We start from the raw sequence: 71,643 nt of genomic DNA, 5'->3' as shown, positions 1-71,643 counted from the left end.
TGTTATGATCTGCAACAAGAACTAAGGAAAGATAGGGGAAAGCTGTCCCTACAGTAAGACTAAGCTGAATCCCTACGATGTAGCGGGCTGCCTGTTCCTAGTGAACAGACCCGCCTTCGTCCTCGGCTAGTCTGAACGAAGACCTATAGAATTAAGGGAGGGGTCCCTAAAAGAACTAAGGACTGGGACAAAAATGGGACACCTCCTAAACAGAAATTGTTGTACAACACAAAAGACAAACTGACAAAAAGTACTAGAGGTCAAGGAGGACCAAGCAAACTGACAGAGATAGGCACCGAAGCACCAGGCTAGTAAAACAGTCAAACAACACTGAAGTCCAGCAAAGCCAGAAGGGCGGAGCTGGAATATATAGGCAGATGGTCACGTGACCGCAAAACACAAGATAGAAAAAACTAACAGGAGGGTTCCAACAGTACCCCTTCATTTATGAGGATCCTCCGGATCCTCCAGGCCCAGGCCTATCCAGAAACCAACTGTGGAAAGCTTTAACAAGCCTAGGAGCAGAGACATCATCCGTCTTTACCCAGGAGTTGTCTTCGGGACCGAAATCCTTCCAGGAGACAAGATACTGTAATCTCACTCTATGCCATCTAGAATTCAAGATACGTGAAATTTGATATTCGCCGTCTTCCACCACAGGAGGAACTGTGACAGTGACGTCCCTATCAGATACGTCAGCCTTTTTCAACAAGGAAACATGAAACACAGGATTAATCTTCCAGGAAGTAGGGACATCCAGCCTAACAGCAGATGGGTTAACAACCTGAAGCACTTTAAATGGACCCACAAACTTAGGACCCAGTTTTTTAGAGGGAATCCTCAACCACAGGTTCTTCGAGGACAACCAAACCATGTCACCCACAGTAAACAAAACCTCTTTACGTTTCCTGTCAAAATACTTCTTGGACTTTTTGTTAGCCTCTTGAAGGTTATAACGTACATTAGTCCAAACTCTCTCCAAACCACCGGAAAAATTCTCCTCCTCCGGCACCGCCGACCCCAATTTGGAAAAAGAACCAAAAGACAGATGTCTCCCAGTACAACAAAAAAAGGAGAACACCCAGCAGAGGAGGATGTTTGATTGTTAAGAGCAAATTCTGCAAGAGGCAGAAACTCCGACCACACCTCTTGATTGTCCGCCACAAAACAACGCAAAAACTGCTCAACATCCTGGTTCTTTCTTTCAGTCTGTCCATGACAAATGGACTCCCAACCTGTCACAAAAAGCACGCCAAAAGCGAGCCACAAACAGAGGTCCTCTATCAGAAACAATATCCGTGGGAACGCCATGGAGCTTGACAATCTCCTTAACAAACGCCTTAGCGAGTGTCTTGGCGCAGGGCAACTTAATGAATGGAACCAAATGACACATCTTACTAAAATGGTCCACGACCACCCAAATGACAGTAAAACCCTCGGACACAGGAAGATCAGTAATAAAATCCATAGTGAGATGCGTCCACGGCGCACTAGGAACCTCCAGAGGGCAAAGCAACCCCGCAGCAGGAGTATGTGAAGCCTTTGACCTAGCGCACACAGTACACTGACGCACCCACTTGATGACTTCCTTCTGCCATCCAGGCCACCAAAAACTGCGACTGATCAGTCTCTTAGTCTCCGAAATTCCTGGATGACCTGCCAACAGAGACTCATGACACTCCACAAACAAATCTCTCCTAAAGGCTCTAGGCACGAACAACCTCCCATGGGAAGTGTTAGATGAAGCATCATCTTGAGCTTTCAGAATCCCATTCTCCAAAATGGAGTCCAAAGCCGCCACCACAACTCCTTTCTGTAAAATGCTCTCCTCCTCCTCGGCACCGACCGTAGGAGAGAAGCTGTGAGATAAAGCATCGGCTTTAACATTCTTAGTACCAGGGATATAGGTAACAGAAAAATGAAACCGAGAAAAAAAAGTGCCCACCTAGCTTGGCAGCATCCAGATAGATCAAATTCTTATGATCTGTGAAAACCTGAATAGGAAATCTAGCGCCTTCCAAAAAATGACGCCAATGTTCAAACGCGAGTTTAATAGCCAGCAACTCCCGATTTCCAACATCATAATTCAGTTCGGTTTCCGAAATTTTTTTCGAAAAGAAGGCACAAGGATGTACTCCACCCTTGTTCTCCTGAGACAAAACTGCTCCGACCCCCACCGATGAAGCATCGACCTCGACCAAAAAAGGCTTGGTCTCATCAGGCTGCATAAGGATAGGGGCAGAACTGAACCTCTTTTTGAGATACTTAAACGCTTCAATGGCCTCAGTAGTCCACTGGGCCATATTCACACTTTTCCTGGTGAGATCAGTTAGAGGTTTAACAATTACAGAAAAATTCTTAATGAATTTCCTGTAATAATTGGCAAAACCCAAAAATCTCTGTATAGATTTCAAACCAATAGGCCTAGGCCATTCCTGCACAGCCTGAACCTTCACAGGGTCCATCTCAAAGCCCTCGGTGGAGACAATGTAGCCCAAAAAACTAATTTTCTGCACAGCGAACTCACATTTCTCCAGCTTAGCAAAGAGTGAATTATCACCCAATAACTGCAAAACTTCACGTACACTCTGCCAATGGGACTCCAGATCTGGTGAATAAATCAAAATGTCATCCAAATACACAACCACATTCTTACCAGTCAGAGCTCTCAGGATGTCATTAATAAGGTTCTGAAAAAATGCAGGTGCATTGGTAAGACCAAAAGGCATCACCAGATTCTCAAAATGACCTACCGGAGTGTTAAAAGCAGTTTTCCGTTCATCACCCTCCTTCACACGTAACAAATTGTATGCCCCCCGGAGATCAATTTTGGAGAACCACTTGGCTCCCACTAACTGGTTAAACAAGTCAGGAATTAACGGTAATGGGTAGGAATTGCGTACGGTAATCTTATTAATTTCATGAAAATCCAGACAAATCCAGACCGCAAAACACAAGATAGAAAAAACTAACAGGAGGGTTCTAACACATGCTCTGTGTGTCTTTAAATTCTTAGTGGGTTTTTTTCTAAAATTGGTCAGCCGTTGGATTCACTGCATACCCTATAACCGTATAGCAGACTCTCTCCTTTCTAATGGTAACATGTCGTACTTGTTACTGTGTCCCTGCTCTATGTGTCTTTAAATTCTTAGTGGGGTTTTTCCCAAATTTATGCAGCCCTTGTAGTCACAGCATGGGCATTCCCACTATAGGAGACCCGCTCCTTTAAAATGGGAACATTTTTTTTACAGAGACCGTCCTCTATGTCTCTTCAAAGTGGTATTGGGTTGCGTCCAAATTTTTGGCAGCCCTTGTAGTCAGTGGATACGCAATAACAGTATAAGAGACCCACTTGTTAATAATGGGAACAACAAAGCATAGCCGGCTGATGGCTCTCTAACAATAGCGAGGACCGACTGCTGGCCTTTTAAGAATAGTAAGGGCCGTCTGATGTCCCTATAAAAATAAGCTTTATGACTTTCAGAGTCCCTCCATCATCAATAAAACAGGATGTGTCTGATGATGTGTCACACACCACATTGCCAGATAAGGTTGTAAAATGTTAAAATGACATTTCCCAGTGAATGCATTTGTCTTAAAAAATAATGGAAAAAAAACAAAACAATAGGATCTTTTTTTAGTATAAAAAACAGCGTCACCAATTTAACATCAATGTAATCACATTGTTCAGCTCCTGCACCTCCTCCTCCATCTCCGAAATGACCACATCAGTCACAAACTGACAGCACTGCAGCACTGCTTTGGCCAAGCGGCAACAGGCTGTGCTGAAGATAACATGCTTAATGCCTAATTGACAAACCGCCCAGCACTGCAGAGTTCTTGAAAGCTGTAACACAGCAGCCTGATCTGTGGCTCTCACCGCTGAACATACAGCCAGGCATGGTCGTGTGTGACAATGGGCGGAACCTGGTGACGGAGGAATGACAGCTGGAGTAGATACAGTTTCCCTCTATGCCAGGGAGTCCTTTCACCGAGCTAAATACAACTGTCAGCAAAAAAAGTTGTGGACTGGCTCCGTACCGTCCCTGGCCACATTCACCTGTCCACGTGTTTGTGGTTAGGTGGTCCTTCCCAGTAAGTGCACTGGGGAGGGCACAGGTAATGTTGTGTGACCCGTGCTTGTGGAAGGCGGAGATCATACCGGGAGAAATAGTGGCGGCTGGGGACCGAGTATGGACAATTAAGCAGATGGTGGCCTCTATCATCATCATGGCCTCACCTCGGCACTATGAACTCTCCTGAAGGAGAAGCCAGGGCCCACCGGAGGAGTCTCCGGTTCTCTGGTGGGCCCGTCCAACCCTGCCGAAAAGCAGCCCTGGCTAAGAAAAGTGTGGCAGAAGGTTCCCGGACACTCTATGGCTGCTTTTTTAATGTGGATCGGTCATGCTTATGCATGTTATTTCTTAAACATCATTACAGATCAGGCCATTGTCCAACTCTGTATTCAAGAAATTAAATACGCAAAGAAAGATGTGTGTGTGTGAAAGCACCAACGACAAGTGCGAGTTGATGTTGGACAGGCTGCCATTGCTTCTGCAACAAGCTGCATTAGAGGACTTCCTGGGAGAAATGACACCCAGGGTAGATACGGTTTCCCTCTATGCCAGTCCTTTCACCGTGCTAAATACAACTCTCAGCAAAAAAAATTGTGGACTGGCTCCGTACCGTCCCTGGCCACATTCACTTGTCCACGTGTTTGTGGTTAGGCGGTCCTTGTCAGTAAGTGCACTGGGGAGGGCACAGGTAATGTTGTGGGACCCGTGTTTGTGGAAGGCAGAGACGATACCGGGAGAAATAGTGGCGGCTGGGGACCGAACATGGACACCCAGCCGCCGCCGGCATGAGGTTGTGAAAAGCTTCCGCCTCCACGAGCTTAAAAGGCCATATTTCAAGTGCAAGCAGCTGCCCAGAAATCTGGCAGTTTAGTGTTGCGGCCTGTGGGTGGGTGGGTGGCTGGCTGCATACTTGCACTTGCATTCCAAGTAACAGAAAACTAAGCAGATGGTGACCTCTATCATCATAATGGCCTCACCTCCTCGGCACTATGAACTCTTCTGAAGGAGAAGCCAGGGCCCACTGGAGGAGTCTCCGGTTCTCTGGTGGGACCCTCTAACCCTGCGGAGAAGCAGCCCTGGCTAAGAAAAGCATGGGGGAAGGTTCCCGGACACTCTATGGCTGCTTTTTTAATGTGGATCGGACATGCTAATGCATGTTATTTCTTAAACCGCATTACAGATCAGGCCATTGTCCAACTCTGTATTCATGAAATTAAATGCGCAAAGAAAGATGTGTGTGTGTCAAAGCACCACCGACAAGGGCGGGATGATGTTGGACAGGCTGCCATTGCTTCTGCAACAAGCTCAATTACAGGACTTCCTGGGAGAAATGACACGCAGGGTAGATATGGTTTCCCTCTATGCCAGTCCTTTCACCGAGCTAAATGCAACTCTCAGGAAAAAAATTGTGGACTGGCTTCGTACCGTCCCTGGCCACATTCACCTGTCCACGTGTTTGTGGTTAGGCAGTCCTTCCCAGTAAGTGCACTGGGGAGGGCATGGGTAATGATGTGGGACCCATGCTTGTGGAAGGCGGAGACGATACCGGGAGAAATAGTGGCGGCTGAGGACCGAGTATGGACACCCGGCCGCTGCCGGCATCAGGTTATGAAAAGCTTCCGCCTCCACAAGCCTAAAAGGCCACATTTCAAGTGCAAGCAGCTGTCAAAAATTTGGCAGTATAGTATTGCAGCCTGTGGGTGGGTGGCTGGCTGGCTGCATACTAGCGCTTGCATTCCAAGGAAGGGTGTAGGGACAACTGAACGCTGCACTGGGACAAGGACGTGGACGGTGATTGTTGCAAGTCTGCAACGACAGGTGCATGGCGGGAGGCATCTTCGCATGCGCCAAGGATCACTTATGATGGGCACACTTTTAGGCAGTGATCTGGGAGTCAGAAATGCTTCCAGAGGTCTTCCCCATGCTGTTCCCATGTCTTTTCAGCACTGTATGCATGTGTCTGATGATGTGTCACACACCACATGGCCAGATAAGGTTGTAAAATGTTAAAATGACATTTCCCAGTGAATGCATTTGTCTTTGTTGAAAGCAATGCAAAAGTGCAAAAATGCATCAAAAACGCTACGTGTACAGCATTTTAGTGCTCGCTGATCACTAATAATGAAGTGTTGCAAATTTCACATGTGCTGACATCTAGTGGCCACACAAGCTACACTGCAGACTGGTATGTATCAGTGAATTTTGCACACAGTGCGCAAAAAAACACAGACGTGTGAATATCAACATAGATTTTAATGGGTACATGTCCTAGCACAGAAAAACATGAATAGAACACGTATGTGCAACACAGATGTCTGAGTAAGGCCCTACAATGTTAATCACGCAGACTGTACACTGATACCATCCATGTGCTTTCTGGGTCTTTCCTGGACATATTGATTTGTAAGGGTAATTTTGATCCATCACAAGGCCATGTGACAAGTGGTCAGCAAAAAAAAGCACAGATATGTGAACAGCCCCATAGACTGTAATGGCTACATGTTCTATCTGTGTAAGGAGACCAATGTTTGGAGACCTCTGACTTTCAGCAGAATTGAATCTTATCACAATTACTAACTAGTAGACAAAGAAGTCAATAGCATGACTATGGGGGTGCCTACCCAATGTCCAATGTCATGACTATGGGGGTGCCTACCCAATGTCCAATGCAATGACTATGGGGGTGTCTACACAATGTCCAATGTCATGACTATGGGAGTGCCTACCCAATGATCTGCCCATGGCTGCCACTGGGAAAAATTAAGGATTGGACCTTAGGGGTAAAACAAAAAATAACACATTTCCAGATACATGTATTCACTTTTTTTCATTCCTGTATTATGCTGCTGTTAAAGGGAATGTGTCACCAGGTTTTGCCACCTAATTCGAGAGCAGCATAATGTAGGAACATAGACCCTGATTGCAGCGATCTGTCACTTACTGGGCTGCTTAGTGTAGTTTTGATACAACCACAGTTTTATCAGCAGGAGATTATCACTAGAGGACTAGTAATCCTGCTGCCAGGTCGTCCTCCATATTCATGAGCTCTGTATAACCCCGTCTCTGCGACTTACTGGCAGCTTTCTGCCTATGCACAGTGTACACAGAAAGCTGCCAGTTGTGTGGGCGGGGTTATACAGAGCTCAGCATTCAGAGAACTGAATCAGGGTCCTTGCACCCTACATCATGATGCTCTTAGAATGGGTAGCAAAAACCTAGTGACAAATTCAATTAACACTAGCGGTGTGCCAGAAGCCTTGACATTTATAAGGTCAGTTAGGTTAGTTTTGTTGAGAACATTGCTGGAAATGTCAAAAAATGCAGCAGGAACCTGAATGTAACGGCTGTTGTAAAATGTCTGTTTTTCCTATTACATTGTACACAATATAACAACGTCTGCTGTTTTTGGAGGCTGGACACCATTACAGGAGAGGCACCGTCCACATGGGAATGACTGAATGTAGCAGGTCAGCTATGGACACAGAACATCAGCTATTGAGGCCGCTGGTACAATGAATGGCGTTCCCTGAGATCACTGACAAAACATGTCAGCAATATCCGGAGCGGATAGAGAGAGCGCCACTACTAGGGGAATGATTTATTCATACTTTTCACGGTGTGCAGTCGTGCAGATGAGACCAGGCTTACTGTGACTTCCTAGTCAGCAATTCCCTCCATGGCACAGGCTCGCTGCCACTGGGGCCCCACAGGAGAGAGAAAGCCGGGCAGACCCTGGGGTGCGTGCACTTCACACGAATAAGTATAACCTGACCAGCCTGTATTTTACCAATTACTGTAATGGATTTATTTTGCATTTTTATGAATAAACAAATATAAATGATAAAGGCTCCTTAAAGAGGTTGCACAGAACTAGGAGACATGATTGATGTCTTCCAGAAACAGGGCCAGGTCTGTGCATGGGTTATGCCTGGTATTGCACTTGACTAATACCACACTCATTACCTATGTGTAGCAGTTTTTTGGTTAAAAAAAAGGCAGTTTTTCACTCTTGTACAGTCCCATTAACTGTACATTAACATGACCATATTAAAGAAGCACTCCTGTTCACATCAAAGCTGTTAGCCTCGTTATTGCAATCATAATAGTATATAGCAATGCGTACTTACAATTGCTCATTTCGCCTTTCTACCCAGCTAATTTTTCTCTTCTCTTTGCTCTATGTAGAAACAGGAAGTCTCTTGTCCCTGCATTTATCTTTCCCCTCTTCAAATCCTGACCCAGCTGCCCCACTCCTCCCCACTTCCAGGGACTGTTGCAGTGACTCATGACTCATAGAGGGAAAACTGAGCCCCTGTCTGGGGCTTAGTACTACTAATGACCTATCCTTACATCTTCCTCCACCCTCCAGTACATTGCCAGATGCACGTGGCCTGACATCCTCTGAGCGTCCAAACCAGTCTTAGATCTCATCCTACAGCAACCTGTGGTTTGCTAGAGAACGTGGTGGAGCACGGAGCCTATGGCTATAGTTTTTCCCTATTTCTGCATCATGAGGACATACATACAATTGTAGGTGTTCCCTGTCCAAGATATCTATCCAAATCCTCTGAGTTCTTGACTCCTATTCTGTTACTCACCTGTCCTGGCTCCAGTGCTAGTCCGTGCGTCTTCTCTCCGCATATGTGCACATCTGGTTACTTTGGTAACCCCATATACACATATAATGTCATGTCCCTAGGCTTTGTAAGGTAGTAGTGCACATTCTCTGAGCCACCTGACTAATGCAGCTCTGCTATTGCTCATAGATAATGCTAAGAATGCCTCCTGACAAACACTCCTCTGCCGTTCCAAGGTGCTATCCACACACTCAGCTATGCTACATCAAGGTGGCGGCCTGTTGTTCCAAAGCACTGTCCACACACTGGGCTCGGCTATACAAAGGTACCGGTCTTCCTACATGACTATCTTTTAAGGAGCTGTCCACACACTCATATCTGCTGCATCAAGGTCTATCTACACGGCTCTGCTGTTTCTAGGTGCTATACGCATTTTTTGCTGTACTGTATGAAGGTACTCTTTCTTTTATAGCAATCTGCTGTACAAAAGTGTCTGACCACACACACTGCTCGGTGCACCATGGTGCTTTTCACACTTTGGGCTCTGCTATTCCAAGGAGCCTGTCTGCATATCTAGCTCTGCTGTTCCATGTGCCATTCAAACTATCAAACTCCTCTGCCTCCAGCCCATGCTGCTCATTCTGAACTAGAGTGTAGCGAAAACACCTCCCCAGGTGAGCCATAACACAGATGTAACCGGAGAGTTGGTATACCAGTTCGGCTACGTTCACCCTCGTGTTTTGGCAGTGCACTTGTGTTCTTTCTTCTACAAACAAATACATAACCCAAAACGTCCCCATAATCATCAATAGGGTCCTACTGCTTCGGTATGCATCAGTTATGCAACAAATTTGTTTTCATATTAATTTTGTCTGCTCTTCCAAATGGAGGAAACTTAATATCAAAACACAAGTGTGAACGAAGCCTAACTGGTATGGAGTTGAAAAATAAAAAACATTTGCAGGATGTGGGTCCAGGCGCCATCAGGAAGAGCTCTGTGATCCTCATCCTTCCTGCGGCATCACCAGTGCCTCATCTGATTAGTAGGCCTCCATGATGTCATGCGGCAACTTAATGATCTAGTGGGGCTACTAATCAGAAGAGACGCTGCGGATGTCAGAAGAGACGCTGCGGATGTCAGAAGAGAAGACGGGGATGACAGAATAGACGCCGGAGATGTTAGAAGAGATGCCGGGGATGTCAGAAGAGACGCCGGGGATGTCAGAAGAGACGCCGGGAATGTCAGAAGAGACGTTTGGGATGTCAGAAGAGACGTTGGGGATGTCAGAAGAGATGCTGGGGATGTCAGAAGAGAAGCCGGGGATGTCAGAAGAGATGCCGGGAATGTCAGAAGAGACGTTTGGGATGTCAGAAGAGACGTTGGGGATGTCAGAAGAGACGTTGGGGATGTCAGAAGAGACGTTGGGGATGTCAGAAGAGACGCCGGGAATGTCAGAAGAGATGCCGGGGATGTCAGAAGAGATGTCGGGAATGTCAGAAGAGACGCCGGGGATATCAGAAGAGAAGCCGGGAATGTCAGAATAGATGTTGGGGATGTCAGAAGAGAATCCGGGAATGTCAGAAGAGACGTCGGGAATGTCAGAATAGATGTCAGGTATGTCAGAAGAGATGCTGGGAATGTCAGAAGAGAAGCCAGGGATGTCAGAAGAGACGCCGGGAATATCAGAAGAGAAGCTGGGGATGTCAGAAGAGATGCCAGGAATGTCAGAAGAAACGCCGGGAATGTCAGAAGAAACGCAGGGGATGTCAGAAGAGACGCCGGGAATGTCAGAAGAGAAGCCGGAGATGTCAGAAGAGACACCGGGAATGTTAGAAGAGACGCCGGGGATGTCAGAAGAGAAGCCGGGGATGTCAGAAGAGACGCCGGGAATGTCAGAAGAGAAGCCGGGAATGTCAGAAGAGACATCGGGAATGTCAGAAGAGACGACGGGGATGTCAGAAGAGACGCCGGGAATGTCAGAATAGATGCCAGGGATGTCAGAAGAGACGCCGGGAATGTCAGAAGAGAAGCCGGAGATGTCAGAAAAGACACCGGGAATGTCAGAAGAGACGCCGGGGATGTCAGAAGAGAAGCCGGGAATGTCAGAATAGATGTTGGGGATGTCAGAAGAGACGTTGGGGATGTCAGCAGAGAAGCCTGGAATGTCAGAAGAGACGCCGGGAATGTCAGAAGAGACGCCAGGGATGTCAGAAGAGACGCCGGGGATGTCAGAAGAGACGCTGGGAATGTCAGAATAGATGTTGGGGATGTCAGAAGAGACGTTGGGGATGTCAGAAGAGAAGCCGGGAATGTCAGAAGAGACGCTGGGAATGTCAGATGAGAAGCCGGGGATGTCAGAAGAGACGCCGGGAATATCAGAAGAGAAGCTGGGGATGTCAGAAGAGACGCCAGGAATGTCAGAAGAGACGTCGGGGATGTCAGAAGAGACGCCGGGAATGTCAGAATAGATGCCAGGGATGTCAGAAGAGATGCTGGGAATGTCAGAAGAGAAGCGGGAGATGTCAGAAGAGAAGCGGGAGATGTCAGAAGAGACGCGGGAGATGTCAGAAGAGACGAGGGAGATGTCAGAAGAGACGCTGGGGATGTCAGAAGAGAAGCCGGGAATGTCAGAATAGATGTTGGGGATTTCAGAAGAGACGTTGGGGATGTCAGAAGAGACGCCGGGGATGTCTGAAGAGACGTTGGGGATGTCAGAAGAGACGCCGGGGATGTCAGAAGAGACGCCGGGGATGTCAGAATAGATGTTGGGGATGTCAGAAGAGAAGCCGGGGATGTCAGAAGAGACGTTGGGGATGTCAGAAGAGACGCCGGGATGTCAGAAGAGACGTTGGGGATGTCAGAAGAGACGCCGGGGATGTCAGAAGAGACGTTGGGGATGTCAGAAGAGACGCCGGGAATGTCAGAAGAGACGTCGGGAATGTCAGAATAGATGTCAGGTATGTCAGAAGAGACGCTGGGAATGTCAGAAGAGAAGCCAGGGATGTCAGAAGAGACGCCGGGAATATCAGAAGAGAAGCTGGGGATGTCAGAAGAGATGCCAGGAATGTCAGAAGAAATGCCGGGAATGTCAGAAGAAACGCAGGGGATGTCAGAAGAGACGCCGGGAATGTCTGAATAGATACCAGGGATGTCAGAAGAGACGCCAGGAATGTCAGAAGAGAAGCCGGAGATGTCAGAAGAGACACCGGGAATGTTAGAAGAGACGCCGGGGATGTCAGAAGAGACGTTTGGGATGTCAGAAGAGACGTTGGGGATGTCAGAAGAGATGCTGGGGATGTCAGAAGAGAAGCCGGGGATGTCAGAAGAGATGCCGGGAATGTCAGAAGAGACGTTTGGGATGTCAGAATAGATGCCAGGGATGTCAGAAGAGACGCCGGGAATGTCAGAAGAGAAGCCAGAGATGTCAGAAAAGACACCGGGAATGTCAGAAGAGACGCCGGGGATGTCAGAAGAGAAGCCGGGAATGTCAGAATAGATGTTGGGGATGTCAGAAGAGACGTTGGGGATGTCAGCAGAGAAGCCTGGAATGTCAGAAGAGACGCCGGGAATGTCAGAAGAGACGCCAGGGATGTCAGAAGAGACGCCGGGGATGTCAGAAGAGACGCTGGGAATGTCAGAATAGATGTTGGGGATGTCAGAAGAGATGTTGGGGATGTCAGAAGAGAAGCCGGGAATGTCAGAAGAGACGCTGGGAATGTCAGAAGAGAAGCCGGGGATGTCAGAAGAGACGCCGGGAATATCAGAAGAGAAGCTGGGGATGTCAGAAGAGACGCCAGGAATGTCAGAAGAGACGTCGGGGATGTCAGAAGAGACGCCGGGAATGTCAGAATAGATGCCAGGGATGTCAGAAGAGATGCTGGGAATGTCAGAAGAGAAGCGGGAGATGTCAGAAGAGAAGCGGGAGATGTCAGAAGAGACGCGGGAGATGTCAGAAGAGAAGCCGGGAATGTCAGAAGAGACGTTGGGGATGTCAGAAGAGACGCCGGGGATGTCAGAAGAGACGCCGGGGATGTCTGAAGAGACGTTGGGGATGTCAGAAGAGACGCCGGGGATGTCAGAATAGATGTTGGGGATGTCAGAAGAGAAGCCGGGGATGTCAGAAGAGACGCCGGGATGTCAGAAGAGACGTTGGGGATGTCAGAAGAGACGCCGGGATGTCAGAAGAGACGTTGGGGATGTCAGAAGAGACGCCGGGGATGTCAGAAGAGACGCCGGGGATGTCAGAAGAGACGTTGGGGATGTCAGAGGAGACGCCGGGAATGTCAGAAGAGACGTCGGGAATGTCAGAATAGATGTCAGGTATGTCAGAAGAGACGCTGGGAATGTCAGAAGAGAAGCCAGGGATGTCAGAAGAGACGCCGGGAATATCAGAAGAGAAGCTGGGGATGTCAGAAGAGATGCCAGGAATGTCAGAAGAAACGCCGGGAATGTCAGAAGAAACGCAGGGGATGTCAGAAGAGACGCCGGGAATGTCTGAATAGATGCCAGGGATGTCAGAAGAGACGCCAGGAACGTCAGAAGAGAAGCCGGAGATGTCAGAAGAGACACCGGGAATGTTAGAAGAGACGCCGGGGATGTCAGAAGAGAAGCCGGGGATGTCAGAAGAGACGCCGGGAATGTCAGAAGAGAAGCCGGGGATATCAGAAGAGAAGCCGGGAATGTCAGAATAGATGTTGGGGATGTCAGAAGAGAAGCCAGGAATGTCAGAATAGATGCCAGGGATGTCAGAAGAGACGCCGGGAATGTCAGAAGAGAAGCCGGAGATGTCAGAAGAGAAGCCGGGAATGTCAGAAGAGAAGCCGGGAATGTCAGAATAGATGTTGGGGATGTCAGAAGAGAAGCCGGGAATGTCAGAAGAGACGCCGGGGATGTCTGAAGAGACGTTGGGGATGTCAGAAGAGACGCCGGGGATGTCAGAATAGATGTTGGGGATGTCAGAAGAGAAGCCGGGGATGTCAGAAGAGACGCCGGGATGTCAGAAGAGACGTTGGGGATGTCAGAAGAGACGCCGGGATGTCAGAAGAGACGTTGGGGATGTCAGAAGAGACGCCGGGGATGTCAGAAGAGACGCCGGGGATGTCAGAAGAGACGTTGGGGATGTCAGAAGAGACGCCGGGAATGTCAGAAGAGACGTCGGGAATGTCAGAATAGATGTCAGGTATGTCAGAAGAGACGCTGGGAATGTCAGAAGAGAAGCCAGGGATGTCAGAAGAGACGCCGGGAATATCAGAAGAGAAGCTGGGGATGTCAGAAGAGATGCCAGGAATGTCAGAAGAAACGCCGGGAATGTCAGAAGAAACGCAGGGGATGTCAGAAGAGACGCCGGGAATGTCTGAATAGATGCCAGGGATGTCAGAAGAGACGCCAGGAATGTCAGAAGAAAAGCCGGAGATGTCAGAAGAGACACCGGGAATGTTAGAAGAGACGCCGGGGATGTCAGAAGAGAAGCCGGGGATGTCAGAAGAAACGCCGGGAATGTCAGAAGAGAAGCCGGGGATATCAGAAGAGAAGCCGGGAATGTCAGAATAGATGTTGGGGATGTCAGAAGAGAAGCCAGGAATGTCAGAATAGATGCCAGGGATGTCAGAAGAGACGCCGGGAATGTCAGAAGAGAAGCCGGAGATGTCAGAAGAGAAGCCGGGAATGTCAGAAGAGAAGCCGGGAATGTCAGAAGAGAAGCCGGGAATGTCAGAATAGATGTTGGGGATGTCAGAAGAGAAGCCGGGAATGTCAGAAGAGAAGCCGGGAATGTCAGAATAGATGTTGGGGATTTCAGAAGAGACGTTGGGGATGTCAGAAGAGACGCTGGGATGCCACAGGTAGGCGGTTCGCAGGCTCTCCTCGGCGTCCTCTACTGTTTTGGCTGCTGGGTCCTGAGACTCTTTTCTGCTCATCCCGTTTGTGGCCTCTGCACGTCCTCGTGGTCACAGTAAAATATAAAAACCTGTATTTTTTTTCTTTGTTCTTGCAGTGACCCAGAGGATGAAATTTATCCAACATAAAATGTATAAATTTATGTCATGTGTTTTATTATAAAAACAATGATTGTGCAACCTTCTTAGAACACGACCATGTGAAACAATGCAGTCACTAGGAGCTGCCATCTCCGGGGTCACGTTGGCTCCTGACCTAACAGTTGGGAAACACTACTCTAATGGCTAATTCCTGTGCGGTGAGATGCAATTGCCAAATATGACAGTCCGTGTGAGGAGCCATGAGGCTTCCTGTCAGGGCCTCAGCACATGGGCCCAATAAGTAATGGAGGTAAAAGCGGACAGCGACCTGGTCAGTGACGTCACACCTCTACCGCAGACAGCACGACGCTGCTGACCATGCGCAGAGCACCCTCTGTACATAAACTCTACTTAGTACTACGCTTGCCCCAGATACTTCCGCCCGGAGTACTCTCAGCCGTCTTCCGCCCTTAGTTTGGTTACGTCATTCACCCGGTGACAACTTCCTGTGCGACTGCGTTTGTTTGCGGTAAAGTGTATCAACATAAGTCTGACGCATCATGGCGGCTGGCTCACTGGAGACAGGTACGTATGAGAGTGAGATACGGAAGAGATACGGCAGTGCGGAGCGTATAATCATCACTATATTCTCTGTCCTGTGCGCGGTCTCTGCTGTTATAAAGCGGCTCCTGTGCACCGGTGAGGGCGGCTGTATTTACCCCCAGTGTGGCTGACGCTGCTCATCATGTTGTACAGTACATGTGTCCACATCACTCCGTGGGCGCAGTTCTTCCAGGCCTCACACCAGTGGGGTACGTGGGGCTGGGCAGGTGTAAGGCTATGTGCCCACGATGCAGAAATGAAGCAGAAAATTTCTGCAGCATTTCTGCATCTCCCTGGCAGAAAAAAACGCATGCAGATTGTGCATGCGTTTTTTCCTGCAGAATACATGCGGATTCACATGCGTTTCCGCATGCAGATTGACAAGCGCTTTCCAGGCGATAGCATCACTTGGAAAGTGCTTGACAACTAGGTCACACTATATAAATCCATGCAAACAGCATGGATTTATACAGTGTGAACCGTAAAAATTAAAACAAATAAAGCTATACTCACCTCCGAGGCCCCGGCGTGGCTGCAGCGCTGCTTCCTGGCTGGTTCCCGGCTGCCGGCATATCGCGAGACAGAGCGGTGAAGGGCCTGCGGTCACATGACTGTGACGTCACCGAAGGTCCTTCAGCGCTGCTGGCATTCAGAGAGAAGACGCCGGACAGGTGAGTATAAACTTTATTTGTTATTTTATTCTTTTTTTTATAGGTACAATGGTACCCAGGTCTGGATGAGAGTCTCCGCTGCACTTCCGCAAAATTAAATGACATGCTGCGGATTTTTGTACGCAGCATAAACGCTGCGGAAAAATCCGCAGCATGTGCATAGAACATGCGGAATCCCCTTGGGGACCATGGGGTGCGGATTACCTAGCGTTTTACAAGCGTTTCCGCTGCGGAAATTCCGCAGCATAAACGCTTGAAAAAACGCTACGTGGGCACACAGCCTTACAGGGGGCGCCCAGGGGTGCGAGGGGACAGGCAGGAGTATGAGGGGCCGCCCAGGGGTGTGAGGGGACAGGCAGGAGTATGAGGGGGCCGCCCAGGGGTATGAGGGGCTGGGCAGGTGTAACAGGGGGCGCCCAGGGGTAAGAGGGGTTGGGCAGGGGTGCGAGGGGCCACCCAGGAGTACGAGGGGCCGGGCATGGGTAAGAGAGGCCCCCATGGATACATTTGCCGACACATTCACACACGTTGTGTTTTTTTCTGCTGCTAACTTTTCTCTGGCAGCAAAACAGCTTTATTAAAAACGCAGGTTTTGTTACGTTTTTGTTGCTTTTTTTTTGCTGCGTATTTTTGACCACCAGTTAATTCCTATGGGAGAAAAACAGCTGCAAATACGCAACAAAAACACACGTGCGTTTTCTGCTGCAAAAACGCTGAAAGAAGTGACACTCTCTATTTTCCAAAAACACAAGCAAGGCAGAAAATACGCAGTAAACAAAAAGCAGCATGTGAGAACAGAGAATTCTGGTTTCTCATAGACTTTGCTGGTACTGCTAGACGCAGCTGAAAATTTGCATAAAAATCTGCTGCAAAACACAATGTGTGTGTTAGGCTATGTTCACACATGTTGTGTTTTGCTGCGTATTTTGCAGCATATTTTTATGCAAATTTTCAGCTGCGTCTTGCAGTACCAGCAAAGTCTTATGAGAAACCAGAATTCTCTGTTCTCACATGCTGCTTTTTGTTTACTGCGTATTTTCTGCCTTGCTTGTGTTTTTGGAAAATAGAGCATGTCACTTCTTTCAGTGTTTTTTCACCCATAGGAAGTAATGGGTGGTGGAAAAAAACGCTGAAAAAATACATAAAAAAACGCAGCTAAATTTTTTTCAGCATTTTTGATGGCAAAATATGGGTTCTATTTTGTAATTAACCATCTTGTCTTGGTCACTGAAATGGTAGTTTGCATTGGGAGAGCTTAATGAAATTAGTGATGTGTATAGTATACACATTGGCTGAGCTAGGTGTGAGATTGAACAATACCTGTGGCCCAGTGAGTGTGAAGTTCAACAATGCCTGTGCAACTGAATGGCAGACCCCATAGTATGAAAGCAAATAGTGTCATACAAACTCAAAGCACTGCCAGTGTCTAAACTATGCTAAAACCAGAATGAGATTTTTTTTTTCACAGAACTTTATGTACATGCATTGAGACAGAAGGACAGTGAAAAAATGCAGCAAAACCTGCATTTTTGACGCAGCTGTTTTCCTGCCAGAGAAAAGTTGTCAGCAGATTTGCAGCAGAAAAAAACACAATGTATGTGAACATAGCCTTATATCACGAGATGTGAGCCGAAAATTAAAGGGAATGTCCATTTAAAACAAGTTGTCTATCCATAGGTTAGCTGATAACTTCGGTGGGGGTCCGACCACTTGTTTCTGCTCCAATCAGCAGAACGGTAATATTTTTCCCCCAATGGAGCACTTTTATTACCGTCACATATTGGAGCTACACGTCATACGCCAACCACAATCTCATAGGGAGTGAATAAAGCGGCGGTTACGCATGTGCACTGCTGTGCTCACCAGACAGCCCCTTTCAGACACCCATACACATTATATAAATTGGCCAAATTTGGCAGGAGTGTGTTCAGGGGCCTCCTGACTCCTCCAACAGGTGACTCAGCATAGAGGAGACTCCTGCATTAGGAATTTGAGCACGCTGTCCTTTATTCTCAGGGGAGAGGCGCTGCTCCTGGGAATTTCTGGGTTTGCCTTTCTTCTCTCTCCCAGCTGAAAACACAAACGCTCGGCCGACCAGAGGTCGTATGTGGGGAAGTCGGAGAGACTCGAAACGAAGGTTCAGCGGTCCGCTTCCTCCTGTGTAGGGCAGCCTTAGTGCCCCCTCTACCTATTTTCTTAGTACGCTGCTTATTTCAGTCTGGAGTACATGGGATGAGGGGAACAATCTGCCGCCTGACACACGAGGCATCAGGTTAATTACCCCCCTTTTTTGGGGCTGTTCATTTTGCTTATATCATTTTTCTCCAGCAGGTGTCTGTACAGTCAGGACCAGGTCCTGCTCTGCCCTTTATCTATTTTTATGTCTGCTGACACATAGTGAAGTGAACTACAAGAGTTAGATACCATCCTGATTGGGTACACCTTGTTGTGGTGGGATGGCAAAGTACCCTATATTATTTACATTTATTATTGCATGTATTTATAGAAATTTTGGGGAGGAAAATAGGAAAAACATTTTTTTAATAATATGGTGGTGCATCTTATAGTCAGCTTTTACAGTAGCTTACCGGTGGAGGGTGGTGGCGGTTGCAGTGGATCGGGGTCCCAGGAGGCAGGGTCGCTGGTGGTGGCGGCAGGAGTGGGGCGATGCTGCGACCCCAGGCTGGGAGGAGGGGGTGTTCGGTGGTGCGAGGCTGCGGCAGGCTCTGAGATTGCAGAACATTTTGGCGAAGTTCCAACACATCCCCTTGTTTTCACTGTGGTGAACTTCAGGTAAATGGTCGCCTCCGGTGGCACATGTGCAGATAGAGATCTTAGGAGACATTTAAGGCCAGCGTCTGCTTTTATGAATCCTAAGGCTGAGTTCACACGATGCGTTTTTAATGCGTTTCCATGGCGTTTTTGCAGTTGCGGAAACGCATTAAAAACGCATGGTAGAAGGGCAGCAATGTTCCCCAATTGAAATCCGCATGTGCTGTGCCCATGATGCGGATTTTTCCGCAGCGTAAACACTGCGCTCAAAAATCCGCAGCATGTCAATTAATTTTGCGGAAATGCGGCGTTTTCGGCGCCATTGACTTGCATTAGAATGCGCCAATTCCGCAAGACTGCATTTGTACTTGCGCTATTGGCGCGTTCTAATGTGCGGATGGTACCCGAGTGTGGAGGAGAGGAGAGTCTCATCCACACCCAGGTACCTTTAAAAAAGCTGTAAAAAAAGAATAAAATAAAAAATAAATGTATACTTGCCTTCTGTCGGCCCGCGCTCCGCTCCTGCTTGGTTCCCGGCACTTTGCAGTGAGTTGAAGGACCTGCGCTGACTTCAGAGTCATGTGACGGGTCACGTGACGCTGACGTCAGCAGGTCTTTCAATTCAAAGTTGCCGGTGAGGGAGAACGGATTGAGCAGGACAGCGCGGGCCATCGGAGGGTAAAGTATACATTTATTTTTTATTTTTACCACTCTCTCGGGTCACACTATATAAATCCATGCCGGATGCATGGATTTATATAGTGTGACCTAGTTGTCAAGCACTTTACAAGTGTTTTTAAAATCACCTGGAAAGCGCTTGTCAATCCACATGTGAATCCGCATGTATTCCGCAGGAAAAACGCATGCACAATCTGCATGCGTTTTTTCTGCCAGGGAGATGCAGAAATGATGCAGAAATTTCCTACTTCATTTCTGCATCGTGTGCACATACCCTTAGAGGTTTTTATTAAGTGGGATAAAATCAACTGATGTGTGTTTGTCTTTTGCTTCAGGGTTTATTCGCATAAAATATATTTGGCCACAATTCCTGGCCTGGCTCCCGTTCTCATGTTTTGAACGAACAGCGTCTTATATGCCTGTAAGGCTGTACGTTCAGGTCACGAGTCCCGCTATTAGTCTGGGCACTGTGCTCAATATACCGACCATGAAATACAACAGTATGAATCTGGCCGTAAGGATACGTTCACACGCTGCAGATTTGCTGGAAATATTCTTAGCTTGTTTATCTGAATGAGGCTTGTAGAAAACCTACCTTGCTCATGTTGTATACAGGACCCCGTTCATATGGGGTGAATTGCTTAGTTGCAGGCATTCATGCAGCAAGTCTGCCATACGTCCATATCCCCACATCTATTTTGGGAATTTAAAGAAAAATGGGTCCGAAGCAAATATCACTTTTTTTTTTTTTTTGATGATTGTGCTTAATCTAAATGTGTCTTTGTTTTTTAGATGAGCAATCAAGAATTCGATTCCAGTTGGAGTTGGAGTTTGTTCAGTGTCTGGCAAATCCTAATTACCTTAATTGTAAGTGTCCTGAAGGTTATTAAAGGGGGGTGACCGTGCCCATTAAATATTGGTTTAACAGGCTTATCCAGGACCATATTATTTTTTTGCCATGGGTCTAAGAAGTAACAGGCAAGTATTTGCTAACTATCTGCCTGTTCTGCCCTGCACAGAGCGGCACAGACCTTTCCTACCGGCACCTCTGCGGTTTCTGCTGATGTCACTTCAACAGAGCAGTGGCTTCTCTTCCACTCTGCCCTGCTGACGGGGCGTGACAACCTATGTCATGCTGATTGACAGCCAGCTTCCCGCTTCCTTATTGCAGGGAGCTGACGGTCAATCAGCATGATGTTGGCAGTCACGCCCGTCGACAGAGCAGCCCGGAAGAAGGAGAGCTGCTTTGTTGATGTGGAGCAGCTGAATCGCCGGCAGGAGGGATCAATGACCGCTCTGTGCCGGTGCCGGATAGAACAAGTGGGTAGTTAGCAACTACCTGCCTGTTAATTTTTTTGGCTCATATTAAATAAAGTAATATAGTCCTGGATAACCCCTTTAAAGGATTTCTCCAATATGTAGATTTTTTTTTTCTTTATTTAGCTTTCTTTGCTTTTACAAATAGAGAAAAAAAAACAAAACACCAACTCCCCACAACTTGTGCTGACCAGAGTGTAGACATTACAACAGTCTTCAGTCTGTATATGCCGCCAACACAGTCCTCTCTACCTCCTTTTCAATCTCTGTGAAATGTATGGCAGGCTTAAATGGTTGGGACCAGGCATGGGGTTTAGCCCCTGACCACATATAAGGGGGTGACTTCCTGTTCGCTGGGGGTCTGACCAATGAGATCGCCCCTGATACTGCGAATGGGGCTCTGCAGAACCCGTCTGTATGCAGTGAGGTTGAGCATGTGCACCTCCGCTCCATTCATTCTGTATAGGACTGCCAGAAATAGCTGAGTGCTGTGCTCAGTCATCTCTGGCCGTCCCATAGACAGTGAATGGAGTGGATGTGCACATGCTCAACATCGCTGCATTTAGACGGGACTTTGCACATTTTTGTTTTTGATGGGGACGCGATTGGTTTAATACCCAGCGATCTGGAAGTTACCTCCTGTAAAGAAGCAGAATTTGTGCTTTTATGTTATTTTTTCCGTCAATGGTCGCAGATTGCAGTTCTCATGAATTCTCTTATATTAATGCTTCAGATTTCCACCCACACATGTGATTCCTGGTATAACTTCTCTTTCTACAATGACTAATATCACTGAGTATATCACATCCTGTGGTCAGTATAATATATATATATATTTTTGTTCAGTCTTAGCACAAAGAGGATATTTCAAGGAGAAACCATTTGTGAATTACCTGAAGTACCTTCTGTATTGGAAGGATGCAGAATATGCCAAATATTTAAAGTAAGTCTGAGATTTACGTGACGTGGGATTACTGGGTGTCTCCAGATTACAATCTGATCCTAAATGCCAAACGGTGATACTAACACATTACATGTCTAGCCATTCTGATCCAGTGCTAGTCACATTGTACACATGCTAGAGCAAAATAAATTAAAGGGAATCTTATCTGCTATGTAAACACCATTGCGTTGTTAGTGATGCAGTGTGCACCACTAACATGCTTTTTTCATTAAAATTGTTGCAAATATAATGAGTATATAACATTTTATATACTTATACCTGCTCGTTTAGTCATAGAGGTGTGATCCTCACATTTAGTCACTGCTGGCACCGACCACGTATTTGAATTTTTCTCCTGGTGAGCGCTGAAGTTATGGGGGTCTTGCACAGTATGACACGGCCAGGCAGTAAAGCTTCCAGCGCTTGGAGCCGCGCATGCGCTGTGACGAGCATTCGCAGTGAAGTTAGTGGTGCACATTGCATCACTAACAACGCAATGGGGGCAGTGTACATAGCAGATAAGACATGACAGGTTCCCTTTAACACCTTCCTGTCAGAGCCAATTTTTGTGTCCACTTAACCATATTAAAGCCTGTGCACATGTTGCAGATTTGTCGCCTTTATTTTTTTTTCTGTCCCAAAACATGAAGGGTCTCCTGATGCCAGCAAAGTGGATGATAATCCTGAAGTCTCGTGCACACGTTGCTTATTTAAATCTGCCGCATGTCAATTCTTGCAGTGTTTTTGCTGCAGATTTCACTCGTACTGATGAGTGGGGAACAAAATCTGTACCAAAAACACATGTAAAAATGAGCTTATTTTACGCAGCGTTTTTTTAAATTATTTTTCTGTTCAAACTAAATGTGGGTTTATTTTTTTGTGGCGTGCTGTAATTTTTATGACTGGAAAAAACACCAATTCAGGCTTTTTTTATTTTTTTATTCTTTATAGCTGCTTACTATAAAGATTAATTTCATATTTTCATAGAGCAAACTTTTACAGACTGATCTGTGGATCAGATTAAGAAAGGGGAATGGTTAAAACTGTTTTAAATATTTTGAAAAACTTCTTTATTCTTACCATTCTGAACTTATTACCGGAGCGGCACTATAACATGGTAACATGTAATTGCGCCATGCTTGGGTGTCCTATAACGTCTGCACCTTGCCGCCCCCAGGTACCCGCAGTGCTTGCACATGCTGGAGCTGCTGCAGTATGAACACTTCCGGAAGGAGCTGGTGAACGCTCAGTGCGCAAAGTTTATTGATGAGCAGCAAATCCTACACTGGCAGCACTACTCCCGCAAGAGGATGAGGCTGCAACAAGCCCTGGCCGAGCAGCAGCCGCAGAACAACACCATTGGGAAATGAGCGACTGTATTCCTTGCCACAACGGTGGCACAGACTGCGGCCCAGGACCCGTCTACTGCATTGTGATGACCGCCCACCTATAGCCAACAGAAATGGGCCAAAGGCTGCACATCAGCACGGGGGACCTGTATATTTTGGGTTCTTCATTTTAGGTTGTACCTGGAATTACCCCTCACTCTAATGGGAAAAATAAGTGTATCTTCCTGCAGAAGATCAGTAGAGCCGACCACCGGCTCTGGATTAGCTCTGTTATTAGTAAAGCAGGTGATTATTGACCTGACGTTTTCTCAGTTAGATGATGTTCCCACGATATGAACATTCTGTTAGTAATGTGTAGAAAATCCGCTGTCCTTTACAGTGCTAGCAAGAAAATGAAGAAATGTCATGCACATGCTGCGAAATACATCCTCCGCGTAAACCGCCGCTCTGCAGATCTCACTCCTGTAGCTCATCAGTCTGTCTTGTGGACGTAGGTGCGAGTTTCACCATTTGCAATGCAAAGGGTCAAATCTGCGGCTTCCTCACACCATTTTCGCAGTGCCCTCTAAATACGACGGAGGGTATGACTGTGTGACGCTTGCTGTAAAAACTTTCTGTGGGGACATAGCTTGAAAAGGAACGTGAAAAAAAAGAAAACCAGTGACTAAATGATGATTCTTCCTGCTTTCAGAAGTATGAGGGGTCCTTATTGTTTACCTTTTGTGTTTTAGAGATTACAAAACCTTTCCCAGGAGTAGTGTATACATGACCAGATTATATGTCCTCTACATATAGATTTGGTAACTCTGTAATTACTTTGCGGAGATTATACGGCATCTGTGCGGCCTGTATTATAACGCAGAGCTGGAGCTCTTACTGGAAACAGTCAGTAAGTTGCTCTCCTTATTCCCCTAATGGTGTGGCTGAGCACCGATGGTGGAGCAATATCTCATTTATTACGTAGACTTTTATAGTTGAACTCCAGTAATATTTTTCAGCGCTCCCTTAGGCAAAGTTATTATTTGCACAATCATGTGTTAAAATACTTGCTGATCGCTGCCTTCTTCCCCACACAACACAGTTCAGACTGGGTGGTTTTTACATAGTCTTCTCTTAGACTGGAAGTCACATTTACTGTAAATCTATGAGAGCTGTGATGTGATCGTCATAGACTTGTGGAGTGTGACTTCTGGACCCCATGGGAAACGCAGTGTAAGCCCCCCGGTCAGATCTGTGGTTAAGAAGGCGGACGGAAGAAGGCAGTGATCAGTAAGTAGGGAGTAGGTAAAAAGTGTACCTTTAGCCATATAGAAAAACCTTTATAGTACAGGAGTGTGCAGTTCTTAAACATTGCAGGCTACCACCATGGAGAGGCTCAGATCTGAGTGCTGGGTGACAGTGTCCTGGTCTATAAGGAAGCCAACGCTGCCGAATCGCCTCACATCATACACGCTACTGGATTTGGGAGCCTTGGGTATAGAGCAGAGCTATATTGTCCATGGTAGATGCATAAGTGACCCGTCCGTGGCTCGTGCCGCTCTGCAATGTCAATAGTAAAGTGGCCATTGTGCAGAGTCCTTCCTGGAGAGCCGCAGCGTCTCTAGTGGGTTCTCACAGCTCTGTGCTGTAATTCTTCCTTCTCTACAAACTTGGCTCATGATGATATTTTTTTTCTGTTTTCAACATTTATTAAGTCTTCAAAAATAATTTCAATAAAATATTTTATAAGAAACCTTGACTTTTTATTATTATACTGCATATGGGAGTGACCAGTAGATCTGCTTTGTTTTCAGATGCCTCATTGTTATTGCCTGGCTATGGAAGGACTAGATAAACCCCAGCAGGCGAGGAGTTAACACAGCTGGGAAACTATTATTTGGGCGGTATGATATTAAAGTATTAATTTCCAGATTTAAAAAAATATAAATATCTAAATGAAATAAATTGGAAAAATCTTCAGAATGCCCTAAACCCCCGGATCCATCTGTCAGTGTTTTGTAAACTTCTAGAAGGTGAGCAGATTCATGCACCAAACCTGTCGCAATGGTGCACACTGGGGGAAATTTGGTACATCTTGGACATCTTTCACTTCCTTACACCTTTTATTGGTTTACTTATGTTACACTGGTATTTTATAGAAAAATGGTGCATACCGTTCAAAATATTTCCCACGAGTTCTGATCCTCACCTATTTGCAAGACACTAAAAGGGACTGTCAGCACAGGATGACTGTCCAAACTAAGTCCTGCTGTTCAGTGCTTCATGACTGGGCCAATCATTTATATACACCTTCCCACCTGCTTGTTTTCCCTGTCTCTACCCCCCCTCCCCCCCCTCCCCTCTTCTTTGATTGGCAGCTCTGGCTTCATCGATCTAGAGAAGGGGTGGGATAATGTATTTTAAATGATTGACCCTGCTGTAAACCCCCAAACGCCAATAGTTGGTTAGAACAGTCATTTTGTGCTGACAGTCCCTTTTAAAGGGGTTGTCCAGTCTTAAACTACAAGTTTGCAGTCCCTGTGACTTATGAATCCTCACATTGGATGCACTGCACACTGAGGATTCTCTGATGCTGGCGGTCATGTAACAGCAAATACATGGTAAGCATACCATGTGGCATAAGGCCACATTGTGACTAGATGGGCACGGCCTTGCTCAATGCAAATGTATTGAGTGAGGCTGGAAAAAGTCTAGTCTGGTTGTGGCCAGGAGTATGCATATTGCATACTTGCGATCACGTGACCTTTGTTCCCAGGGCTAGAGAATCCTCACAGCGTGCACTGTGAGGATTCACAAGGCTGCAGTCACATAGTGACTGCAGAATTGTAGTTTAAGAGCAAACAACCCCTTATACACTAAACCTGAGTAAATATGTATGCAATATAGTGAGCGTGTTAATATACTCACTGATCGGCAGCTTCTCCAGTCTTCTCACGTGTGTGACTAATTCCAGCTCCCTGGAACCCACCGGGGTTTACATGGGAGCGGGGAAATCTTTTTCTCAATATAAGCCTTGTTCTGACAATCCATAAACTTTACACTGTAAAAGCAACTTCCAGTTCGCTCACAAACCCCAGTGTGATCTGGAGAGTAGGAACCGCAGTCACGTGAATAAGAAGAGAACCAGAACAATGCTGGCAACCAGGGATGACTGATCGGTAGGGATATTAACACACATTACATACATTTTCACATATTTAGGACATAAGTCTAACACATAAATATGGCACAAAGTAAGAATTCTAGCATATTTTGATTACTAAATCTGCACTATAGATTTCAAAGGAATAAGTGTCCACTGGGCGTCTTCCCTCTTGGCTCAATGGACAGGTCATATCCTATACACATGGTGAGAGACAGGCAGAAGGGAGCCACCCTACAGAAATTTCTCCCCCATGCTTTTTTGAAAAGTTAGTAGCAGATTTACTAATGACGTCCTAAATGTAAGCAGTTTAGAAAATGGACTGAATGTGCCAAGTTTATTATACGGGCTCATTCTTAGTGATGGGCAAAAGCATCTAAAGATATACAGCAGAAAGACCCGACACAGACAACGGCAACCCTGGTACACAATGCAAACACGTTTTCTTCAGCGATGCTCAAGGTGCGCTGAGCGTCAGTGGAGAAAATCTCTTTTAGCAGAAGACTTCATCCATTATAAGTTCATGCTCAAAACCTATAACTCTGCCCTTCTTCTGGCCAAACAATCCTACTTCACCACCCTCATCACTTCACTGTCCAACAATCCTAAACGACTTTTCGAAACCTTAAACTCCCTCCTGAAACCTCAAGCACAGGCCCCCCATCACCAACCTCAGCTGTGAGGATCTGGCCACTTATTTCCTTAAAAAAATCAACCACATCCATCGGGACATCTTAGCCCAATCTCCTCAGTGCCTGGATCCCCTTTCCTGCCGCACTTCAAGCTCACTAGCCATCTTTGAGCCTGTCACAGAAGAAGTTACCCAGCTCCTCGCTTCTTCTCGGCCTACAACCTGCAACAATGACCCCATTCCTTCACATCTCCTGTAGTCCCTCTCACCGGTGGTCACCACTCACTTGACTAAAATATTTAACCTCTCTCTTTCTTCAGGTATCTTTCCCTCATTTAAACATGCCATCATAACCCCTTTACTGAAAAAAACATCCCTGGACCAGAACTGCACTTGCTAACTACAGACCTGTCTCAAACCTTCCTTTCATCTCTAAACTCCTGGAACGCTTGGTCCACTACCGTCTAATCCACTATCTCTCAGATAACGCTCTCCTCGACCCTCTACAATCTGCTTTCCACTCTTTACACTACACTGAAACTCCCCTCACTAAAGTCTCTAATGATCTACGAACAGCTAAATCCAAAGGTCACTGCTCCTGCGGATTCTCCTGGATCTCTCTGCCGCATTTGACACTGTGGATCACCAGCTCCTCCTCACTATGCTCCGCTCTACAGGCCTCAAGGAAACCGTTCTCTCCTGGTTCTCCTCCTACCTCTCTGACCGCTCCTTCACTGCATCTTTTGCTGGCTCCTCTTCCCCTTACTATCGGGGTTCCGCAGGGCTCAGTCCTAGGCCCCCTCCTCTTCTCTCTATACACTGCCCCTATTGGTCAAACTATCAGCAGATTTGAGTTCCAGTATCATCTCTATGCTGACAACTCCCAATTATACACTTCTTCCCCTGGCATCACCCCTACCCTAATACCAAGGATTGTTTGTCTGCTGCCTCTAACATCATGTCCTCCCTCTATCTTAAACTGAATCTCTCCAAAACTGAACTTCTTGTGTTTCCCCCCTCTACTAACCTAACTCTACTTAACATCGAAATTACCTTGGAGGGTTCAACCATAACTCCCAAGCAGCACGCCCGCTGCCTTGGGGTCATATTCGACACTAACTTTTCCTTTACTCCCTATATCCGATCACTCACTCGCTCTTGTCACCTGCATCTTAAAAACATCTCCAGAATCCGATCTTTTCTCACCTTTGAAACTGCTAAAACTGACTGTCGCTCTTATTCACTCTCGTCTGGACTACTGCAACTCTCTTCGGATCGGTCTTCCTCTTACCAAAATTTCCCCTCTCCAATCCGTTCTGAATGCGGCAGCCAGGGTCGTATTTCTGTCCAGCCGCTTCACTGATGCCTCCACCTTGTGCCAGTCATTACACTGGTTACCCATTCGCTACAGGATCCAATATAAACTCATTGCTCTCACCCACAAAGCTCTCCACAGTTCTGCACCACCTTATATCTCCTCTCTCATCTCAGTCTATCGTTCTACACGTGCCCTCCGTTCCACAAACGACCTAAGACTAACATCCTCCATAATCCGAACCTCGCACCTCCGTCTCCAAGACTTCTCCCGTGCTGCGCCAGTTCTCTGGAATGCTCTACCCCAGACGATCCGATTGACGCCTAGCCACCACGGCTTCAAGCACGCTTTAAAAACTCATCTCTTTAAACAGGCCTACCACCTCAAATACCAAGTTAACTAACTTTCCCCTGTTCCCTCCTAAATACTATTCAGAATCTGCTCCCTACTGTTTATCTGTCTCTACACCCTCCATGCACACGATAACTGCACTCGATACTTTATTATTGCACTTAAACATACGGGCTGATGACCGGATCATGCAGCTATATATGAAAATCCCTATTTACTATAATTGCCAGACCTGAAATAACGAGAACTTTTCACCTATTTTGTCCCCCCATTTCCTTGTAGATTGTAAGCTTACGAGCAGGGACCTCACTTCTTATGTAACTGTTTAAACTGTCTCACCTTGTATTGAATTTATTGTTTGTACATGTCCCCGCTTAATTGTAAAGTGCTGCGGAATATGTTGGCGCTATATAAATAAAAATTATTATTATATACCAAAATCTAAGACGCCTCCGCTTAGTTGGCACATCCTAAACCACACAACTCCACTGGATAAGGTGTAAAATGTGGTGTGCAGCATGTGCACCAGATTCCTGCCGGATTCTAAATCTGCTTTTATTTTTTTATACATTTATAAGCCAAAACCAGGAGAGGAACAATCAGAGGAAAAGTATAATAGAAACTCGTCACCACTTCTGTATTTATCACCCACTCCTGGTTTTGACTTACAAATACTGAACATGGCCTTAGGCTGAATTCTGATGTCCAAGAACAGACCGCACTGCACGGACTGGTCGTGTGTCTAGTGACCTGAGCTCAACAGCCTCATATGTCTGATGTAGAGTTCACGATAGGAGACCTACAGAAAGCCCGTGCATCATGGACCATAGTCCGCCTTTGACCTAAAAGCCATATTTTTTTTTTATAATAAGGGAGCCCTTTAATTAGCATTGCAGTGTAACTCATATGCCATTTTCAGGTGTCGTTCCATTCACATATTTGATGAGATTTCTTCCCATGAATCCTACTGATGGGCCGTGGACTTATACCAGCATTAAATGTACAGATAAAGGGCCTAAAAAAAAACCCCACAAGCCATAGGTAGAAATCAGTTTAATTGCATGTGATGGTGTCTTGTGGACCCACAACCAGGAGCCATCTCGGAATGTGGTGAACTTGGCGCTGTCCATCTTCAGCCCGAGCCTCGATCGATTCTGATGAACACTTGTCGCCCTTCATGTGTACGGAGGATATATAGAAGGCGCTGTCCAAGGATGGTTTAATCTTCGCAGAACAGCATCTGGATTAGATCAGACTTCAGGCACTCATCTTCTGTCAGCTTCTGCGGCTGTAAATAAAATACATAAAACTCATTTTACACAGGCTTACCACACACTGCCCTTGCAGAGTTGGTGTAGAGAGACTTATAGGCAATGTTTCCTGGGGTAAACAAAAGGATTGTAAATTAGCTCTCCTCCAGAAGGAGAAAAAAAGTCTCTTTAGTTTAATTACCTGTAGAGCTAATTTGCATATATTTTCCCAGGGAGCATTGCTTCTAAAACTTTCTTTGATAGCAGAATTTCCTCCACAGCAGTGCTGCATCAAAGGCCTTTACCCATCTAACCAATTACCTGCTCTTTACTGACAAGGAGGGAAAAACCCCTGAGACAGCTGCCTGCAGATGGTGTCTTTTCCTTTTGGGGGAGACTCTGGCTTATTTAAAGGGAATCTGTCATCAGGATTATTACAACCCTAACTAATGGCATGTGTGTACAGAGCCTCTAATCCTTATTAAACTCAAACCTTGCTAGTGGAATTTTATTTTGGCACTGCACTTACAGCTCTCCTGCCTCTCTGCCCATTTCTGCGCCCCCTGGTCTCTGACGGACAGGTCACTCTTCTCTCAGTCACCTGCCTCCACCACCTGAGATTTTGTGCAAGTGCAGTCACTGCCCTGGGGTCATCTCCTTAGATGGGGTGGCACATGCCCAGATCAATAGTCCGGCTCTCGTGACGTTATCGGGAGCTTACTGAACATGTGTCGCCCCTTTGAAGAGACGACTCAAGGGCAATGACAGCACGTGTGAAAAATCCCAGGCAGTGGAGACAGGTCACAGAGACAGTGAAAAGTAACATTTTGTAAAAGTGACAAATCCATGGATGCGCACTACATCTATCAGATCAGCCCCCTGTGTGGTGTAACACTGACAATGCCCCATACACTGAGGGAGTGAACTTCCGAAAGAAAACCATGGGACCAATGTATGGGATGTCCTCAAAAGAAGAAAAGGAATATTCTTGTGTGATCCGTTCTGATCACCAGGAATTGCTCATCCATAGTCCTCAGTAGTCATCATGTGAAGACTGTGCATAGGTAGAAGACTTACCGTTCCCACCTTGAGAAGGCTGGGGACACCTTTCAGCTTTAGGATTCTTTTAAACTCATTGTTTGGGTCTTTCCAGCTGCAAAACAAAATGCAAAATCCATGGTGAGACAAGAAAGATAAACCCAGCACCTATCCCCAAGTCATGTACAGATCTTTGACCATACCCGCGGGTCGGAGACCACTGGCCGCTAGTTATTAACAACTGACAGACTGGACTGTTTCTGCATGAAAAAGCTTAACAGGCGTTCTCCAGGCACCTAATACTGGTGGTCTGCAGTACTCGGCAGCAGCTGCTGTATGAACGGGGCTGAACTTCACAGCTCCATTCAATGCTTACATGCGGCTCTTACTAGACCTAATAACAGCTGATCGGGAGGGGGGGTTTGGACCCGACCTACTGATCTGGTCATACATATATAGTTTGACCAGACAACCCCTTTTACCTAAGAAATCCATTATTTTAATATGTAAATCACTATAGAATATATAGCAATAGTTTGAGTTTTGCTGCAAGTACATACACAGTTCCCATCCTAAAATACAGCGATAATTCTCTAAAAAGAAAAGAAACCGCTGTAAACTAGACTACACTTATCTGTGATGGGCTTTTACTTTCTTTATATCCAATGACAGGATGAAATTTTCAATCCAATTTTTGGTTTTCATCTGAAAGAGGTTTCACCGTAATATAAACCATGATCAAAAGCAGCAACCCCTGTATCTGACGAAGACACCGCATAGGGCAGGATAGGAGACCTAAATGTCCCGAAAGGGAACTGACAGCTGGTTTATGGGCAGCAGGAATTTAACACCGGCTCTGGCATGTCAGTCAAGTGTCTTACTCTGAAATGCTGCTGCATTTCAGAGGAAACCTACATTTAAAAGCCGGCCGGGGACCACGCCACTCGGGGGGCTAGTCCATGAGACTGCTTCCCCTGCGGGGACCACGCCACCCAGGAGGGCTAATCCAAGAGGCAACTCCCCCTGCGGGGACCACGCCACCCGGGTGGGGGGGGGCTAGTCCAAGAGGCCGCTCCCCCTGCGGGGACCACGCCACTCGGGGGGCTAGTCCAAGAGGCCGCTCCCCCTGCAGGGACCACGCCACTCGGGGGACTAGTCCATGAGGCTGCTCTCCCTGCGGTGGACCACGCCACCCGGGGGGCTAGTCCAAGAGGCCGCTCCCTTGCGGCTTCTCACTGCCCCACTCACAATGTACTGAGAGACCTAAAAGCCTAGGGGAGCGGGGTGTGGAGAAGACACCAGGGATGGGCCTGTTTGACTAGTCAACCGAGTGGCATAATCCACGGACGACTTTTAAATGCAAGTTCTCTTTTGACATGTTGCAGCGTTTCAGAGTGATGCATACCTGGCTGAAATTATGGAGACAAAGCCTAATTCATGCTGCTCGGAGATCGGGCTGCATAAAGCCGCTGATCCCTTTAAACACTATATTCCCTTTATTTGAAGTCAAATAATTTTACTCTTAAGGGGCTCTCTACAAAATGAAAGAAATTGTCTACTGTATTTTAAGAAATGTGCCGTAGACATGATTTCTTGCACTCACTAATATATGGATACACATGTAGACTTTCGGTCGTGACAAGTACATGGTTTGTTGAGGTCACAGTGAGTGTTGAGTCACAAGCTCAACAATAGGTATTTCTTGGCAATTTTCATTTTTGGTGGGAAATACAGATCTGACAGTGAATGCTGTTTCAGAGAAATTTAGATAAAGAAAACGTGTTCAATTTTTACAAATTGTATCACCATTTTGCTTTACAGAGGACATGTGACCAGGTCAGAAGTGGCCTGTTGTGTCCTTATTTTATTCCCGCTGCTCCCTAGTATTCTGTAGTTTTTTGTTTTTTTTTTAAATCCGCCATACGGTACTAGAAATATGGTTCTTTATATTTATTGCTAATTTCTATGGTCTTAATAAGAGAGGCGTGGCTCAAAGTATAATTATGCAGAGCAGCCTAAAGACACGCCCCAGAGGATCCTTGGAGCCACGCCCTTTTGTAAAGGCCAATAAAATTAGTACTAAATTAAAAAAAAGTCCCTATCTCGAACATTTTGGCGAATTTAAATAAATAGCATGAAATACTATGGCGAACAGCCGGAATAAAATAAAAGCACAAACTCGCCACTTTTGATCTGGCGACAGGTTCCCTTTAAAGCGACTTTCACCTCCAAAATGCATTTTAAACGGGCAATACACTGTTGTAGTGGACTTAGCTCCTATAACAACCATATTAGCGCTGTACCTTTAACATGTATAGTGCCTGAGAAAATAACATTTAATTTGTATGCAAATGAGGAAGCTTTGGTGTACCCTTGGCGTGGCCAAGAGTTTGGTGCATGGTTACGCCTCCTCATTTGCATACTGAGTCTTCTGCTTCTGATTGACAGCCCTGTCTGTATTTCCGGCCCGTGTGCGCTCTGCCTGTGCCCAGCGCGCGTTCTCCTCCCTGTCATTTTTCTGATGCTACTCGTTGCACTTCTGGATGTATTAAGGAGACGAGGAAAATGCTCACAGGCAGCACGCATGCGCACACTCGCCAGCAGCATTCAGACAAGAAGTGCCCCAGTATGCAAATGAGGAGGTGTAGAGTGCACCAAACTCTTTTCCACACCAAGGGTGCACCGAAGCCACCTCATTTGCATACAAAGTTAAATGGTATTGTCTCAGGCCCTGTAGTAACAGGTAAAGGGCTAGTAGAATTGATATAGGGGGCAAGGTCCCTACAACACTGTATAGCCCATTTACAATGCATTTTGGTGTGTGTGAGTGTGGGGGGGTGTAAGCCAACAGGACAAAACTACAGATCCCAGGAAGCAGGGATATGAAAGTTACTTACTACATTCTTTCTCCAACCAGACAGTATATAAATACAGAACCCTCAGGAAGATGCGTCAGCTCCTTGCGCACAACCGGCTCAGCTAGAAAACAAAGTGTACGGCATAAATATAACACATCAGTCCCAATAAATCTAATTATATGGTAAAATAAGATGGCAAACTTTATTCACCAGCACATAGTGACACAGAGCCCAGATTTCACTGAACCGTTTGTCACTCTGGATCCCCAAATATCAGTTATTTTATGGCTGCGTTGGATGCAAGAGGTACATAGCCAAAAAAAAAAAAAATAGTTCCTTTACTATTTTCTTATCCAGCCCAAGCAATGATGCGTCTGATGGCCGGGCACGATCCTACAGTTGTCTATGGGATCAGTTCCATTATTACATAATGAACAGGGCGCAAACATAAAAGTCACCATTTTTACTCCAGAAAAAAAGAAGCAAAGTCTATGAGGATCGGGGCCATGATGTGCATGACGTTCTATACGTTCTTAGAGTTCACGTCCCCAATCCAGTGCTCGGAAAGAGGTCAACGGAAACTGTAGATGTGTGCAGGGAGCAGACTGACTGTCGCGCACCGTGGCCACGCCCCCGCAGACTGCCGCACACCGTGGCCACGCCCCCGCAGACTGCCGCACACCGTGGCCACGCCCCCGCAGACTACCGCACACCGTGGCCACGCCCCCGCTGACTGCTTGCAAGTAATATCCATGCAGCACCCAACATGCTTTCTACGTTCTACTTCATCAGTCACAACATACATGGGCGTCTCTCGCTAATCATTAGTTATTATGGAACAATGGTGGGTAAAACGGCAAAAAAAAATATGGATATATACAGTACAGACCAAAAGTTTGGACACGCCTCATTTAAAGATTTTTCTGTATTTTCATGACTATGAAAATTGTACATTCACACTGAAGGCATCAAAACTATGAATTAACACATGAGGAATTATATACTTAACAAAAAAGTGTGAAACAACTGAAAATATGTCTTATATTCTAGGTTCTTCAAAGTAGCCACCTTTTGCTTTGATGACTGCTTTGCACACTCTTGGCATTCTCTTGATGAGCTTCAAGAGGTAGTCACCGGAAATGGTTTTCACTTCACAGGTGTGCCCTGTCAGGTTTAATAAGTGGGATTTCTTGCCTTATACTGTAAATGGGGTTGGGACCATCAGTTGTGTTCTGCATTAGTCTGGTGGATACACAGCTGATAGTCCTACTGAATAGACTGTTAGAATTTGTATTATGGCAAGAAAAAAGCAGCTAAGTGGCCATCATTACTTTAAGAAATGAAGGTCAGTCAGTGCGAAAAATTAGGCAAACTTTGAAAGTGTCCCCAAGTGCAGTTGCAAAAACCATCAAGCGCTACAAAGAAACTGGCTCACATGAGGACCGCCCCAGGAAAGGAAGACCAAGAGTCACTTCTGCTTCTGAGGATAAGTTTATCTGAGTCACCAGCCTCAGAAATCGCAGGTTAACAGCAGCTCAGATTAGAGACCAGGTCAATGGCACACAGAGTTCTAGCAGCAGACATCTCTACAACAACTGTTAAGAGGAGACTTTGTGCAGCAGGCCTTCATGGTAAAATAGCTGCTAGGAAACCACTGCTAAGGACAGGAAACAAGCAGAAGAGACTTGTTTGGGCTAAAGAACTCAAGGAATGGACATTAGACCAGTGGAAATCTGTGCTTTGGTCTGATGAGTCCAAATTTGAGATCTTTGGTTCCAACCACCGTGTCTTTGTGCGACACAGAAAAGGTGAACAGATGGACTCTACATGCCTGGTTTCCACCGTGAAGCATGGAGGAGGAGGTGTGATGGTGTGGGGGTGCTTTGCTGGTGACACTGTTGGGTATTTATTCAAAATTGAAGGCATACTGAACCAACATGGCTACCACAGCATCTTGCAGCGGCATGCTATTCCATCCGGTTTGCGTTTAGTTGGACCATCATTTATTTTTCAAAAGGACAATGACCCCAAACACACCTCCAGGCTGTGTAAGGGCTATTTGACCAAGAAGGAGAGTGATGGGGTGCTACGCCAGATGACCTGGCCTCCACAGTCACCAGACCTGAACCCAATCGAGATGGTTTGGGGTGAGCTGGACCGCAGAGTGAAGGCAAAAGGACCAACAAGTGCTAAGCATCTCTGGGAATTCCTTCAAGATTGTTGGAAGACCATTTCCGGTGACTACCTCTTGAAGCTCATCAAGAGAATGCCAAGAGTGTGCAAAGCAGTCATCAAAGCAAAAGGTGGCTACTTTGAAAAACCTAGAATATAAGACATATTTTCAGTTGTTTCACACTTTTCTGTTAAGTATATAATTCCACATGTGTTAATTCATAGTTTTGATGCCTTCAGTGTGAATGTACAATTTTCATAGTCATGAAAATACAGAAAAATCTTTAAATGAGAAGGTGTGTCCAAACTTTTGGTCTGTACTGTATATATCACCACAAGTTCTTGTAAAAACTTTTACTCAAAATGTTTGCGTTTATCAAAAATAAATCTGAAAATAACCCCAAAACCTCCATTTGTGAGGATATTCACGCCTTACGCAATCCAGCTTTTCCCTTTTGGATGACAATATGCTGATCCAAAAAAAAAATATATATATATCCAAAGCTGGCAATCCAGCAATGATTAATCTTAATGGTGTGCGCAGGCAGCGATGGGAACTTTGACACATTCTTCAGATGCAAAATAATATTCAACCGCCTCGGAAACAGAACAGGCGTTACTTATTTTAAAAGGGACTTTGTCAGCACAGAATGACTGATCAAACCAAGCACAGGGGCTCGATGCATCATGGTGGGGCCAATCATTTATACACACACACTTGCTTGCATTCTCAATGTCCACCCCTATTTGATTGACAGCTCAGGCTTCATAGGGCAGAGATAGATATCTATACTAGCCACACAAGACCGTTCTTCATTAACCCTTAATGATATGGTTAAGGATCGTTTCTTTAGACTGGTTTCCATGGATATGAATTAATATTGGGCTTTTCCGGCAAGAGCGACAATGATTGGCTGCAGCGCTGTATGTATACATTCACTGGAGCAGTGGCACTGACGCAGCGTTATATACATTTTATATAGAGAAAACCTCTAATCAGCAGCAGCCTGATGCTGACAGAAGTCGCCATTGTAAAGTGTTGGTGTTTTTTATGTGCATAGAGGTTTTTTTTTAGCAGATCATCCTTAAAATCCCCATTAAAAACAGCTTCAAATAATATTACTATTAATTTTAAAGGGAATCTGTCACCACTTTGGAGTTATCAGACCTCTACTATGGCCACACAGGGTATAGAAAAGTAAATCTATACTTACCTGTATGGCCCATAGCAGAGGTGTGACATCGCCCAGGGGTGACACATTCCCTTTAAGTGAAAAAAATCTTCTTTGTTATTCATTTAGCAAAGATTTTTTTTCCAACAAAGTTATAAAACCTTTCGCCATGGGAGAAAAAAAAGTGAGATGTCAGTGTCTGAGGCATAGCATATGTTGTGTTTTGTGATTTTTGCAGTTTTCACATTACAGCTTATGTTGATTCTACGGGAAATGTTGGAATCACAAGATCAATGGCTTGTGGTCGCCCGACCGTCAGCAGCGGTCACCCTATGACTATGGCTGGCAGTGGCTGTACCTGTCACACAGTCCGGACACCAGCTCACCCCCTGCTCGTCCTTGTCACCACAGAACAGGGCGAACAGCGGCCTCCCCCGGTGCTTCTCCGCCTCCCGGCTGTACTCCTCGTAGCCCTGCACCTTCACCTCCGTGTACCGCTCCATGACAGCAGACCGCTCTGCAGCACTGAGACCAGAGGGGGCGGCTGTTCTTACTCTGAGTACAGAGCACACTCCCTTCCTTTACACTTAGGGGGCCGGTACAACCAAATAACTGCAGCAAGCTCAATATTAATTCATATCCATGGAAACCAGTCTAAATAAACCAGCCTTAACCATAGCATTAAGGGTTAATGAAGAACGGTCTATTGTAGGGAGTAGATAGAACTATAACGGTGAAGCGTTGGCGGCCATCTTTGGTGAAGTAAGTAAGGGCAACACATACTACGCCTTTTATAGCAATAAGAAACTTTAGCGTGTTTATATTTTCGCCCCACAACATCCGCAGAGAAGCGATATAAGATTATTTACTATGGCAATGACGCCTCGGCGGCCATCTTTAACGAGGTATCTATTGGCGCTGCAAACAAAATACAGCATATGTAGACAAGGACGCTACAGGCTTCAAGCTCTGTTCAATTGACCAGCACGCTATCTTTTTTTTAATTACTATATTAAAACAAAAAAAACTTTATTGAAAACGCTCCCGCGCATATTAACGGTATTACCGCCCAGCAACTGGTTTCCTATGAAGTTTGGGCCTGGTGTGGACCCGTAGTTGGTCAGCAGTTGTCATGGCGCCGGTTTCAACTGCTGTATAGAAAGGAAATGGAAGTCGGGATCAACAGTTATATGTGACAACATTCAGAAGGAAGAGGAATGGAAAGGTCCAATGTGGGGAAGTAATGGGGGGAGGCCAGTAACCGCTGCCTCAGTCAGAGACTATCAGCAGTCATGGAGCGGCACAGGGGAACAACACAGGTGAGTTGTATCTGATGGTGGCTGTTAGGGCATGCTGGGAGTTGTAGTTTCACAACAGCTGTTATCCTCGGTCGCTGCCCCTGGAGCTGCATATGCCATCACTCTATGGCAGGTGGGGACCCCTGAGGATGTCTGGGACCCCCCCCCAGCCCCCATACCTGAGGATGGCTGGGACCCCCCCCCCCCAGCCCCCATACCTGAGGATGGCTGGGATACCCCCCTCCATCCTGCGATTGCTGGCTGCAGAATGAGTCATCTGAGAATTGGCCAGTGAGCTCCTTCTGACTGGGAGTGTGTAACTCCTTATCTTTTTTTTTTCTTAGATGGTTGGCCCAAGAGAAAAATAAATTTTAATCCCAAATACCCATTTAATGACATAATCTAATATCTTTTCTAGTATACTTTAATTAAAAATTCCCTATCCCTCCCTCCTTACTGTAACTTGTCTTTTTTTTTTTTAACTACTTTCTCTTTGGCAATGCTTTGTTTTGAGAATTAGTGCATGCTGGGATAGTCCATCATGCACTGCGTTTCTCCAGCATGAATGTCGTCATCAGGGTGCAGAGTCTGCAGTCACTGCCGCAGCCTCTGCCCCCATCCTGAAATGAGTCACCATCAGTGACCTCCATTTCAGGGGCTGGGCTAGTCCCTGCTCTACTGAGCATCTGTGGGTTGTCTATTCTGATGTATGCTCAGTAGCTTCTTGCAATATGCACAGTGACAGTGCACTTGCCAGGTAGAGAGTGCACTGTTAGTGCATGTTGTAAGAATACCCGGTGTTCAGAAAAAGCTGATACCAGCACCACCCCTGGAAGTGACATCACATGCAGGGGTGGCGCAGGTCTGAGCATGCCCGGTTTTCTCGGGTTTAGGCCCCCTTCACATGTTTGTGTTTAGAGTACGTGTGTAGGAGAAGCTTTGTAATTTCTTTTGCCATACTGGAAATACTGATGGCAGCGGTACTGTTTCTTTGTGGTACTGGTTTAATAAGGAAGTGTGAAGGGGGCCTAAGTCTATGGTCAGAGAGCAGCTGAGAGGAACTCAGAAAATCATAGAATCATAGAATGGTAGAGTTGGAAGGGACCTCCTGGGTCATCTGGTCCAACCCCCTGCTCAAAGCAGGATTCACTAGATCATCTCAGACAGATGTCTGTCCAGCCTCTGTTTGAAGACGTCCATTGAAGGGGAACTCACCACCTCTCGTGGCAGCCTGTTCCACTCATTAATCACCCTAACTGTCAAAAAGTTTTTTCTAATATCTAATCTGTGTCTCCTCCCATTTAGTTTCATCCCATTGCTTCTAGTCTTTCCTTGTGCAAATGAGAATAAAGATGATCCTTCTACAATGTGACAGCCCTTGACATATTTGTAGACAGCTATTAAGTCTCCTCTCAGTCTTCTTTTTTGCAAGCTAAACATTCCCAAATCCTGCAACCGTTCCTCATAGGACATGGTTTGCAGACCAGTCACCATTCTGGTCGCTCTTCTCTGAACTTGCTCCAGTTTGTCTATGTCTTTTTTAAAATGTGGTGCCCAAAACTGTACACAGTATTCCAGATGAGGTCTGACCAAAGAGGAGTAAAGACCGATAATGACTTCACGTGATCTAGACTGTATGCTTCTGTTAATACATCCCAGAATTGTATTTGCCTTTTTTGCTGCTGCATCACACTGTTGACTCATGTTCAGTCTATGATCTATTAGTATACCTAAGTCTTTTTCACATGTACTGTTGCTTAGCTCTATTCCTCCCATTCTGTATATGCTTTTTTCATTTTTATTACCCAGATGTAGTACTTTGCATTTTTCCCTGTTAAAAACCATTCTGTTGGTTGCTGCCCACTGCTCCAGTTTATTTAGGTCTTTTTGAATCCTCTCTCTCTCTTCTCTAGTATTAGCTATCCCTCCTAGCTTTGTGTCATCAGCAAATTTAATCAGTTTACCCTCAATTCCTTCATCTAAATCATTGATAAAGATGTTGAACAATACAGGTCCCAGGACGGAGCCCTGTGGTACCCCACTTGAGACATTCATCCAGCTGGATGTGAAGCCATTTACAACCACCCTTTGAGTCCGATCACTAAGCCAGTTATGAATCCACCTAACAGTTGCCTGGTCCATTGCATACTTGGTCATTTTTTCAATAAGGATGGTGTGAGATACTTTGTCAAATGCTTTGCTGAAGTCAAGATATACTATATCTACAGCATATCCCTGATCCACCCAGTCAGTGATTCTGTCATAGAAGGAAATTAAGTTAGTCTGACATGACTTGTTAGTTACAAACCCATGCTGACTCTGGTTAATCACTTCATTCTTATCCATGTACTTGCATACATGTTGTTTAATAATTTGTTCAAAGATCTTTCCTGGTATAGAAGTCAGACTCACCGGCCTATAGTTCCCTGGGTCCACCTTCTTCCCCTTTTTGAAGATAGGAACAACATTTGCTCTTCTCCAGTCTTCTGGGACTTCTCCTGTTCTCCAAGAATTTTCAAAGATTATGGAGAGTGGTTCTAAAATTTCTTCTACGATCTCCTTCAGTACTCTGGGGTGTAATTCATCTGGACCTGGAGACTTGAACTCATTTATGTTAGCTAAATATTCCCTCACAATCTTTCTGTTTACAGATAACTTGGATTCCTCTATTCCTTTAAAAGGACAATGAAGATCAGTTGATGTTACATTTTCTTTCTGAGAGAAAACAGATGCAAAATAGGAATTAAAAAGTTCGGCCTTCTCAACATCCTCTCTTACCATTTCTCCATTTTCATCCTGTAAAAATCCTATAGCATCTTTGACTTTTCTTTTACTTTTGACATACCCCCAAAATCCTTTTTTATTGCTTTTGACATCTCTTGCAAGCCTTAATTCATTGTCAGCTTTAGCTAACCTGATACGTGCCCTGCAGGATCTGCAGACTGCATTATAATCTTCTTTAGATATGCCTCCCTCTTTCCATTTAATAAACATTTCTTTCTTTCTTTTTAGCATGTGTTTAAGTTCTGTGTTCATCCATCCTGGTTTCCTTAAATGCTTACCATTCTTCCTACTTTTCGGGATTGTTAACGACTGTGCTTTGAGAATCTCATTTTTAAAAATTTCCCATCCTTCCTGGACATTTTTGTCCTTAAGGACATCCAGCCATTGGATCCCTCCTATTCTCTTTCTGAGTCTCTTAAAATCTGCCTTTCTAAAATCTAACCTTGAAGTCTGAGTCTTCACATGTCTTCCTCCTCTAGTTATCCAAAATTCTATAATAGCATGATCGCTGCCTCCTAGGGTCCCAGCCACCTTTACCTCCTCAACCATTTCCTCCCTGTTTATAAGGATTAGATCCAAAGTAGCAGATCCCCTTGTTTTCTCCCCTACCTTTTGGAAGATAAAGTTGTCAGCAAGAGAGGATAAGAATTTGCTTGACCTGTTACTTTTACTTGAGAGAGATTCCCAACAAATGTCTGGATAGTTGAAATCTCCCATGACCACTATGTCATATTTTTTGGAGAACTTGGTCATTTGATACATAAAGAGTTCATCCATATCTTCAGCTTGCCCAGGTGGCCTGTAGTAAATGCCTACAATGGTGTCCTTTCCGTTGTTCTCTCCTTGTATTCTTACCCAAACAGTTTCCACAGAACTCCCAGTCTCTGAAGCTTCAATCTCTGTGCAGATATACGCTTTTCTAACATACAATGCAACACCTCCTCCTCGTTTATCAAGTCTGTTTCTTGCAAATAAGTTGTATCCTTTTAGCCTTTTATTCCAATCATGTGTATCGTCCCACCAAGTTTCAGTGATTCCAATGACATCATATTCCTTTTCCTGCATTAGTAGTTCCAATTCTCCTTGTTTGTTGCCCATGCTTTGTGCATTTGTATAAAAACATTTTAGTTTGTGATTGGTTTCTCTTCCTCCCATATTTTTATTATTTAGATTTTTTTGTCTTTGTTCTTCTTTTCCACTTCCAGTAGCAGAGATCTCAATAGTATTTGTCAGCTGTATGGCTTTTTCTGGCCTTTTGCTTCCCTTCCCACATTGTTCTAGTTTAAAGCTCTTCTGATGACTGTAGCAAGGCGACTTCCAAATACATGTTTTCCAGTCTTCGTAAGGTGCACCCCATCTCTAGCAAGTAGTCCATCGTATAGGTAATTCATTCCGTGATCCAGAAATCCAAATCCTTGTTGACGGCACCATCGACGTAGCCAGTTGTTCACCTGTAGAATCTTATTCCACCTCATTGTTCCATGGCCATCCACTGGGAGGATGGATGAGAAGACCACCTGCGCTCCCAATTCTTTCACTTTCTTGCCTAAGTCTTCAAAGTCACTGCAGATGGTTTCCAGGTCCTTTCTTGCGGTGTCATTTGTCCCCACATGTATTAGCAGGAATGGGTAGTGATCTGTAGGTCTGAAGAGTCTTGATATCCTGTCAGACACATCTTTAATTTTTGCTCCTGGAAGACAGCACATTTCTCTTGAGGTTATGTCTGGTCTGCAGATAGCGGCCTCTGTTCCTCTTAACAGGGAATCCCCCATGACCACCACTCTCCGTTTTTTCTTCACAACATTCTTCTTTCTCCATCCAGGAGGATTCTGAGGGCTTACAAGGTTATTCATTGCTGGCAAAGTCCTATTTTGCTGTATTTCTTCATGGTTCTCCTGCGTGAGAGCCTGGTACTGGTTCCTGAGCAGTATGGGTGCTGACTGCCTCTCGATCCTCCTGCTTCTCTGGGTCACATGCTTCCATTCCTCTGTTTCGTCAGGTGCAGTTCGAATTTCTTCTCTTTCTGAATCATGAAGAGATAATTCTGCTCTGTCTAAGAACTCTTCACCTTCCTTAATGATTTTCAAGGTAGTTAACCTCTCTTCTAGATTTCGCAACTTTTCCTCCAACAGGGACACAAGCTTGCATTTCTGGCATGTGAAGTTTGGCTTTTCCACTGGCAAGTCTGTGAACATGTAGCAGGATATGCAGCTCACCAAATGGCTCCTGGACTCTTCCATGTTCTTATTGTTAATGTTCTGAAAACAGTGAAAAAAGCTTAAAAAAAAAGCTTAAAAATGCGCTCGCCAATAGGCTCGCGGTTTACCGATGTCCTCTTTTCAGCTCCAACAGCCAAAATCCAGTGTTCTTTGAGCTCGCGGAGACTCTTCACTTACCCCAAAATGCAGTGGGAATATGCAAATTATCTCCTCAGGACTCCTCCCCTGGTTTGACAAATAGGAGTTAGAAATTTTCCTATTAGACTGGTAGAACAAGCTCACTGAAGGATTCTCAGTTAACTGTTGTCCACTTTCTCTTGTTAGTGCAGTTTCCTCACACACTGACCAGCTGTCCTGTCCATACAATAGCTGCTGGTGGGGGAGCCTGTGACCAGACCTGTCATATTTTGGTCTGTAGTAGATGGAGGATGGCTCGGACAGCGCCTCCTGTGATATCCGTAATGTCAGTCGTATTGGAAGTCCTCTCACTTTTCCAGGAAAGGTTGAATAGAGGTTTCTGAGGACAATTCTATGAAATTTTTTTTTTTTTTCTTTCTGTTTTTCCCACAGCTTCGATTTAATTTGGATGTCCTAACAAACCCAAGTAATTTAGCCGCCCAGTACACGAACCCCTCCCCCATCGTAATAGAGAAGCTTCCCGCAGCTCAGAATATATACAGCGACCATGCAGGAGCTGAGGACTTGCTCCAGAATTCCCGTTCTGTGTCCTTCAGCATCGTCTCTGAGGAGCGGCTGAACTTCGCCGTCCAGCTTGCAAAGAGAGATGTAAGGCGGAAGCATTTACGGGACAAGGAGCAAACACATCCCAAAGCCAATGGGGCGTCACACAGCCCTGACATGGGTGAGCAGAAGAGGGCGTGCAAAGAGCGAGCCGCAAGAGCTTCAGTAAGACATGAAGTGACCAGATCAGGGGCCACAGTATATGTGTATACCCCAGATCGGAGCAGGATAGACACGGGCGTCTCAGACTCACCACCGACACGGGATCCTGGTCCTGGAGAAAGACCTCGGAAAGGAATGGACCCCAGTGAGCATGAGGTGAAGCGTCTACAGAAGGAGCTGCACTCTTACATGCAGAAAATTGAAGAACTTGCTAAGAAAGGTCAGCATGGATGAATATTTTGGCTGGATTTTGCTTAAATGGTGCATTTACTGCTGTTACGTAATATTTCTCCACCTTCAGCTGCTCCATCTTTGAGCAAAAATATTTAAAGGTCTGAGTGTAGAAATAGATGGTCTGTTATTCTATGGATGCATGTTATGTCTATGAATACAATGTGACGAAACCTCTCCACATTCGGAATGAGACCTGAATTATTAATATGGATTTGATATATGGTATGTAATTTTATGTTTTTCTCATCTCCTGATCTCTTTCAGAACGTCACAGAGACTTGTTAGATCCATTAGAAGAAGTCAGAGGCCGCATACGCCAGCAGGAGCGAGCCGCCCAATCGGCCCGGATGCTCTATGTCTTACAACAGCAGGTGATGGCGCTTACACATGAGGGATGGGTAATGAGTAGAAATAAACTGATAAATACCCGCGCCTCAATAGCACCCTTAATGAATGGTGCATGGAGGAGATGCACGTAAGCAACAAGAGCTGCAGATGGCACATACACACCTGTCAGTGTACCATAATGGAAATCAGTGATAAAGCTGTCCATGTGACACACCGATAGAGCGCGTATATATATATATATATATATATATTACTGTATACTGTATATCTCAAATAACACATCCTAGATCTGAATGAATAAAATATTCTCACTGAATACTTTGTTCTGTACAAAGTTGAATGTGCTGGCAACAAAATCACACAAAATCATCAATGGAAATCAAATTTATTAACCAATGGAGGCCTGGATTTGGAGTCGCCCCCAAAATTAAAGTGGAAAAACACACTACAGACTGATCCAACTTTGATGTAATGTCCTTTAAAACAAGTCAAAATGAGGCTCAGTATTTTGTGTGGCCTCCACGTGCCTGTATGACTTCCCTACAACGCCTGGGCATGCTCCTGATGAGGTTGCGGATGGTCTCCCTTTATTTTTTGGAGCAGTGTGTATATATACAGTACAGACCAAAAGTTTGGACACACCTTCCCATTTAAAGATTTTTTTCTGTATTTTCATGACTATGAAAATTGTACATTCACACTGAGGCATCAAAACTATGAATTAACACATGTGGAATTATATACTTAACAAAAAAGTGTGAAACAACTGAAAATATGTCTTATATTCTAGGTTCTTCAAAGTAGCCACCTTTTGCTTTGATGACTGCTTTGCACATTCTTGGCATTCTCTTGATGAGCTTCAAGAGGTAGTCACCGGAAATGGTCTTCCAACAATCTTGAAGGAGTTCCCAGAGATGCTTAGCACTTGTTGACCCTTTTGCCTTCACTCTGCGGTCCAGCTCACCCCAAACCATCTCGATTGGGTTCAGGTCTGGTGACTGTGGAGGCCAGGTCATCTGGCATAGCACCCCATCACTCTCGTTCTTGGTCATATAGCCCTTACCCAGCCTGGAGGTGTGTTTGGGGTCATTGTCCTGTTGAAAAATAAATGATGGTCCAACTAAACGCAAACCGGATGGAATAGCATGCCGCTGCAAGATGCTGTGGTAGCCATGCTGGTTCAGTATGCCTTCAATTTTGAATAAATCCCCAACAGTGTCACCAGCAAAGCACCCCCACACCATCACACCTCCTCCTCCATGCTTCACGGTGGGAGCCAGGCATGTAGAGTCCATCCGTTCACCTTTTCTGCGTCGCACAAAGACACGGTGGTTGGAACCAAAGATCTCAAATTTGGACTCATCAGACCAAAGCACAGATTTCCACTGGTCTAATGTCCATTCCTTGCGTTCTTTAGCCCAAACAAGTCTATTCTGCTTGTTACCTGTCCTTAGCCGTGGTTTCCTAGCAGCTATTTTACCATGAAGGCCTGCTGCACAAAGTCTCCTCTTAACAGTTGTTGTAGAGATGTGTCTGCTGCTAGAACTCTGTGTGGCATTGACCTGGTCTCTAATCTGGGCTGCTGTTAACCTGCGATTTCTGAGGCTGGTGACTCGGATAAACTTATCCTCAGAAGCAGAGGTGACTCTTGGTCTTCCTTTCCTGGGGCGGTCCTCATGTGAGCCAGTTTCTTTGTAGCGCTTGATGGTTTTTGCAACTGCACTTGGGGACACTTTCAAAGTTTGCCCAATTTTTCGCACTGACTGACCTTCATTTCTTAAAGTAATGATGGCCACTCGTTTTTCTTTACTTAGCTGCTTTTTTCTTTCCATAATACAAATTCTAACAGTCTACTCAGTAGGACTATCACCTGTGTATCCACCTGACTTCTGCACAACACAACTGATGGTCCCAACCCCATTTATAAGGCAAGAAATCCCACTTATTAAACCTGACAGGGCACACCTGTGAAGTGAAGACCATTTCCGGTGACTACCTCTTGAAGCTCATCAAGAGAATGCCAAGAGTGTGCAAAGCAGTCATCAAAGCAAAAGGTGGCTACTTTGAAGAACCTAGACTATAAGACATATTTTCAGTTGTTTCACACTTTTTTGTTAAGTATATAATTCCACATGTGTTAATTCATAGTTTTGATGCCTTCAGTGTGAATGTACAATTTTCATAGTCATGAAAATACAGAAAAATCTTTAAATGAGAAGGTGTGTCCAAACTTGTGGTCTGTACTGTACGCTTTGACTATGTTTTTTTTCTACCTATCCAGGATAACAAGGGATTATCATATGTTCTAAGGAGGGATTTAATTTTCTCAATAAGAGGCATAAAGTTCCTATAGTATAAAAGGTCGTGATTATTAGTAATCCGCACTCCTAAGTATTTGATACTGACCTCTGGCCATTTGAAGGGTGCAGTTTTGTGGAGTAATTTTACGTCGCTTAAAGGAGTCGAAATGTTAAGAGCCTCAGACTATTCGAGGTTAATTTTGAAGTTTGATATTTCCCTAAATTGTTCTAATATCGTTAGAAGTCTGGGGATTGCTACCACGGGATTAGATAACATTAGGAGGAGATCATCTTCGATCACCGCAGCCAACCACTTCATATTTTTGATTTTTAATACCCTGGATATCTGGATCTTGTCTGATTTTCTGTATAAGTAGGATGAAGAGGGAAGGAGAGAGGGGGCACCCCTGCCGGGTCCCATTTTGGATATTGAAACTCCCTGACAGCGTGCCATTAATTCTAACACAAGCAGAGGGGGTAGAGTATAGCGAGAGAACGGCGTTCACAAAAACTGGCGGGAAGGCAAATTTTTCTGAAGTATGAGCTAAAAAGCCCCAACTGACTCTGTCAAACGCCTTCTCCGCGTCTGTGGACAGCAAAGTCAGGGTGATCCCCCTACTCCTAGCATAAGAGATGGCGTGTATAATTTTAATAGAATTATCTTTTCCTTCTCTCCCTCTGACAAATCCCACCTGATCTTGATTAATTATATATGGAAGTACATCCTCTAGCCTCTTGGCCAGAATTTTTGCCTGGAATTTTATGTCTGCGTTTAATAACGAAATTGGACGATTGCTAGCACAGTGGGTGGGATCTTTACCTTCTTTGTGTATTATTGAGATGTGACCTTCTAATGTCTGTTTAGCTGGAACTTCCCCCTCAAGGAAAGAATTAAACAGGGTTACTAGATGTGGGAGCAGAGATTTGATAAGCTTTTTGTAATAGATGATAGGGAGTCCATCGGGGCCTGGGCTTTTCCCATTAGGGATAGTTTTTAGTGTGTCCAGGATTTCCTGCTGTGTAACTTTCCCGGTTAACTTCCGAATATCCTCAGGTTTAAGCGAGGGGAGTATTAGGCTGTCAAGAAAATCTTTAATTTTACTGGCGGTTATCCCAGGGTCTAGCATGGAGAGTGGCGTTTCTAGATTATAAAGTCCCTGGTAAAATGTAGTAAAGGCTTGAGAGATGTCAGTTGTCTTGTCAACCAGAGTGCCTTCTTTGGCTCGAATCCCATTGATAAATGAGCGTTCAAGGTTTTTCTTAAGCAGGGAAGAGGTAAGTTTGCTTCCTTTGTTGCCGTGTAGATAAATCTTTTGTTTACATCTCAAATAGAATTTGGTCGAATTAATATTTCGGGTATCTTTGAGTTTATTTCTTAACTTCAGGAGTTTGTTTTGAGCTTTAACTGCTAGCGATCTTTTGTGGAGTCTTTCCATGATGTTAATTTGATGTAGTACGGATGAGATTTCTTTGTTTCGTAATTTTTTTAAGTGAGCGTTACAAGAAATCATTTCACCCCGAATAACAGCTTTATGAGCTTCCCATGTCACCGGTATGGAGGGGCCCGACCCTGCATTTTATTGGAAAAACAGATCTACGGATTTAGTGAACTTGGAGATGTATTCCTCATTATTCATTAACGTTTCATTTAATCTCCACAGCAGTTCCTTTCTAGAGAGCGAGGGTATAGGAAGTTCTTAAAAAACTGGGGCATGATCTGATAAGGTTATGGAACCAATTGAGGAAGTTTTATACAGGAGCTTTGAAGAAACAAATAATCTAATCTGTGATAAGTGGAGTGTGTGTGGGAGAAGAAAGTATAATCCTTTGTTGAAGGGTGTAAGGTTCTCCATGTGTCAGTTAAATGCAGCTTGTTGAAAGCCAGATGAATCCTTCTCAGGGTTTTTTGGGACAGAGTGGAAGAGCCACTAGACACATCTATAAGAGGATTTAAAGGGGTATTGAGATCACCCCCACTATTAAGAGGCCTTCTTTAAAGGAGTTCAGGGTCTCCAGAGTCTTAGTGAGCCAACCTGATTGGCCTTGGTTTTGTGCGTACAAGTTGCATATAGTGACTACAGTGTTAGCAATAGTACCCTTAACAAATATATATCTGCCATCTGCATCCGCTAATTGGTCCTTAAGTGAGAAGGGTAAATTTTTGTGAAGGGATATACTAACCCCTTTAGATGCCAAGGCCCTGCAACTATGGAACCAGACAGGAAATTTAGTTCTTGTGAGGTCAGGGGCAAAAGTGAGTCTCTTGAATAAAAGCTATAGAAGTGTGGTTCTTATTCAAGAGGTGGAGGATCTGGCTGCGTTTTAGAGGGGAATTAAGGCCCTTGACATTAAAAGACGCAACAACAACAGTGTCAGGGGGGGGTCCTATCATCCATAAGTTGTCTTGACCAAGTGAAGTATCTGGAAAGAGGTCCAACAGCCTAGGTATAAACTAAAAACATTTAGAACTAAACAGCATTAAACTATTAATAATATACACCTTGTCTGCAGCAGGCCGAGGGGGTAGCATCCCAAGGTAATTAAGGAGGTGATACCTTCAGGAATTATAAAGGATTATTTGTAAAAGATTATTAGTAACAAAAAACTGAAGTAAGAACAGTCATTCAAGCTAAACCTAAATCGCCCACAAGGTTGGAGTGTAGATCCAGCATGGGTTAATGTAAAGGATATAAGAGACTAGTCCCCATTTTTGGATATCACGGAGGCAGGAACTTTGATGGTTGTCCTCCAGCTCTGGAAGGGGGGCCCCTCCCCTGCACCGACCACTTTTCAGGTCTCTGGGGCTGTGGGAAGGTAGAGGTATCATCTAGTGGCATTCAAGAGGGAACCTTGATTTGCTGGATCCCCAAGGTCTTCCATGAAGCTTATAGATCTTCAGGCGTCCATATGAAAATTTGTTTACCATCTTTTTGTACAGCAAGGCCAAATGGAAAAAACCACCTGTATAGAAGCTTGTTGGCCCGTAAGGCATCTAGGAGAGGTTTAATTTTCCTTCTTTTCGCCAGGGTAGAGGGGGCAATGTCCTGATAGATCTGTATCGGGTTGTTATCATAAAATATAGCAGAACTTTCTCTCATCTTGGACAGTACAGCCGAGGTGTCAAGTGAAACTCAGCAGGCCGCAGATTACGTCTCTAGGTGGGTCTGGGTCTTTAGGTTTTGGTTTGAAGGCCCTATGTACCCGTTCGACGATTATGCCTTCTGCCCTTTCAGGTCCTAGAATAGAGGCAAAGATTTCTTTGGAGACCTTCTTAAACGTATCAGGAGCATAGCGTTCCGGGACTCCTTTTATCCTAAGATTTTTGCGTCTTCTCCTGTTCTCCTGATCCTCTATAGCAAGTAGGGCCGAGTTCAGTTGATGTTTGTGAACGGACATTTGTTCTTTCAAAGCCTCAGAGAAGTCTACTAGGTCTGACTGGACGGTTTCAAGTGACTCAACCCTTTGGCCAACTTGTTTGAGGTCTGATCTCTGCCCGGATAGTTCTTGCATTAGGGGCTGCACTGCCCGGGCAAGAGATTTTTTTTTTCCAAGAATGATCTGGAGATTGGTGCTGGGTTAGAGCAATGTGGGTCCGAGTCTGAGACGCTGCTGGCTGATCTGTCTCTGCGGCAGGGGTATGTATAGACGAATTGGAGGCCGGTTTTTGAGAGGGTTTCTGAGAGGCAAAGGGCTTTTTTTTTTTAGAAATTTGTCTAGCTCTCCTTGTTTGCGAGAGGTTGAGATGGATTCAGAGTCTTTAACACGCTCTTTTGACATTTTGCCCAATATGAAGAGGTAATTTAGAGCGTGAGCAGCAAGGTATCGCCTCCTAATCGTGTAGTAAGTCACGCAAGCATCTCCAATTAGGAGGTCTCCACCTCTGTATGGAGCATAAGATGCGTCACGTGTTTAAGGGTAAATATTCTAAACAGAACTGCTGGTGCGGAGAGTTCTACCAATAAGTCTCTGCATTGAACTCCACTAGCTGTAATTGCATAGGATGAGCAGCAGATGGCAGAGTGATCCTATAGTATAATATGTAAATGTCTGGGGTTCCTCAGTTTAAGAATCTAGAAAGATTTAAACAGATCAGGACAGGGGAGGATTATATTAACGTTTATTTCTTCAGTAAAGATGTGTTCTCCCTCTGATAGTGCTGTGAGATGAACCAGCCTCTCAAGATGGCGATTTTTGGCGCCCTTTTTCTGCAGTGGTGTTTCTTTTAGGCAGGAACTCGGGTCCCAAGATTCAGAGGGGAGTAAACCCAGGATTCGAGCTACCCCAGGCCACAGAGCCCACCCGGGACAAGGCAGCCCCAAGCTGCAGCGTGCACTGTCTTCTCTAGGTGCAGTGCGTCTCCCTCCCCCTGCTGTCTGGGTAGGAATGTATGCAGTAATGGCTCACACTTGGCTTTCCTCCGTCTCCCCTGGACACCGACCTCTGCCACTTGCAGGACTGATTTCCGATTTATTTATTTATTTTTTTCCACAAATAAACGCAAGTGACATCGAAGAAATTTTACCACTATCATGAAGTACAATATGTCATGAAAAAACAATCTCTGAATCAGGGGGATCCATTGAAGTGTTCCAGAGTAATTACCTCATAAAGTGACAGTGGTCAGAATTGTAAAAATTGGCCTGGTCATTAACGTGCAAACCACCCTCGGGGGTAAAGGGGTTGTCCATATTGGTGACCTATTCTTAGTATAAGGTCGTCAAATATCAGATCTGTAGGTGTCGGACCTCTGGCATCCTCAGCATAAGCTGGTTTAGTATCTGTGACGGCCGTATGTAAGCCGCGAATGTTTCCGAACAGCACAGCGCCATTCACTGTGAAGTGGCTGCTCTTTGGTACTGCAGCTCAGCTTTTAGTGAACTAAATAGGATTTGAGAAGTCACTACATTGTATTTGCAGTTTGGGTGCGACAACTGGTCGGTGGGGCTGTCTGGCCACGCCACTCTATAGTGAAAGCCTGGAAAACCCTATTAACTGTGTCACATTAGAGATCTGGACCATGAGTAGGATTTTCACCCAAACTTTGCTGGTATTGGTGAATTAGAAGATGGCCCTACGGATATTGCATTTTTCTGTCTTGCTGTGCACCATATTGGGGTCTACTGATGCTGAAGTACTTTGTAATCCGGTGTGCAAGCTGAACTATTAGTGATGAAAGCGTTTCTGCAGCCTGGGTAGATGCAGATTTTACACCACCATTCACACTGCGCTTTTGTCACTTTTGTCACTTTTCTATTTAATAGGTAAAAGAAATTCAAGAGGATTTAGAGCAGCTGAGCCCCCAGAAAATAAAACCCGCAAAGAAGGTACGGGAATAAGTGACTGCCAAGTGCTCTCTTGTGGTCAACATGTAGGAAAGGGACGCGAGCGAGAGGACCGTCCTGCGCATTGTACCGCTTCTGTGTCTGATGTTTTCCTGTAACCTCTCAAGGTCACAATCCTTTTCTTCGTGTCTCGAGAGCCATGAGTTTTTAATACTTCTGGAGCCATAAGACGTTCATAATTATATTGATGTAAAAATAACAACATATTAAAAATCTTGTATTTTATTTTGTTTTTGTCGTATCAATGACATGCTCACTGTTTTACAGGTCAATGTGTATGATGACTCCAAACTAATAATTCATTTTGTGTAGTCACATTCTGAGAGGCGTAACTTGCCTCTAAGGCACTTGACCTTCTAATTGTCTGATCCCTAATGTATTACATTATATTGCAGTGTATTAGGCTATACATCCCCGGGTGGCATATCAGGCCCTGCTTACAGCGTACGCAACTAGTAGACCTTAGGGTCCTTTTTTATGCTACAGCTTTATACCACCCCCTACAGGAGTCAGCGGGGTCTCGCCACTTAGACGCAGTGGTAGCATTTGACATTGGCATTGCAGCGCTGAATATCTGGAATAGGAGGTATCTCTGATCATGGCCAATGCAACAAAATTCAGCTTACACCCACTGCTGGCGATGTGGACACAGCTACTGCCATATGGTGCCAGTGCCATATATGTCACAAAGGGGCTAATATTATAGACCTACTACACACAGTCTGTTTTCTCCTTCCTATCAGACCCGTGCCATGTCTCGACTGGCAGCTGTTCACCGAGGAGCCATCCGCGCCCTGCAGCTGTTTATCACGCAGTTGAGTGAACGTGGCGAGCAGCAGATTCCCTCTTTCTATAAGGAGCTCGGACACATCATCCGTCAGCTGTCACTCTGCACGGCAAAGCTGGAAACCGGAGCTGATCCCGCTGCTTCCAATCTAATCATCTCCATTTTCCAGCGGGTGGAGGTAACGTCACACTTCCATTGTATGATGACTGTATAATTTTATAGTCCATGTAATTAGAATGTTGAATTATTGGTTAAACGCCAAGTGGTTATTGATCTTCTAATTTCCAGCCCTTCTCATTCACTTCAGGACTTGGATGTTCTTCTTGAAGCTAAAATATCTTCAGATACAAGGAAGCCATTGTCAGGTGCGGCTGCAAATAAAACTTCTCCTGTCCAAAAGGCCTCAAGAAATGCTGCATCACCTGTTAGAGATGCTCGCTACCCCCAACCTGTCCATAAAGAAATCAAGCATCGGGAGGAGAATCAGTCACATGTGAATAAACGTCTTGTGGTTGGTAAGTGATGGGTCTCCTTAGTTTTACACATTAGAGTTCTAATCTCTAGTGGTTAGCCTAGCCTATCTTTACTTTGGGAAAACTTTTCTGCAGATGTCTTACAAGTGTCTAGTTATGGAGGTGTACGCCGTACTACGTGAATGTAATAGGCAGTATTACAAAAGGTACAAATGGAACAATCTTTGATAAAAGTTATGTCTTAACATAGAGAGATTGCTAGGTTATTTTATCTATCTACATATACATGAAATTTATTTCACATTGCATTGCTGTCACATTTACTATACGTATAAACACATTCTGCTCAACTTGTGTGAGCCCATCCACCTTAAGAAGTCGCTCCACTACTTTTATATTGATGGCCTATTCGCAGTTTAGATGATCAATATCCGATTAGTGGGGGTCTGACACCCAGCTAAGTAGATCTGCAGCATCCACTACAAAGTTGGCGGAGGCGTATTGTCCGCCGCTGCTGGCAATAAGAACAGCTGATCGGTGGGGTTCCTGGGTGTCTGACCGACAGCCATGGTTTCCTTTGAGGATTTATCCTGAGTAGTGGAGCAAACCATTAACAGGACAACCTCATTCAGATGGGTTCCGACATAAAACAGATTTGCTTCTCTTTGGCCTAAATCTGCAAAGAAAACTTGGTATTGGTAGGATTCACCGTTCTCCTGTTACAATAACGGCATTGGGCATCAAACGCCCAAAACAAAGTCACAATGCAAAAAAAAGTCAGTGCCTCGTGAAAAAGCAAAATAAATGTGTAATTGTGGATATGTGATTGCATTGCAAGAAATTCAGCAATACTCTGCCAGTGCTTAGATGTATTGAGTATATGGATTATTTTAAATTGTGTTACTGCTATCGTTACTATTCATTTTTGTTCAGTCCCAATTCTATCATCCCAAAGAACGATGTGAACTACAGAAACAGCAGAAAAGTGAGGCAAATGTACCGATTTATGGGCTAAGCTTGCTGCTAAATCTCTATTGATACTGTTGTGTGTGTCATTAGTGCTGGTCACCGATTAGGGCATATAAATGTCATAAAAGGGGGTCCCCCAATTTAGGACCCCAGTCTGTCACCTGGCTTTTTTTGCAAAAAGCTCATCCTGGTCTGTGAGAATTTCCCGTCCTCACCCATTAGTATGAACGGCTGATGTGTAATGCTTCATGTTACCCAGCAGTCGCTGGTCATTGTGGATAGAGAAGCAGGACCTGCAGTCAGCGAGCTTTGCTTCTTAAACGGGGTTTACATCTTTAGTCACCACTTTCATCTTCTGGATGTGATGTGTCTCTCACATATAAGTGTTTAAAGATTAAAATCACTATTTTCCCATTCACTTCATACAGATGACCCTCCTGAATCCATGCACGCTGCAGTGCAAACCGAACCCGACCCACCACAACAGCCGTCTACTCCAGAGAGACGATCGGCTCTAAGATCAGGTCTAGAAGCCTTAATTCAATCGGGACACCTGAAGGGGCTGCACAGAAGCACCACGGGGCAGAACAAGAGCCGAGGAGTGCTGATTCCCCAGAGGCCAAAGGTACAAGGGGCACGGCTCTTAAAAGAGGACATATCAGGGTTCATGGCAGGTCTGTTTTAGTTAATGCTTGTATTCTCCATGAATAATTCTGGAACATCTCTTTTTAGCAAACGGGCGTGTTTCTAGATAGTCTAAATCTGTCAGCCTCTGATGTTGGAGTGCATTCAGACTGCTGTATAAATCGGACTGAGATCAGAACTCAGTCCACGGACTCGCTGGCGACTCTCCTGACCTGAATGTGACAACTTCATGTATTTTTACGCTCTGATCGGGAGAGCCGCCGGTCAGTCTGTGCACTGCGTTCCGATTTATACAGCCGTCTGACTGAGCCTTTAAGGCCTCCTTCACACATCTGTATAAAAAATGTACGTGAAAAATGGTGCCCGTGTCATTAGTGTTTTCCATCGGTGTCATCAGTATTTTTCCGGAATGGATAAAAGAAATTACAAAGCTTCTCCTAGTCTTTGCAATGTGAAACACGAACAACACCTGGATACCCTCCATGCGCTGTACGTGTTTTTCATCGACCCATAGACTTGTATTCTCCTTGTGTTTTGCACAGACACACGGTCCGTGTAAATCATGTACATGTGCACAGCAGCATAGGTTATAATGGGTACTTGTGCTATCTGTGAAAAAAAAAAAAAAATGCATACCACAGGAACTAGAAACACAGATGTGTAAAGGAGGCCTAAGACTATGTCAGGGTAACACCCTATTGTCAGTATAACAGAGGAATAGGCCAATGTACAGCTCTAAAATCAAATGCTCCAGGGTTATTTTATGGGAAATACAAGTATGTACTAAACCAGTCTGAGTGGTTACATGTCTTCTTTAATGATGGGCACTGTTAATAGTGTTAAAAGGGAACCTGTCACCAGAAAAAAACACTTAACTTGCAGATATGGGGTTAATCTGCCGGTTATTATTATGGTTACTAACCTGCCCGGCGCCTGCACTTAGCCAAATGTTGCGGGGAGAAAATCAACTTTATTCCCCTCAGCAGCATTCTGGTTTCGTTTAGTGGAACGGTGCTGGTTCAGTCACTGCTTTGTGTATAAAGAGCAGCTGCTGTAACCGCACTCCCAGTCCTGACTGACAGCCGGCCCCAATGCAGAGCAGAGCCAGTGTCTGTCAGTGCCTGGGCGCCGTTACAGCCGCCACTCTGTATTCTCAGTGGTGACTCAACCCCGAATGCTGCCAGGGGGAATAAAGTTCAATTTCTCCCCACAGTGTTCAGCTAAGTGCAGGCGTTGGGCAGGTTAATAACACTATTAACCCCATATCTGCAGGTAATATGTTTTTTTTGTGGTGACAGGTTCCCTTTAAGATTGCTTGCATAATTGATAATTTAGGGTGTGTGCACACAGAGTTTTTTAAGGAGTTTTGATCATAAAACACCTGAGAACCTTCCTATTTGTTTCTATTGTAAGACCACTTTGCTGTTCAAATTTTTAGTCTTTTTGAGCGTTTTTCTTAAGCTTCAGGCTTTGGGAACACCTGAGGGAACATCACTTTTTTGAAGCATCTACTGGTGGAATCCGCTCCAAATTAAGCACTGTCCAATCCAAAAGCTACAAAAAACACTCTATAAAAAACACTTCAGGAATCAAACCAAATCCTACAAAAACTTCACAAATAAGGAAGGTTGTTTTTTTTTTTTTTTAAATGATTTCCACAAGAAATTTTTTCACCACCTCAGGAAAAAAAACAAAAAACAAAACACGCTCTATGGCTCCAATTCATCAAGACGAGCGTTTGTCATGCCGGTCTTAATGATGAGATGGCTGGAATCCGATGTTCCTGATTCATTAATGAAATCAGGGGCATCTGACAAGTGGCCCTGTGTGCGACTCGCCACAAATCTTCCATCAGTCCCTGCTGGAGTAAGATTCATGGAGTTGTGAACGCCAAAAAAAATTGAATTGTTTAATTTTTGCCATGTTTGAAATCTTTAATTATTCAACGCTGTCTCCCCTCAGGGCTTCCGGCATTCTCGAATGCCTGACCCGTCCCAGCGGTCACATTTTCAGGAGAAAACGGTATCATTCAAACTGAAGGAGAATCGTCCAGTTCTGAAAGAGAAGAAAACTCCTTGGATACCCCCGAATCCGACGTCTCCTTCACCATCCCCCAAAAGGTTCAGAATTAAAATGCTTTATGAACATGCGGTTGACAATAGATATGAGAGTTGAAAGGGCCAATAAATGAGCAACGCCACTAAAACAGAAAGTACAAACCACAAAAAATTTTTTTTTATAAATGATTTGCTCCTAATACGAAGGTATTCTGACTACTGCCTGGAGAGAAATCAACACGAGACGGCAACATTTATCAGAAATGGATTGCACCCACAGAAAGACATGATAGATAAGTGGCGAGAGGTTCAAAATGGCCGTCGTGGTCGACATTTATGTCACATCTTTGGTCACTTTATAGATGGTTTCTACAGATAAATCAGTGACGTCAAAGATTGGACCAGGCGTGGATTATGGCTAAAATCTACTCTGTGTAGGGAGTTATAAGATTTTAACCCTTTTTTTTTCATTTTTTTTTTTATATTTTAGTTTTTTCCTTCTCTTCTTCCAAGAGCCATAACTTTTTTTTATTTTTCAGTCCACATAGCCGAATGAGGGCTTGTTTTTTGCAGGCGAGTTGTACTTTTGAATGACACCATTCATTTTATCATGTGAAGTTCTGCAAAGCGGGGGAAAAAAAAAACCTCAAGTGCGTTGAAATTGCAAAAAAAAGTGCAATTCCACAATTTTTTTATTTACCATGTTCATTATATGGTAAAACTGACCTGGCATTATAATCCTCCAGGTCAGTACGATTATGCACATACCAGATGTACAGGTTGATTTTTTTGGGGGTTTTTTATGTTGTGAAAATTTTTTGGGAAATTTTGTAAAAAACAAAACAAAAAAAACCTTGCTTTGCTTTTGTCTCCTTTTTATAAAATAAAACTCATAACGTTTTTGATTTATTTTCGTGATCTGGGGCTGGGTATTGGCTTATTTTTTTGCGCCCTGAGCTGACGTTTTTAGTAATACCATTTTGGAGTAGTACGATGTTTTGATTGCCTTTTATTGCAATCTTGCAGCGTTTTTTTTTTTCTTGTTACGCTGTTTTAATTTGTTTTTATATATTGGACTCTTACGATCGCAACAATATAGTGTATTTTCTTTATTGGGAGAAAAGGGGGGAGGGTTGAACTTTTGTGTGTTTTTTTTTTTTTTTTAATTATTTTCATTTTTTTTAAAACCATTTTTCACTTCACTGTATTTGTTAGTCCCTTTAGGGGACTTGAAGCTGCGATCATCCTGTTGCTTGTTCTATCTATATAGCCGTGCTGATGCTCTGCTATGTTTAGCTAAAATCAGTCTCCTATAAATGTCAGCTAAACGCTGGCTATCACAGGAGAATCGTCATGAGTACCATAGAAGTCTTCAGCAGACCCCCGGCTGTCATGCCAACCCATCGGCTCCCCGAGATCACATCATGGGAGCGCCAATGGACGCATGGAATGACGTGCCCCCTGTCAGCACGTGTTAAGTGCCGCTGTCAGAGATTACCAACGGCATTTAACATGTTAACAGCTGTGTGCGGAGCTCCACTCTACCTATGGCTGTTGGGGGTAGATGATGGCTGAATGCTTCAGCCATCATCTGCCGAGAAAGATGTGGACTCTGCTTGCGCACCAGATTCAATGTCTGGGACCCGTCGTATGACTTATCTGTATGTCATATGTTGGGAAGGGTTAAAGGGAACCAGTCACAAAATTCTAGACGTAGTGGCATTTCAGAGAAAAGATAGTTGCCAGCCAGCTACACTGTGTGCAGAATTATTAGGCAAATGCGTATTTTGATCACATGATACTTTTTGTACATGTTGTCCTACTCCAAGCTGCATAGGCTTGAGAGCAACTACCAATTAAGTAAATCTGGTGATGTGCATCTCTGTAATGAGGAAGGGTGTTGACTAATGACATCAACACCCTATATAAGGTGTGCTTAATTATTAGGCAACTTCCTTTCCTTTTGCAAAATGGGTCAGAAGAGAGATTTGACGGGCTCTGAAAAGTCCAAAATTGTGAGATGTCTTGAAATTTCCAAACTTTTGAAGCGTGATCACGTTTCATGGCAAATAGCCAACATGGTCGCAAGAAGCGTGTTGGCCAAAAAAAAGGCGCAAAATAACTGCCCATGAATTGAGGAAAATCAAGCGTGAAGCTGCCAAGATGCCATTCGCCACCAGTTTTTCCATATTTCAAAGCTGCAACGTTACTGGAGTATCAAAAAGCTCAAGGTGTGCAATACTCAGAGACATGGCCAAGGTAAGGACGGCTGAAAAACGACCACCTTTGAACAAGAAACATAGGATAAAACATCAAGAATGGGCCAAGAAATATCTTAAGACTGATTTTTCAAAGGTTTTATGGACTGATGAAATGAGAGTGACTCTTGATGGGCCAGATGGATGGGCCAGAGGCTGGATCAGTAAAGGGCAGAGAGCTCCACTCCGACTCAGACGCCAGCAAGGTGGAGGTGGGCTACTGGTATGGGCTGGCATCATCAAAGATGAACTTGTGGGACCTTTTTGGGTTGAGGATGGAGTGAAGCTCAACTCCTAGACCTACTGCCAGTTTCTGGAAGACAACTTCTTCAAGCAGTGGTACAGGAAGAAGTCGGTATCGTTCAAGAAAAACATGATTTTCATGCAGGACAATGCTCCATCACATGCATCCAACTACTCCACAGCGTGGCTGGCCAGTAAAGGTCTAAAAGAAGAAAAAATAATGACATGGCCCCCTTGTTCACCTGATCTGAACCCCATAGAGAACCTGCTGCACGCAATGTTGATCGAAAACAGATCAAGCAACTGACAGAATCTATGGATGGAAGGCTGTTGAGTGTCATCATAAAGAAAGGTGGCTATATTGATCACTATTTTTTTGGTTTTAGTTTTTGCATATCAGAAATGTTTATTTCTAAATTTTGTGCACTGATATTGGTTTCCTGGTGAAAATAAACAAGTGAGATGGGATTATATTTGGTTTTTATTAAGTTGCCTAATAATTCTGCTCAGTAATAGTACCTGCACAAACAGATATCCTCCTAAGATAGCCAAATCTAAAAAAAAAACACTCCAGCTTCCAAAAATATTAAGCTTGGATATTTGGGTTGATTGCGACCATAGTTGTTGATCAATAATAAAAATAATCCTCTAAAATGCAACTTGCCTAATAATTCTGCACACAGTGTATATCAAACTCTAGGGAGAGACCTGACCTGACTAGTCCAATTATGTCCCCCAGCCAGTTTCTCCCTGCACTGCTTCAGTGTGATTGACAAGCCTCTGGCTATACACCCAGAGAGGGACCTGTAGTCAACTGGAGATGAAGAAGCCGGTCTGGGATGTCATTGGACTAGTCAAGTTGTTCCTGAATGGCTTTTCATACTATGTATCCTCTGAAACCCCGCAGCTTTCCAGAAAGCACTTTCCTGGCTGCAGTCACGCAGTGCGGCTCTGGTTCGTGCTGCCATGTTCGGGCAGCAGGAGTCTAGTGACCAGTTCCCTTTAATTTGCTCATCTTTGTTTTCTAGAAGCAGCTGCTCATTTACATTTATTTGGACATTTTGTGCTGTATTCTATTTTGCATCTCTAAAGCTAAGTAATCCGTATAGAGGCTTATTTTTTAGGTTAGACCTTAATTGTGTCCCATTCTCAATGTAGGGTAAGCTGGAACACCGAAACCAAGAGTTTTAATGTTTCTCCATCTAAAAAATTGGATCAGATCAATTCTTCAATTAGAAGAGAAGCTGAAAAAGACAAAGAAAATGAGATTTCCCGGTAACAACAAAATATATATTTATATATGTATTATCTGTATTGTTAGAGTTTTTCTGGTGGCAAACTTTACACCACGTTCCTGGGCCCAGTTCTGAGTCTCTACCGCTGCTGGAGTACTGACGTCATGACAACAATGTGGCAGCCAATAGGGGAGCGCTGCAGCTAATCATTGACTCAGACCAAGCCCCATAGCTCAGCTATCGTCCACAGAGCTGTCGACGTGACGTCAGTACTACAGACAATAGCAGACACTGAGAGCAGTGGTGAAGGGTGAGTAAGGCTATGTTCACACACTGCATTTATTTATTTTTTTTTTTAATGCAAATTTTAAGCTGAGTCTTACAGCACCAGCAAAAGCTATGAGATATCAGAAATCTCATGCACACGCATTGTTTTTTTTTTTTTTTTTCTTCCTGACTGAATTGGAAAACTGCTGTGTTTTTATAACTGCAACATGTCACTTCTGTCAGCGTTTTTGCAGCATTTTTTTTCACCCACAGAAAGCAATGAGTAGGTGCAAAAATGCAGGTATCAGGTTTTACTGCGTTTTTAGTAAAAGAAAGGTTAGAAATTATGGTAGAGTGTCTCACTCAAATATCAATACTATAGCAATTATATGAGAATTTAAAATCCATTTTATATTAAACTTTTTTAAAATATGTGAAAACCTAGGCAGACAAAAAGCAGGGTAATGATTACTTGTAAGTTTACTCAACGTGCTTGTCCACATATAGTGTATTGTATGAGATAAGGAACAATCTCCCCTCATCAGCCGGTACCTTCAGATAGGAAGGATAGGGGTTCCTTGTAACTGGTGTCAGGCAGGGAAAGTTTTCATGCTGTCTGACCCTATACCTCAAAACTCCTGCCCTTACAAGGGCAGTCCACAGCTCACCCTCAAATACTCCTTCATTTCTTGGTATTCCCTTTGCACCTTCCAACTCGTTTCCTCCATCTCATGCAGCTGTTCGGTATCTGTCTATGCATTGATACGGATACTGGACTGCTTCATGAGACATTCTTTTCTATTATCCCCTATGGACTAATCACGTCATATATGCTATTCCTTTGAGGAACCCATGATGGAGGGGAGGCGGATTGGGAATACCAAGATATGAAGCATCTCTAATTTCAAAACCCCATCCAAATGTATTGTCCCACAGATTGTGGTGGAGGGTCCACATGGCAAACCTGAAAGGTCTGAATTGTCACACGGCCGACATTGACAACACGTGAAGCTGTTGAGTTCTGTTTAGGAGACTCGTCGGTTTGTCGAGAGCGTGTTCAGTACCCGGATCATGAATGTTGGATGTGTGGAACTGACCTAACTTTGTACTTGTAATATTCCACATGTTATTGAAGTGCTGTCTGTTTTATTGTAAAATGGGATCAGATTATTTTACACACAGAAAAGTTGTTTGAGTCTTTCCTTTCCTTGTGCCGTTCCCTGATAGGTTGGATTGGCTGGAGTCTGAAACTGCAAAGCGATTGCAACAACTTGACAATCTCTACAAGGAGGAAATAGCCCATTTACGGGATCTTAGGTGAGCGGTAAAGAGAGTAAGTACAGACAGATGATGTTATATCAAATGCATCTTTATGATGGTTAAGAGCTCTAGCTATAAAGCAACCAGAAGCTCCATTGAAGACCAAGTGTCTAACTGAAGGAGGACTTTTTAATGGAATTTCTTTAGGAGAGTCTAGACATCCGCCCGTCACGGCATCACAGGCGGATGTCAAGCCGTCTGCCTGTGTTGCCGCGTCGGGCGCCCTGACATCTGCCTGTGTTGCCGCGTCGGGCAGCTGATTTTAGCCAATAAGTCTCATTTATACAACAATCATCTTTACATCATCATCTCCCCTATACTCCTATGTACTCTCTCTCCCTTATTTCTGCTGTGTAGGAGGGAAGCCCATGCTGCCAAAAGGCTGCCGTGTGCCCACAGTAAGGTCACAGGACAGGTAGGACATGACTTCTCTTGAATCACTTCATATAACCTCTGATGACCATTCATGCAAATCCACATATTGCTGAAGTCGCCATAAAGTATTGTTTGTTTTCAATCAGTTGGAGGAGGACATGTCTTCAGCAACAGAAAAAGAGGAGAGCCTGCAGGATCAGAGTCTGGTCAGCCGGGGGGAGTATTCACCCAGCTTTCAACAACCTGATGAATTGGAGGCTATATTCCAAAAAATGGAGGAAATGGAGGTAAAGCACCAATAATGATGCACCAGTTTAGTAACTGAGTCCAATCAAGTGGCCATGAATTCATGCATACTACCGTACTACACTGCGTGCACAATTATTGGGCAACTTGTATTTCTGATTAGTTTATTATTGACCAACTACAGTGCTGTCTGTCAATCCAAAAGGTTAATAATCCTGAAACCTGGATATTTAAAGTAAAAATGAGATTGTGTCTTGGAAGAATATCTGAGTGCAGAATTATTGGGCAACTAAATGAAAAATGTAAATTCCCATCTCAATTGTTTATTTTCATCTTTTAAAAGTGAGAATAATAACCAAAAACTCAATATACAAAAATACATTTCTGACATTATATACATTATTAAAAAAAAAAAAAAAAAAAAATATATATATATATATATATATATATATATATATATATATATATATATATATATATATATATATATATATATATATATATATATATATATATATATATATATATATATATATATATATATATATATATATATATATATATATATATATATATATATATCTATCTCTCAGTGACAAATGTAGCCGCCCCTCTTTTCAGTAAGATCAATAAGCCTTCCATCCATGGAATCTGTCAGTTTCTTTATCTGTTGCCGATCAACTTTTTTGGCAGCACCGATCACAGTCCCAGAGGTGACTGTTCTTCACTGTTAGGCCATGGCCCCACTATCAGTATTTGGTCAGTATTTTTTCACAGGAGTGGGGGATAAATGCAGAATTGGTGACTTGTTTCTATTATACCTTTTCTCTGATTGTTCCTCATCTGGTTTTGGCTCCCACTCCTGAGAAAAATTACTGACCGAATACTGACCAAATACTGATAGTGGGGCAATGGCCTAAATCTGCTTAAGTAAAGTTCTCAATAGGGTTTAGGTTGGGTGAGGAAGGGGCCAGGTCATTATTCTTTCATTTCTAAAGCCTTTACTGGCAGTCAATCAGTGGAGACTTCAATGCTGTCTTGTATCATTGTCCACCGAATAAAGATCATGGTTTTCTTGAGAGATGCTGACTTTTTCCTCTACTGCTTAAAGAAAGTGTTTCTTGCTGGCATCTGAGTAGAAGTAGAGGTCTGTGCCCATTACTGATCCAGCCATGTGCCCCTCCATCTGGTCAGACAGGAGTCAGTCTCATCTCATCGGTCCATAATACCTTTGAAAAATCCTTCTTCAGATATTTCTTGGTCCAGTCTTGACATTTCCACTTCTGTGTCTTATTCAGTGGTGGTCAGGTTCGGCCTCCCTTACCTCGGCCATGTCTCAGTGCACTGAGCACCTCGTACTTCTGGGCCTCCAGGGAGGTTGCAGTTCTGGAATATGGCAGCACTGGAGGATAATGGCTTCCTGGTCTCTTCACGTTAGATTCTTCTCAAATCTTTGGCAGTTAATGTGCGTCTTTTCTTCTCATCATGTATTTTGCGTCTCTATTTGCAACAAAACTTTTGCTGGTTCTGTGATCGCGCCCCAATATTTTAGCAATTTCAAGAGTGCTGCATCCCTCTGTAAGACGTGTAACAATGTATGGCTTTTCAGAGGCAGTTAAATCTTTTTTGGCCCATTTTGCCTAAGGAAAACAAGCTGCCATATAATTCTGCACACCTTAATAAAGGGTTGGTGTATCCTTAGGCCTCACCCTCCTCATTACACAAATACCCATCACCTGATCTGCTTCATCCTATGAGCATTCAAGTTTATATCGTGTGGAGGTGGAAAATCTGCATAAGACATGATAATATGGTGAAAATACTCACATGTCCAATAATTCTTCACCACGATTTACATCTTGGCATTTGCACCAGCACAGACTAGCATAATCCTGTAAAAATGCAAGCAAAAAATTGATGCCAACTGTATAAAATTTAGACTTGGCAACCAAATAGATTAAAAACAACCCATGTAATGGTCGGGCGAGATCGGTGGAGGGAAGAGTAGAATTAACTGGTGGCCAAAAATACATGTACACATGATCTCTGTGTATAAATGACAATACATGAAGTGTAATAAATGTGGAACACAACAATACAATGGCCAGTGCTTAAGCATGGAAATAGTGCTGAGTATATAGGCAAATATATTACCAAGGACAAGTTAATGTATAGAAAAGCATAGATCAAGGTAAGATGGCATAATAATAACCATACTGTATGGAAACTCCACCGGGCAGCATGTATACACAGCTTTCTATATCCTTTGCATAGAACTGTTACATCAGTGCGTTTGTCAGTGGACGTTTTTTTTTTTTTTTTTTTTTTTTATCCATGAAATTTCAGCCTTTCATTTATTGAATTTGTCTAAGGCAGGGGTCCTCAAACTTTTTAAACAGGGGGCCAGTTCACGGTCCCTCAGACCATTGGAGGGCCGGAATATAGTTTTTAACAAAAAACTATGAACAAATTCCTATGCACACTGCACATATCTTATTTTGTAGTAAAAAAAACAATACAGGAACAAATACAATATTTAAAATGAAGAACAAGTAAAGTTAAATCAACCGGTATTTCAATAGGTAGGTAACTGTACCCAATAGGCAGCATAGGTCCCCAATAGGCAGGTAAATGTTCCCAATAGGTAGACTGTTCCACCCCATATAATGCCCCATGCAGCATGTCACCCCCCCCCCATATTATGCCCCATGCAGCTTGGTACCACACCCCCATATTATGCCCCATGCAGGATGTCACCCCCCATATTATGCCCCATGCAGGATGTCACCCCCCCATATAATGCCCCATGCAGGATGTCACCCCCCCCCCCCCCAATTATACACCTTGCAGGATCTCCCCCCCCCCCCCCCCCCCCATATAATAACCTATGCCTCCATACATTTAAAAAAAAAAAAAAAAAAATCCAATACTCACCTCACTTCTCACTTGCTGCCGCTGCTCTACTCTGGTCTGGACTGCGTCGTCGTCCCCCCGCTCTGCGCCGCCTGTGACGGCACTCGGGAGGGTGCGGTGTAAAGACGTCACCGCGCCCTCTTACCTGAGACTTCACAGGAAGCGCAGAGCAGGAAGACAGCGGATCTGCGGCGGCACGGGGAGAGGTAAGTATCTGCCTGCCGGGGCCCTGAGCAAGCGGGGGAGAAGGGCGGGCGCTGACACCGCTCCCCTCTCCTCCGCCCACAGCCCGGCGGGCCGGATAAAAGTCCTCCGCGGGCCGCATGTGGCCCACGAGCCGTAGTTTGAGGTACCCCTGGTCTAAGGAATAATCTATGTATGCCATGGCTTTAACATAAAAAAAACATTTACCAACTAATAATTGCTGCAAATGGTTTTAAAATGGGTGATTCTTCTAATACTAACAGTTTTACCCTTAGAAATACCAAGAAGCGGTTCGGAAGAGGTTTACTCAAATAGTTTATTCAGACCCTGAATTCTGGGCACAAGAAGAAAAGGGTTAGTTTGCTGATCCTCATAGTTGTTTTTTTTTTGCCCTTTAATGTGTCCTAATTTTATTTTATTTTTTTTTTTGTTTCATTGCGAGATCCTTTTATTATAGAAAGATCTAATACAGTCATGGTCCAGAGACCTCATTCTCCTCACCCCATTAGGATCACCAAACCCATAGGACAGCGAAAGCCGGTGGTGGATATTCTACTAGAGGAGCCTTATGAAGGAGAGTAAGTAAAGAGCTCTATCATTAAAATATACTGATTGAGGACAATCTGATCTGTCAGTATATAGAGCACTGTTACCATCCTGCCTTATGTATTCTGTCGCTGGCCCTGTGTCCCTGTCGCTGGCCCTGTGTCCCTGTCGCTGGCCCTGTGTCCCTGTCGCTGGCCCTGTGTCCCTGTCGCTGGCCCTGTGTCCCTGTCGCTGGCCATCTCTTTCAATATAAAGCTGAATAAAATGGACTGTCATTTTATGACAAACCATACAGGTTTTCAGTGTGTATTTACTGTACAGAAAGTAAGACAGTGTGAAATGGGTTAGAGCCCCATACTACCAGTACATGGTCGTATTAGAGACGTTATCACTGATTTCTTTCTGCTTTTCCACAGCTCACTACAAATACACAGAGAAGAGTTGGCTCGTCACTCTCCTCTCCACTTTGCCCAGCATCCTATAGAGTGCACTAAGGGATTCTTGAGTCTTTTTGTTCCCACACAAATGCTGAAGAATATCCACAACTATACAGCACATTTTAATCGACACCTTCGACTGACTTCCCATGAGGAAGTGGGAGATTTTAACCCATGGCACATCACAGACAGGTAAATGATGCATTAAAATGTGTTGGTAATTAATGCTACAAGTGTCTTGTTGATCCTGCTTGTTATGAATAGATCTGATATTCTGAGTATGTGTGACACAGTCTTCAAAGGGTTGTCCACTATCTACACTACCCCCTTTCAAAGTAAGTGACCAATGACCTTTTGACGGCAAAACGTAATGGTGACTACTCTCTGTTCATCCTTCTTGACCTCTCTGCAGTTTTCGACACTGTTGACTAGCATCTCCTACTCTCTATGCTCCACTCAATCGGCATAAAGGACGCTGCTCTTTCCTGGTTCTCTTCCTATCTTTCTGACCGCTCCTTCAGTGTATCGTTTGCTGGCTCCACTTCTTCTCCTCCGTGTCTCACTATTGGGGTTCCTCAGGGTTCAGTCCTTGGCCCTCTTCTCTTCTCTCTCTACACGACCCCAATTGGACAGACCTTCAGCATATTTGGCTTTCAGTACCATCTTTATGTTGATGACCCACAACTATACTCCTCATCCCCTGACCTTACCCCCACTGTACTACAGAACACCTGTGACTATCTGGCCGCAGTTCCCAACATCATGTCCGCTCTCTATATGAAACTCAACCTTTCCAAAACTGAACTTCGCCTACTCACCTCCCCATATCTGACATCTCTCTCTCCTTGTGTGGCACCACAATAACGCCTAGCCAGCAGGCTCGTTGTCTGGGCATTGTGTTTGACACCAATCTTTCCTTCACCGTCCATATACAATCTCTTGCCCGCTCTTGTCGCTTGCACCTGAAGAACATCTCTAGAATCCGCCCCTTTCTCACCATGGAAACAACAAAAACCCTCACTGTTGCCCTGCTCCACTCCCGCCTTGACTACTGTATCTCTCTATTAATTGGCCTCCCCCTCACTCGACTTTCCCCCCTCCAATCCATCCTTAATGCAGCAGCCAGGGTCATCTATTTGGCAACGGACTCTTCTGCTCTGTGCCAGTCATTGCACTGGCTGCCCATGAATTATAGGATCCAATTTAAATTGCTTGTTTTCACCCACAAAACTCTCCACAGTGCGCCACCCCCCCTACATCTCTTCCTTCATTTCTGTTTATCGGCCTACCCGTTCTCTATTCTCCGCAAGCGATGTTCAACTAACATCCTCACTAATCCGTACCTCCCACTCCTGGCTTCAAGACTTCTCCTGAGCTGCACCTATTCTTTGGAATGCTCTAGCCCAAGAAATTAGGACGAACCACAACTTGCACAGTTTTAGGCCCTAAAAACACACCTGTTTAGGTCAGCCTATCATATTCCCTAATCAAAGTCCTTTTTATATGTAACCCATTCTCTATTTCTCTGAACATAATTCTCCACTGCATCTGAAAGCACTACAGATACTGGCTGGTGATGAGCTCATGCAGCCTTTATCTATCTCTCATCCCCTCAAGATGGCTGGACCATCATTGTAAATAAGCCCCTGTCCTTTGTGTCTCCCCCACCTCATTGTAGATTGTAAGCTCTTACGAGCAGGGTCGTCATTATTTTTACATTAATTATTATCTTTAACTTTCTACTTATGACTGTTGTATATGAAGCACTGAAGTGTAAAGCGCTGCGGAATATGTTGGCGCAATATAAATAAAGATTATTATTACTATGTAGTCCCCCTTGTAAAATAAATATAATATATACTCCCTGCACCGGTGCCGGATCTTTCAGAACAGCTAGCCTGTAAGTACTTGCACTTGGGTTCCTTTTTAACATTTTTAGAAGACTTTTTAAAGAGGTTATCCTGATTAGCGCTGTGTCCTCCACTTTCTCCATGCATTATAGTGCATTAGGCCTAACGATCCGATACCATTGGCAGCTCTGAGGGCCTTTGTTGAGCCCGGCTGCCATGGTAAGCCATAGGTATCAGATACCAGTGGTGAGATGGCGGAGCCCCCTCGCCCAATTATAAACCTAACCAATTGAATGAATGGATCCTACGCTCCGTAACTATTTCTATCTTTTTTGCAGCCTGGCAGAAGAACTGCTCGATGACGCCTTAGGCGAGGTAGCGGCAGAACTACATGACCTGTGTGGGGGCTACGCAGAAGCGGTCTTCACATCAGAGTTCATGGAGCCGACAGAAAGCACCTAGTCTGTAAAAGTGTAGAGAAAAAAAACAACTATCTGGAAGATTGTAAAATCAAGCCTTTGTTTGTATGGGCATTCTTTGTATCGTCCCTGTTTTATAGGGGTTGTCTGAGTATCTAATATCATCTACCTCTTCTTAGGATAAGCCCCCAATAACGGATCGTGGTGGGTCTGACACCCAACGCCTCCACCTATCCGCTCTCAGCAGCTTCGGTGGTGGCCGAATCTAAACATTGAGCATCACTGAACAGCTCAGCCGCGTTCAGTGTTGCGGCTGCTGCCGGGTCCTGCAGATCAGCTCCTATTCCAGGGGAACAAAAGGAAACAAGCTTATTTTATATACTTAGATGATGTGCAAAACGATTTCATCAGTTTTGAGCACTAACAATGTTATATGTATCTTTTAATATGAACTCAAAAAATTGTGCGAAAGTGAAAGCTGTTTTATTACTTCTTTTTTTTGTGTGTATGGGTTTTTTCTTTCTAGTTTCGAATTTTATACATGTTTGATCATTGATTTAGATTTAAAAAATGATAGCATATCCTTAATAAAGGCCAACAAAGGGACAGTGACTATGAATGGGATGAACCTCTGGTAAATAGTAATATTAGGCTCAGCCACTATTTAACCCCTTCACTCAAAAGGACATGCATGTATATCCTAATGGGGTGTAACTTACATGATCATAGGGTGCTATGGCAAACGTAGGCTTAGCAAAGGCTTCTGCCTGCAACCTGCTGATGCCTATTACATCCATCTAAAGGCAGGGACTTATAGGCCGCCTGACAATAGAACACTGCTCCGCGCTCCATAAGTAGTCCAGTAAATTATATAAGCGATCAAAAAATCACATACATATTCAAGTCCTCTGGTGGGACTACTGAATATTGTCCAAGAAAATGGCAAAAAAAATTTTAAGTGGTCTAAAAAAAAAAGAAAAAAAATTCCAAAATTTACTATTAGAAATTATTTATTTGAGAAATGAACGCATGACGTAAATTTATCTGGACTGATAAACACCATAAAAATAAACGTCAGAATTGCTTTTTTTTGTTCATTTTTTATGACTAAAAAGTCATGTGAATGCTAAAAATGTTACCATTGAAAACCACAATTTGTTCCACCAAAAGCAATTTCTGACATAACCGAAAAATAAAAAGATTATGGCGCTCTCAGAATGTAGCAAAAAAAAATATTTAAAAAGTGTATTGATTCCCAGGAATGCTGAGAATCGGACCCCAAGTAATCCTATACCTATACGAAGGATAATTCAGATCCTTAAGGCCCCGTCACACTTAGCGACGCTGCAACGATCCCGACAACGATACGACCTGTCAGGGATCGTTGCTGCGTCGCTATGTGGTCGCTGGTGAGCTGTCAAACAGGCAGGCTCACCAACGATCAGGGGAGCAGCGACATCGTGGAAAGAATCTTTCCACGATGTCCTGCTCCTGGTTACCAGCCTGCTGAAGCAGGAGCAGGCTGGTAACTATGGTAAACATCGGGTTACTAGGGGCACACGCGCACCTAGTAACCCGTTGTTTATCATGGTTACCACTCTGCTACAGTGAGCGGGAGGTTACCGCTCACTTTAGCAGGCTCGTAACCATGATAAACAATGGGTTACTAGGTGTGCGTGTGCCCCTAGTAACCCGATGTTTACCATGGTTACCAGCCTGATCACTGCTCCCGCTGGTCACACACAGCGATGTGTGCTGACCAGCGGGAGAGCAACGACCAAAAAATGGTCCTGGACACTTTGCAGCGATCAGCGACCTCACAGCAGGGGCCTGATCGTTGCAAAGTGTCACACATAGCGACATCGCTGGTGATGTCGCTGTTGCGTCACCAAAACCGTGACACAGCAGCGATTTCGCTAGCGATCTCGCTATGTGAGACGGGGGCTATAGGATTTAATTTATTAGCTTCCAGAGGCAAGAGCAAATACAGAGGTGATGAGCGGCTTCCTAAACAGTCGGCACAGCAGAAAACGTACACAGCCCATAAACGGAGCGTTGGACATTATAACAGCCCTTCATG

General features: G+C 44.5%; 3 protein-coding genes across 3 annotated transcripts; 2 read left to right on the top strand and 1 right to left on the bottom strand.

The window, feature by feature from the left end:
• Positions 1–15,088: 15,088 nt before the first annotated feature.
• MED31 (mediator complex subunit 31) lies at positions 15,089–24,694 on the top strand. Its single transcript, XM_073667831.1, has 4 exons — positions 15,089–15,214; positions 20,146–20,220; positions 21,517–21,613; positions 22,791–24,694. Exons 1-4 carry the CDS (start codon positions 15,190–15,192, stop codon positions 22,981–22,983), a joined length of 390 nt encoding a protein of 129 aa, XP_073523932.1. The 5' UTR covers positions 15,089–15,189; the 3' UTR covers positions 22,984–24,694.
• A 4,745-nt stretch (positions 24,695–29,439) lies between these two features.
• Positions 29,440–37,533, bottom strand: TXNDC17 (thioredoxin domain containing 17). Its single transcript, XM_073667832.1, has 4 exons — positions 37,250–37,533; positions 33,587–33,668; positions 30,729–30,804; positions 29,440–29,689 (listed from the first exon to the last, which is right to left on the bottom strand). Exons 1-4 carry the CDS (start codon positions 37,392–37,394, stop codon positions 29,621–29,623), a joined length of 372 nt encoding a protein of 123 aa, XP_073523933.1. The 5' UTR covers positions 37,395–37,533; the 3' UTR covers positions 29,440–29,620.
• Positions 37,534–37,663: 130 nt separating this feature from the next.
• On the top strand, positions 37,664–71,118 carry KIAA0753 (KIAA0753 ortholog). The gene is made up of 16 exons (XM_073667830.1): positions 37,664–38,210; positions 43,763–44,315; positions 44,594–44,700; positions 52,239–52,301; positions 53,063–53,284; positions 53,414–53,621; positions 54,977–55,173; positions 57,156–57,313; positions 60,910–61,026; positions 62,481–62,570; positions 62,931–62,988; positions 63,095–63,235; positions 66,587–66,665; positions 66,769–66,889; positions 67,274–67,486; positions 69,483–71,118. The coding sequence occupies exons 1-16, from the start codon at positions 38,184–38,186 to the stop codon at positions 69,604–69,606; spliced, it is 2,478 nt and encodes an 825-aa protein (XP_073523931.1). The 5' UTR covers positions 37,664–38,183; the 3' UTR covers positions 69,607–71,118.
• The last annotated feature ends 525 nt before the right edge of the window (positions 71,119–71,643 follow it).

This window comes from Phyllobates terribilis, unplaced genomic scaffold (assembly GCF_046119375.1).
Source record: "Phyllobates terribilis strain yellow unplaced genomic scaffold, ASM4611937v1 Scaffold_2__4_contigs__length_985480577, whole genome shotgun sequence".
In the NCBI taxonomy this organism is placed as follows: Eukaryota; Metazoa; Chordata; class Amphibia; order Anura; family Dendrobatidae; genus Phyllobates; species Phyllobates terribilis.
The sequence above is the reverse complement of the archived record's forward strand: the minus strand, read 5'-3'. Positions and strand labels throughout refer to the sequence as shown.

Bases quoted from the DNA above. Each gene is read 5' to 3' on its own strand.
- MED31 (XM_073667831.1), top strand. From the start codon at position 15,190: ATGGCGGCTGGCTCACTGGAGACAG. The intron at 15,215-20,145 runs GTACGTATGAGA...TTTGTTTTTTAG, and splicing joins GGCTGGCTCACTGGAGACAG to ATGAGCAATCAAGAATTCGA. The intron at 20,221-21,516 runs GTAAGTGTCCTG...ATTTTTGTTCAG, and splicing joins AAATCCTAATTACCTTAATT to TCTTAGCACAAAGAGGATAT.
- KIAA0753 (XM_073667830.1), top strand. From the start codon at position 38,184: ATGGAGCGGCACAGGGGAACAACACAG. The intron at 52,302-53,062 runs GTACGGGAATAA...CCTTCCTATCAG, and splicing joins AAATAAAACCCGCAAAGAAG to ACCCGTGCCATGTCTCGACT. The intron at 53,285-53,413 runs GTAACGTCACAC...CATTCACTTCAG, and splicing joins CCATTTTCCAGCGGGTGGAG to GACTTGGATGTTCTTCTTGA.
- TXNDC17 (XM_073667832.1), bottom strand. From the start codon at position 37,394: ATGGAGCGGTACACGGAGGTGAAGGTGCAGGGCTACGAGGAGTACAGC. The intron at 33,669-37,249 runs GTACAGCCACTG...TTTGTTTTCTAG, and splicing joins GTGTCCGGACTGTGTGACAG to CTGAGCCGGTTGTGCGCAAG. The intron at 29,690-30,728 runs GTAAGTCTTCTA...TTTTATTTACAG, and splicing joins GCCTTCTCAAGGTGGGAACG to CCGCAGAAGCTGACAGAAGA.